This window comes from Tiliqua scincoides, chromosome 4, assembly GCF_035046505.1.
Source record: "Tiliqua scincoides isolate rTilSci1 chromosome 4, rTilSci1.hap2, whole genome shotgun sequence".
Taxonomy (NCBI): Eukaryota; Metazoa; Chordata; class Lepidosauria; order Squamata; family Scincidae; genus Tiliqua; species Tiliqua scincoides.
Genome location: NC_089824.1, coordinates 159,453,588 through 159,525,676, shown reverse-complemented (window position 1 = coordinate 159,525,676; position 72,089 = coordinate 159,453,588). Strand labels below are relative to the sequence as shown.

Here is a 72,089-nt window from a genome sequence, read left to right as displayed (position 1 = left end):
AGAAAATGATAACCATCTTGTGGTATCTTGAAGACTTGTGGAACTTCAAAGTACCTTGAGAATCTGTTGGTTTTGCTGCAACATGTTAACATGATTATCCCTTTCAAAAATTATGAAGTAATATGGAAATGTATTATCTACCAGATCAGGTGATATTGCTAGAAGATCTGATGTTCATACCCAGTTAAAGCACAAGACTGAGTATCAACTGTATGTCAACTCATTACATTTTTAATGCAAGTCTCCTGGTCTGGCCCAAGCCTATGGCACACAACTCAGTTCAGTTTATATATCATCTTAGAATGTATAGGTTTTCAACCCCACTTTGAGTTTAAATAGTTTATGAAACCACCAGTACTGTCATCCACTCACAAGCAAGGAAAGGCTATTCATCCCAAGAGTCACAGAGAGAGGGCTCAGATTCAGAGTATTGTTGCTGCTGTTTCATTGTTTATAAGCTAGGAAGATCTCAAGAACAAGGTGCAACATGGAATTGTCAATACTCCAGAGCTGTAGTGAGCGTGGATTGATCCCAAGTATCCTTGCTGGGACAAAATGGCTTCCACAGGATCCTGAAAGTGTCGGGCAGACGCCAGCAGCTCCTCAAGGGAAGGAGGTTCAGTTCCTTCCCTGCAAGTAAAGGAAGTAGTCCAGCAATGTGACTACTTGATTCTGCAGTGGCTCTTTAGCTGGCGCAGAATTGTGCTATGCGGCCCGACACAGGGCTCTGGATCTGGTGGAGCTAAGCTCTGCTGGTCCCATCCTCCTCCTGCCCCTCTCCATCCCCCATCACACCTTCCCCCCACCCTTCACCCACCCCAGAACACCTCCTCCCCAACTTCCCAGCCCTGTTTTACCTCTCTGTCACACAGGGCTTCATGCGGAGCACCAGGTGATGGACCATGGGCCTAGTACCAGAGTGGCCCAGCGTGGGTTTGCGCGGGGCTAACTCCCATGCTGGGCCCACGGTAAGGCTTGCAAACATGCCTTACTGCATTTCTTTGACAGTGCACGCCAGTGGTGAACCAGTGCACCAAGTTCAGGATCAGGCCCTGAAACAGTTGCCTCAGGGCAGCAGATTGGTGGGAAGAAGCTTCCTCCTTCTGTCCTGTTCACTCACTTGCCCCCCTCGCACTTTCTCTCTCTCAACAGATTTGGAAAAAGAAGAGGGAGACAGAGTGAGCTTCAGCCCATTCTTCTCCTCTCCACCATGCTTCCTTTTCTGCCCAGCCACCCCACTCTTCCATTTACAGTCTAGAGAACAGGAAGACCAGAGGCTGGCACTCCTGTAAAGGAGGCAACATTTGGCCTGCTGCCACTGGTGCCGGGAGGTCTTGGGGTGGCCTTTCCCATGATTGCTGTCCCTCTGACAGAAACAGGATGGGAGGTATCCTTTGATCTGAACAAAGCAAACTTGACATTACCAAATGTGTTGGAGCTTTTGCTAAAAATTACCACTTGGAAACTTGTTTTAAAGTATCCCTAACTCAGAGGGAGGTGGAAGCTGATTAACTTTGGGGAAGCTTCAAAGAAGGTGCTGATTGCTCTCTCGTGAGCCCTGAGTGCATTTGCTTAATCAAGCCAAGGCAGCAATCTTGGTGTGACAGGGAGCATTAGCCTGATCGTCAATCTTGACAAGATGCTCTTGTCAAGTGTTTGTTTTCTTATGCCCACGAGTTTTATATAACAAGTCATTAGGGCTGCTTTCAGGGTAACCATGGTTATCAAGGAGGCCCACCACTTTCTGAGCATGCCTCAAGGACTCATGCTGCAGTATTGCCCTTGTGACTTGCGTCACTTGTTTGGGTCTGGCTGAAACACAAGTTCTTTAAAAATACAGCGTCTTCACACACTGGACTTAAAAGTGGTCCTGTCTCCAATGAGTTTTGTAAAGTAAAAGACAAATGGAAGGATGCGATCCTATGCATGCTTGCATAGAAAGGAGCCTCACTGAAGTCAGTGGGACTTTCTACTGAGTAAACAAGGTCAGACTTGACTCTGAATTGACCAGAAAGTGCACTCATAGTAAAATGCCTCTGCTTCATTTTCCCTTCTATTTTAATCATGATTAGACATTCACCTAATGAGTGTGAGCTGTGTTTAAAAGCTAAGCAAGCATCATGGATCAAAATGCTCCAAATACTAAGCTACAGATGATGTAGTAGATGATGTACAGATGATGAGTAGACTTAAGTCTACTCACCTTTATGCAGGACTGCAAAACCAGTGTCGACACTAGGGTTTGTGTCACCTGGTACAGGAGGCCAGCACGTCACCACTATGATGGACCTCCTCCCATGCAGTGGGCAGGACAATGCCCCAGGTGGTGGGCGTGGTGATGTACCATTGCCCCACCCCCGCTGGTTTTTTTGGCTATAACTTTTGATAGAATAGAGATATTTTATACATGGTTTGTTTCATTGCATTCTGCATGAAATCACACATTGATTGATGTATAACGTAATGGTATTATTCCAAAATACAAAACATTTTGGCAAGTAGTGGTGTCATAAACCCCCTGTGCGTGTCACCCAGTGTGACCTGCATACCCCCCTTAGTGACGCCACTGATTGGGACTACAATGCAGAGGTATTTATCTCATTACCCCTGCACTTTGTCCCTCTCAGAAGAGGATATTTAATTCACAGACTCAGTTACCATTTAATACAATGGAATTTTTTAGGGCACTGTTGACTCTTCAGGGAGGCAGCTTTCAGCAGGAAAACAGTGCAGAGGAGTTAGATGGCCTGTAAACCCACACTGTGGGCCAAATCCAAATTGCAGCCCTGCACGGCTGCTACACATGAATAGATTTAAGCCTGCAACCACACACTAACATATTTAGAGCCATGTGTTGTTTGGCCCTAAAACCAGTAGTTATAAGGACCTGGGTAGCTAATAGCATTACAGCCCAATCCTAATCAGGCTCTACGCTGCCGGAATGCTTGCTGCAGCTGTATAAGGCTCTTTGCAGCTGTTATAAAAAGCAGCAAGCCATTTGGGGTAGCCTGGACACCAACACAAGCAATTGGCAGCTGAGCGTATGTACCAGCAGACCAGGGTAGCCCTCTGCCACTGGGGGGAGGGGCGGTCAGTGTGACACTGGGAGGACGGGGGTTCTAAGGAGGTGGGGAGGAGGAGAAATAGGAGGGGAAACGGGGTGGCAATGATGCTGGAGAGCAGGGAGGATCAGGACCCAGAAGGTGATGGTATAGGTGGCAGTGGCTCATGCCAATACCCTAGCCCCCTTCTTAGCATTGATCCCCCTTGCCCAGGTTCACATGAGCTTGCACCAGCAGCTATAGAGCTGGTGCAGGTCCAAGTGAACTTAGTGGGCTGGCATGGGCTTACCCCAGGACAAGGAGGCAAGTGTTTCCTTACTCCAAGAAGGACTTCAGTGGCCTAAACTCCCCTGCGGGATTCAGCGGGTGCCACATTGGATTGGGCTACCCAATGGGAACAGATAACAGTATGCAGCTGACTGCAATCACAATGTACAGAAAAGCTTTAAAAAAATGTTAAAGTCGAGAAAATATATTCCCGTTCCTTCAGTTTTCCATCTTTGGCACAAAATCAGTAAGGGTGCAATCCTAATCAACTTTCCAGCACCAAGGTAAGGCCAATGCAACTCCGAGGTAAGGGAACAAACATTCCTTTACCTTGAGAAGGGCTCCATGACTGCCCCCCAACAGCAGGATGCAGCACCTGCCCCACCAGTGCTGGAAAGTTGGTTAGGATTGTGCCCTGAGTGACCTTGGTTAAGTAGCACAGAGAATAATCTTGAAGTATTAGAGGTATTAGTGCATCCAGATGAGAACATTAATCCTTTCTTTCTCATTCTTTCATTTTCACATTTATAAGTCTTTTGCAACCCAGAGATCATTCATCTGCATGCCATTCCTCCAAGGTAGTGTCAAGAATAGGTACCCTCAGAATATAAATTGTGCTTTTTGGCTTCTAGTTATATAATGCTCCCAGCTCTATTACCATGATACTCAAGCATTACTCAATCGCCATACTATGCATTCCCTGAAAATGGATCTCTGATTTAAGACGTGCATCCCACATCTAAAAAAATATAAATGACCATACTGAAAATTATTTTATCTTTCTCCATTCATTTCTCAATTTATTCTACCTGAGCGGGACAGGCATCGAGGTAGGTTATAGGTAAAATTAAATAGTAAAAACTATTTTCAGTTGATTCATTCTCAATCAACTCACTATGTCCTAGTTTAGGTCAATGAAAGTCCATTTTGATGGTGAAGACCCACACCATAATGCAGACCTGAATACGGATGCAACAAGGTAGGGTCTTGAAGGGCACAGTCCTATCTTGCATTGGAACAGGCAAGCTAGGAGGCTTGCGCTGTATCTGGTGTGAGATAGGGCACCACAGTGGCTCAGGCGAAAGTAAGGGGAAACTCTTCCCCTTATCCCCGGGCAAGCCACTGCAGCCCCTATGGGTCTCCTTGGACTTGCACCACCTCCTGAGGCTTGAAGCTGCTACGTGTTGCTCATTGAAAGGGATTGGGCTCGGGCATAACTGCTGGATCCCGGCCCTGCCTCCCGCTCACCCCCCACCCCGGAACGCCTCCTTCCCATCTCCCCGTCCACCCCAGAGTCTTGCTTTGTCCAAGTTTGGCATGTTTGTGAGCTCGGCCAAGCTTGGCCGATGCAAGTCTCAGCCCCTCTGTCAGTGCAGAGCCTGAATTCAGCCTCCGTGGGCCAGCCTAACCGACTCACAAGGAGGCATAAATGTGCCTTATGGCATGTCTGCAGCCCTCCTGGGCCGGTGCAAGGGACTTGCGCTGGCCCAAGGGCGCCTCAGGATTGCACCCTAAAAACGTGTAGCAAATAAGTTGAAAGTACAGTGCAAAGGAAATAAGCAAGATGCATCACTTTCTTTACCAAGCACACACACACTGGAGAGGATGACATCATTGCCAGGAACCACAGGAGTCCTGGAACAATCAGGCTTTCTTTCATTGTTTATATCTTTGCCTTTTTTCTCTCAAATGAAAAAGAAAAGGAAGATATTGGTTGCCAGGATTGGTTAAGTCTCAAAAATGTATCTGGCACCTTTTCTGGAATGTCCTGGCATTTGCTGTAAAGACTGATGATCCAAAACGACTGAGATTATTCTTACTATCTGCTGTCACCTAAACAGATGTGCACATGGGTATGTGGTGCTGGATGCATGCCAGATAAGCACAACCCTGGCCAACCCCATGATGCTTTTGATCAGGCCCCACAGGTCTTAAAGACCAAAAGATTAAAAAGACCAATTTTGGTTCATTGAAGCCTCTCTCTCTCTCTCTCTCTCTCTCTCTCTCTCTCTCCCCTCTGCTGGAAAATTCCACAAGCAGCCACAACTTGCTCTGTCACCCTACTCAGATTTACAAATAATGCAACATCCCAGGACCTTCCTGACCTCATGATAAACAGGACCATCCATGGTCCTCCCAAATATACCTTTGGCTTCCCCTCACTATTGCCAGGCAGGCTGGTGCAGGGTGTTGGAGAGGGCAGCGGCAGGGTGGATCGGCGATGTTTTTGTGTGGGGAAGAGTGGGAGATGATGGGCCGATGGGTGGGGTGGGCCCAGGAGTGGGGTAGGAGAAGCCTAACCCCCTTCCCAGCCAGCCCAGCATCACACTGGACTGATCGGATTTACATCAGCAATTTCATTGATTTGAGTAGCCCCATAGGGATGGCTGGCGTGCGACATGGGGTAAGGGGATAAATATCCCCTTGCTCTAAGTTGTGCCACAGCCATCTCCTAAACTGCACTGGATATTGCACAGTCCAGTTGGCCTGATTGTTCCAGCGCAGATTAGAATTGGGCTGTCCATTTTTGTTGCGTCTTCTTTACCGGGTCTACTATCAAAATGAATTCATACCTTGAGATGCTTAGTGTCTGATAATTCTGCAACATCCATGTCCTCACCTCAAGTTCTCTTTTCCCAGTCATTGGGTTGTGAAAGAGGGATTAGTGGCAAACAGAGCTGATAAGCGGAGCCCTCCTCCACCAGTGCGTATGGGAAATATGGCTCCAAATGCTCCCTGACTCCATAGGTTGTACTGAGGAAAGGTTGTACATAGGTTGTACATAGGAAAGTACTGAGAATTACATTGCTCATGCTTTTCAGTAGTAATGGATGCTCCTGTGGGAACGTTCAGACTTTAAGGATGGAAGCTTCATTCCCACCATCCCTCTTCACTACCAGTTCCACCTTAACAAGAGTAATGTGGGCAAAAGTGGTGGTACTGGCATTCATCTTCTGCTGCTACAAGTGAAAATAAGTGCAATAAAGAAAGAGAAGTGTGGGAAGAAGAATTTGGGGTCACACACATGGAGGCAAGTGGACAGGCATATTTGGTAAATGGGTATTGAACATTCATGGAGGGGCTCACAAGATGGATCAGACTCTGTTGCATTCCCTCTGGTATTATTGGAAGTGTAAGGGTCTAAAACATGTTTTCTTATGGGGCAAACCTGTGACACATTGCTCTGAGCTCCTTGAGAACAGGAAAGAGAATCCACCACTTATTATGTATAAAAGGCATGCAAATTAACTTCTTTCAAGCTCCTTCTTTAACAAGAAGTAGCTGTGGCTGGGGGATTTGTTCTCAGAATGATTGCCTCACAGTGGGAGGAGGATGTTAAATAAGAGAATTCCATAGTTAATAAAAGTTCTAATCAATTGTAAACCCAAAGTAATGTTTCAGGATTCTCTTGAAATATTTCTTTTAAGTCCCTTTTCTTAGCACGACGTGGATTCTTTGTACCAAACTAATGGCCCAGACTTAATGATTTGGGAGGACTGCTTAAGGACCAGATGTTCTACCACCATGTTCTGTAGCTTGGCTAACAGTGGCTTAGAAGTGTCTAGAAGTGGCTAGCCTATAGTTTGACCAGTTAGATAATGTGAGATAATGGCTGCCAGACAAAGCTGAGAGTCTTGAACGAAGAATGGCTGGTTGTCAGTTACCCCATAAGTTTTTTCTGCCTGGGTGGTTTTCAATGAAACTGCCATCTTGTCAGTAAATAATCCAAGCCAACGCAAATGTAATTTCACCCAGCTTTCAAGATCTCAAACATAGGTGAGAGAAGGAGGGAGGAGCAAAATAGGTGGCCTTATGCCCACATCAGTGAGGAGGAGGCTGGAAGAGTACTCAAGTTAACCAGCCAACCATTCTTCTCCACTTGAGAGGAACCAAAAAGTAAGGTGAGGCAATACAAACATAACCCAAGAAGAAAAAGACCAAGAAAAAGGGAAAGGAGCTCAAGGTATTGTACTCTCCTATGTCATACTTACAAAGGAACAAGATTATCCTAGGGGTACAGCACTGGGACTGGCTTTATCTACTAGATAAATATTTGGGAAGACTCAGGAGGAAGTAGCTATTAGGTTTCACATTTTCCGCATAACCAGTTAGTAACTATTTTACTGAATGCTGTAAACAGATCTGCAAGGTCATCAGTGAAAAGTGCTGCTGAACTTTCCCAATGGTAAGAGAGATCTAAAAGTATTAACATATTTGTTCTGATAACTTCATTATGGGGATCTGGCAGGAATAATTAAGAAACACTGTGCTTATCTTGGTTTTCACTTTGAACATGTGCAGCGTGAAACTGCAATCTAATGTTTGCTTCCTGATAAACTCAATCCCACACAAGGTTGAGAAGGGTTACAGGAGGAGGGAAGGAGTTGTTGGCTCAGAGAAACGTGAGCCTCCTTATATGCTCTCTCCCAGAGTTCCTCATTTCCTGCATGTACAGTCAGTTCTTTTTATACACGAATTCGCTAGCTGCAAACACTGAGAGGAAGCACCAGATGTTGGAGATGTTGATGATTACACGATTGCTAATTACACCATAGACTTCAAGTTAAGATTCACATTCATCACTTTCATAGAATGTATGGTTATAAGAGTCCCCTGGACAGGGTGACTGGATACCCATGCCTTTATAGGTATATTATTGTATAGAAGAAGGAATTTTGGCAGGTGCAGTTCAACATGGAAGGGTTTAAAAAAACTGCACCTGCCAAAATTCCCTCTTCTATACAATGGTTAAAGGCATAGGTATTCTATTGTATCTGGTCACCCTATACTTGGAACCTATCCCCATTTTCCCATATGCTCAATGATTCAGCATCTCTGATAACTTGTTTCTACTAGGTTTTCCAGGAACCTAACCATCGTGGATAATGAGAACTGACTGTATTTCCCATTTGCAAACAGCAGGAACCAATCAGGTGCATTGAGATCGTAGGAACTTCAAGAAACAGGGCTACTGATAGAATTCACAAGTTTGGTTGTTGGATAGGACATTATAAGTTTGAATTGGACCCAGAGAAATGGTGCTTGGGCACTGGAGCTAGGGCTGAGTTAGGAGTGCTCTCCTTGGAGTCTGCATGACAGCTGTGGTGTCTCATCAGTTATGGAAGGAAAGTGCAAGCAGTGCACGGGGGAAGGGCATGATTCACTTGTGGAACCCTGTAGCACCTCTTGCATTTAGTTTCTTGTACTTGTGGATTTAGATTGAAGCAGTGAACTGCAAGTAATTGGGGGGGAAGGTAAATAGAATGCCAGATGCAGGGGAGTAGCAGCAAGATGCAAGATTTTGTCCTGTGTGTTCCCTGAGGCATCTGGTGAGCCACTGTGAGATACAGGAAGCTGGAATAGATGGGTGCTGGGCCTGATTCAGCAGGGCTCTTCTTATGTTAGTATTGGAAGGTTCAGTGCAGATTGGCCCATAGTGATCAGGGAAGGTTTTTAGAGGTCATTAGCTGGTTGCCATAGAAAAGCTATGGAAACTGGATATAGTAAAAGAAAAAAGAAAACAATCTTTAAACCAGTGCTTTCCAAACATTTTAGCACTGGGACCCACTGTAATGGAAATGTACAACATTCCTCGAGGAGATAGGGTGTGGTGTCAACAGCGGCCACTTGCTCTGGCAGGCAAGCATAGGGTTAACCCCAGGGCTCTAACTAGCAATGGGTATGCTGCACAGCTGCAGCCACTAGAGGCAACCAGGTCATGAAGGGATAAAAGCAGCACCTGAAGAAGGGAGAGTTTGGTGGGTGTAGAAGGAAGGAGCTTAGAGGAGAGAGAAGTAAACTGAGGAACTAATGGACTGGGTGATGGACTGACTGACCAATGCACTAACTGACTAATAGACAGATGGGCAAATGGATTTCTGAGGATTGCTGAAACAGAGAGAGCTGGAAGCACTGGAGATTGGTCTGTGGCTGCCACTCCCAAGACCTACTAAGGACCAAGTTGTTGCTGTGGTGGTTTGAGAAGCTGCTGGCAGGAGAGGGGAGGAAGGATGACCTCTGCAGGTTGAACAGGTGAACTACCCTGTTGGTGGGTCCAGCAGTGCTGCAGTGCAGAACTTGGGCCATTGTTGGGGAACACAGGGGAGCTAATTAGCTTAAAGTGGGCATAGGTTCTCTACATTACAATCTCTGCACATGTGTCCATGACTTTGTGTACCTTATTTATTTATTCAATTTATATTCCGCTTTTCTCCCTGAAGGGCACCCAAGGTGGCTAACAATCAGGTTAAAAATACAAAACAGCAGATAAAGATTAAAAATACAAACCAGTTAAAACAATTAAAACAAGATAAAATACATGGATAAAATACATAGCACGCAGTAAAAGACAAATTTATAACAACAGCCCTTATGGTGCCTCGAAGGCTTTCCTGAATAAAAAAGTCTTCAGGCCCCACCGGAACGCTAATAATGAGGAAGCAGCTCTCAATTCAAAGGGGAGGGAATTCCATAGTGTAGGTGCCACCACCGAAAAGGCCCTGTTTCTGGCCACCATTCCCTTCACCACCCTCAATGACGGCACAACCAACAGGGCCCCTTCTGATGACCTTAGAGAATGGACCGTATTATACAGAAGAAGGCGCCTCTCAAATATGCTGGTCCCAAGCCGTTTAGGGCTTTAAAGGTCATAACCAGCACCTTGAATTCTGCCTGGAAACGAATGGGCAGCCAGTGCAGCCGCCAGAGTAGCGGCATGACAGAGTCAAACCGCTGACCCCCAGCAACTACATGAGCCGCCGCATTGGCTTGGTTTAACAATCTCCGATCTCTACTTTGGCTTAACAATCTCCGACACTCTTTCTCTCGATACCGAGCTAAACAAACGCATTGGTAAAGCAGCTACCACGTTTGCCAGACTCACAAAGAGAGTCTGGTCCAACATGAAGCTGATGGAACATACCAAGATCCAGGTCTACAGAGCTTGCATCTTGAGTACACTTCTGTACTGCAGTGAGTCATGGAATCTTTGCTTCCAACAGGAGAGGAAACTGAATGCTTTCCACATGCACTGCTCCAACGCATCCTTGGTATCACCTGGCAGGACAAAGTTCCAAACAACACAGTCCTGGAACGAGCTGGAATTCCTCGCATGTGTGCCCTGCTGAAACAGAGATGCCTGCATTGGCTTGGTCATGTCGTGAGAATGGGCAATGGCCGGATCCCAAAGGATCTCCTCTATGGAGAACTTGTGCAGGGAAAGTGCCCTACAGGTAGACCACAGCTGCGATACAAAGATATCTGCAAGAAGGATCTGAAGGCCTTAGGAATGGACCTCAACAGGTGGGAAACCTTGACCTCTGAGCATCCCACTTGGAGCCAGGCTGTGCAGCATGGCCTCTCCCAGTTTGAAGAGACACTTGCCCAACAGACTGAGGCAAAGAAGGAAGGCCCATAGCCAGGGAGACGGACCAGGGACAGACTGCACTTGTTTCCAGTGTGAAAGGAATTGTCACTCCCAAATTGGCCTTTTCAGCCACACTAGATGCTGTTCCAGAACCACTTTTCAGAGCGCGATACCATAGTCTTCCAAGACTGAAGGAAGCCAATGATGAGGTTCACTAGGCAAAGCTTGGACTGGAAGTTTGGCAAAACACCCACTTTTGCAAATGATCATCCCACTGGACAAGAAAAAGGAAACCTAGAAAGAAATATTATTTTTATTTATTAATAATAGTTAATAATAAATAGGGTCCTGTACTCCTGAGGCTGGTATACCTTATATGTAGTATGTGTGTGTAGACATTTGCTAGACTCTTCCTAGAAATGGAGTTTAAGAACACTTCCCCCAAACCTTTACAGTCATTCCAGGGTACTAAGAAGGCTGAACTGGTGGTCAGCAACCAGCATTTCTCCCAATGTAGTAATCCCCCACACACACACACACATTCAAATTTCTTTCCCAAGCACTGCTACATTATTACATGGCATTGCTCCATGGGGGGTGGCACTAGGGGGAAAAAAAATCTGGCATCCACCAGTGGAGGCTACTATTTTTTTTCAAATAACCTTCCTCAGAATACTACATAATGATATAGAATCACTCAGAGGAGGTGTCGTAGAAGAAATGGTGGCCACCAACTGGGGACCATGACAAGAAGTAGGAACATTATGAGCAGTGCAAAAATAAAGTCAAGTAGGGGCCCAGTTTCAAACCCCTTTGGCTTTCCAAAGATTTAGATCTGCAAATTCTCACTTGATAACATGCAGTTCGGTTCACCGTATATAAAACATTTATGGCCCAGGACTGTATGAAGGTTGTGCCTGCCAGGTTGACCACTCAAACAAGCAATTTTCAACTGGTGCACTGTGGCACATGGGTATTGCTTGAAAGGCCCACAGGTGTGCCTCAGGAGTTTGGAGCATAGTGGTTGAACATCACTGAGAAACTCTTCTGTGTTCTGCGGCTCTGTTTCTAGGACAAAGGAAGAGAGATGTTCATAACGACAGTCAAGAAACAGAGCCACAGAACAAAGCGAAGGAGATTCTTCCGCTGGAGACTGGAAGTTACATCAGAAAAGGTGAAAACCATAGAGGTGGGTGTACTGTGAGAAGAAAAACACTGAAAATCACTGACTTGAACCCTCAGGAATATACTCTAAGATGCTTCCCCCCTCCAAGAGCTGCTAGGACCAGACCCAACAGCTTTCCTGAACCCTCCCTAGTTCCATTAGAAGGTTTTGTCTTCCAGCATTATGCTTGCTGCAGTTCATGTTAGGAAACTATTTCCTAAAGAAAAAGCTATCGGGAGAGATGAAAGAAGTGAGTGTTAAATCAGACTTCTTTTTCAGGCACAGTATCTGATCAAGCTTCATACCCACAAGATGGCACTATGCTACCCATAAATAGATCGTAGGTACTGTTGTCTTCACTTTTGCTAAGATACCATTTGAAACTAATATTATTAGGCTCGCTATTTCAACCCAATCCTATGTATATTTCCTGAAAAATATGAGCCAACTGACTTCAGTAAGATTTACTCCCCCACGTAAGTGTGCTTGGGATTGCAGATTTAGGAATCTGCACTACTCAATCCATTTTCTAAATGGAATACGCCTTACAGATGTAAGCTGCACAGCCATCTGGGAACCAGAATCACCTCCCTTTCACAGATTTCATTAGCAGTTGGATCCATCCCAGCCTTTTCCCCCTAAGCTCAGCACAAACCAGGATACAATTTAATTTTTATGGCTTATGTTGCTGCTTGATGTTCTACAGTGATTAATAAGCCTGGTGTACTTGGCATTGGTGCCCTGATGTGTAGATATTACAGAGCAAATGATATCCACCCCAAATCTTCTGAGTCTTCATATCTGGGTACTAAGTTTCTGTACAGTGCCATTTCATGAGAGTGTGTGATGGGAGTACCATCTTCTGAGCTGTCCCGGTAGGACAGATGAGATAGCCATTTGTAGGTTGGTCATGTAAAGATAAGTGATTAGGGCATTACACAGCAATGTCCTTCACTCTTGTTGTGGTGGTGCTGGGTGCATTACTTCAAAGTGTCCAAGAGTACCATTATTTCCCACAGGGCATTTCTGCTCACATTACAGAAAGCCAGTCTTACAGACTGCATAGCTATGATTGTTTAAGCTAGTAATAGCCAACTTTTTTCTCTCACTGACAAAGCACACTGACAAAGTGCTAAAATTTCTAAGGCACACCATCAGTTTTTGGACAATTGACAAGGCTCACCATGCTGCCTGCAGGGGGGGCTCACATTCCTCAATGGCTATACTAATTAAATGACCCCACCCCCAACTCTCATGGCACACCTGCAGACCATGTGCAGCACACCAGTCTGCTGAAGTACAGTGATGGAAAACTGCTGGCTTAGGGGATGGATCTGAGGATCTCTGCTGGCCCTATGCTTCCAAGAGTCCTGGTTGACTCAGCCACAGCACCTGTCAAGTGTTGTCACTGTACCACTGGGTACAGTAAAAGATGGTTGTGCAAGGAGCCAATGCTTGAAGGAAAAGCATTGAGGTCCAAGCTGCAGAGCAGGAATTAATGAAGGAGATCTGGCAACAAGAGAAGCTGGCGCAGAGAGGGGGAGAGGACGTGGTGACTTCAGCATTGGGTGGCCTTAGTTTTCTACAAACAGCCAAATAAAGCAAGAGATGCAGAAAAGGCCAGGAGGCTGAATAAGCCAGTAAAGGGGTGATGGACAACAAGGTTGCTCACAGTGCAGAAATCACTGGGGAACCAGATCTTCTTCTGCAGGTAAACTCCTAATAATCTCTGTATGCACTTGCACTTATCTGAGGAAGCAAATCTATTCTCCGCTGGGGGGCATGGAATCCTTTGCAAGAGTGTGCATATTTATGATTGTTCTGCCAATATCATTCCAATCCCATAATGCACTGCCACAGTGAATAACACCACATGTGCTTTTAGTTCATTTTTTCATGCAGTGGGTCAAACAGCCAGTTATGTTCAGGATTACCAGATGCAACAGAAGGCAGGCGTCTTGAATGCTTGTGTGCACATGGAATAAGTGCAAGGAGAAATGTATCTGGATACATTTGTACAATCTGTAACAATCATTGTTAGTTTGTACCTTGGTACAGTTATCAACACATTCCATTCAATGCAGGTAAAGTCTGTGTACAGCATACCTGGATTGCTGATCTGTAAAAATAAAGTCAGATTCAGTCATTTGCTATGAAACATTCTGAAACTGGGAAGAGCATAAAATGTGAACTGCCTTAAGATCTCTGATGTATGGAACTACATGCAGAAATCTCAGTGTGAATCGCAATGAGGAAAGTGCTGTTGCAGTCACAAACATCGCCCCTCTACAATCTGCCACACTTGTGTCAAATCCACCTAAGTTGAACTCAGGAATGTCATCCTGACCTGGCCCACATGCATATCCATCATTCAGTGATTTCAACTTCAAAGGATAACTTGAATCTATGTAACAGTCTCCAAAAACAAATATATATATGGCATCATTTCCTATAGAAAAGATTGCTATGGGTTTGGGAAAATTACCATGAATGTGGCCCACCCAATAATATTCCCTGGCAAACTTGATGAGTAATGAGAATGTAGCAAAATGAAGCTGCAGGTAACTTAATAGACTGGAATCTCTGTCTTGCGTTAAGGAGGTGGTGTCCATTTGTGTTCAGGAGAAGGACAGAGAAACAGGAAGAGTTTTTAAAAGAATTTGAGCTGAGAGAGAGAAAGCTGTGAGTTTGTAGATGAAGTTGGTTGAAACTGTTTGTCACCAGATATCTGATACATGCCCCACAGAAACCATGGAATATAGCTTCTATTTAGTTATCCTGACTACACTTAGCTCAAATAACCCTAAGATACAACCCCACATTGAGAGACATGAAATCCCTTCCATTTGATATGAATAAACGGTAGCATTTATATCAGAAAGGATCTGTGAAAACCAGCCTTTGGGGATGCATTGAGCATTACAAGTGGCCAGACTTCTTTTTTTTTCACTTTTACCTTTTGTTTGCCAGGCAAACGTAGACAGCAGTTAAGTCCATAAAACTGTCAATACAGTAATCATGGTACAGTCTAGCTCTCTGAGCCAAGCTACATTTCTCTTGTTATACCACTATCTCCCCATCTGCACTTTGCAACAGGAAGTAGCTGTGTGTATTTAATTGCCAACAGAGGGACCTCTGGTATTTCTAGGAGCAGTAGTGCTGCCAATATCCTATCCTCTTTCCTGGCCTTGATCTGCTTTCCTGGGTCCACTTGAACTTGTGCAAGCAAAACCCCTTCCTGGCATCAACATCTCCCCTCCCTGCCCCAGTCTCTGCCCCATTGTCCCCCACCCTGCCTCATTCTGCCCACCCACCCCTCACACTGACTTACCAGTGATAGAGCTTTTCCTAGGTCTGCTGGTGCATGGCTGCAGCCACTGACTGCAAAACATGCTAAGTTTTTGGCTTTCTGCAAAACGAACTCCCTTTTTGGCACTTTTTCTCATATCCCTTGGTGAAAGGATGCAGAACTGTTTGCTAGGAGACAAGTGTTTGGGAAAGAGAATACATCCCATTGCTTAGTCAACTGGGTCAACATTGCTTGCATTGCTTTGCACACACAAATGTGCATCCACATAGTGAGTTCTCCAGTTGGATATGTATCTGAATGTTCCTCTACACTGCATTACTTTCAATGGGATGCACATTTATGTCCATCATTGTGATGCAGCTGTGGTCTAATTGCTGCAGCAATGGGAATAAGTTCTCTCTCTCTGCCCCTCCCAAGCAGCAGAAGATTGGGAAAACTGTGAACGTGCTTGGGGAAAAAATGGTGTGAAAGAGAGGAAAGGTAGTTGATTCTCATGAACATGTTTGCACCCCCATCAGATAGCAATTTTTACAGCAAAAATCAAACCTCACAAGAATTCAGTGCATTATTGGTTTTGTGGCATGATACCAAATGAACTTTATTGTCCAGATTTATGAAAGAGTCAGACATGTTTTGAATTAAACACTTCCTCAGTCTGGTGATCAAAACAACACCTTCAATCACTGACTTTTGGGATTCATTGTGTTTTTCATATGATTATTAATCCTTTGCAGTGGTGTCATGATTCTAAATATCCCTCTGTTTCCCATCCTAAATCTGGTTTTTGCTGTTTCCAGGGTGTGGGCAGCTTTTGCTTATTGACAGGTGCTAATTTGTTTAAGAATATGTGGTAATTTTAAATTTGCCCTTTTGACTAGCGTTCTGGATGAACTAAATTAAAACAGCCAGGAGGCTAAGCATCTACTCAGATAGGTTTGACTCTAAGCCAGGTGGAAATATTACCTCAAAGTAGCTAGCTTGCTCACAGCTGCAGTGTGAGATATTTGCTATTACAATGAAATATACTTGCATTTGTGTCCATGAAATTCTAAACAGTAGACATTTGTTCTCAATTACTGAATCTGTTTCCACTTCAAACTAGATGTGAAAATGTCACATGTTCCAGTAGATATTGTGAGGTATTATGTTTTCATGGTCTCAGTGGACTCTCGGAGCCACCTGAGGGCCCAATCCTATCCAACTTTCCAGCACCGGGGCAGCTGCAATGCAGCCCCAAGGTAAGGGAACAAATGTTCCTATACCTTGAGAAGGCCTCCAAGACTGCCTCCTGAACATAGGAGGCAGTGCATACCCCATAGGAACAGTAGCACCGACACTGGAAAATTGGATAGGATTGGGCCCCAATACATTGCACACATTAGTGGCAACTCTATTTCGCAAACCTACATAACCTGTGAACCAAGAAGCCACGTGCATGAAGAACATGATCCAAGAAGCAAGGTCATGTATTTTAGCTTGCTGTATATATGACAGTAACAAACACCACAGGCAGACACACAAAACAACAATGTTTTTTTCAGCCCTGGGATGGGGGTGATGGAGCCATACATGGCCACTGGGCTTAGTTCAGCTTGCTGGGCATCAAGTTATTCAGGTTTGCTTAATGGAGTATAAATTCATACTGCTGCTGCTGAAATGCTTGAATTGGCCATATGGCATTTGCTTTAAAATGCCAGCCCATTGTCTAGGTGGTAGGAAGCTGTGGCCAAGATCCTTGGTGATGACATCACCAATTCAAACATTACAGCTTCAGCAGGTGCAATATACAGTACTGTACGCCATGAGCTCCTATCATTACCCACTGACGCTTCAGTGTGCAAAAGAGCCCCAAACTGGAACATTTTGACAGACTTGCCTGCTTCTTCATCAACACTGGGGCTCTCTCAAACTTGTTAATTATTATTAAAAGGACAGTGATGAAAAGAAACACGTACCAAAGTCCATTGTGAGATAAGGAGGCCCCAGCAACATCTTTCAGGCAGTCATGAACCAGACAACAGCTGCTCCACAAACACCCAGCGACCAGCCTGAGGAGAAGCGCTTTGCCTTTGAAGTTCCCGACATCATTGTTGTCGTCGTTTATTTCATCTTTGTCCTTGGTGTCGGGATATGGGTGAGTCCAGGGTATGACCTATTTCATAGGAATGCAGGGGGCTCTTGTTTTAAAGAAATGCCCCTTTATTGAAGACTATCACAGTGCTTATGTACAGAGGTGGGGAAAAACAGTAATAATGAAATAAAAAGTGTCACTTTCTGCACTTTTCATTTTTGTAGAAACAAAAAAACCTGAAATCTGCTTTAAAAAACCTGTTTTATTTGGTTTTTATTTATTATTTAATGGGAGGGTGAAAGGATATTGACTGCGGCTGCATCTGCTGACTCAATGCCACCTACCTAGTACACTTTTAAAGTGATTACAATTCTAATGTAAATTTGGAATAAAATGCAAATCACCACTTTCTGCACTTCTAAGTTTGGAAAACACTGGAATCCACACACAAAAAAAAACTTGTTTTCTCCTTCCTCTACTTATGTGATAAATGGTGGTTTCCCCTTCAAAGCATGGCTGCCTAGATCAGAGCCAGGGCCCCATTTTATTTCTGATATATGGTCAAAATCTGAACATCAGAAGGATCACTTTTTTTCTTTTTGTACATACCCACTTATTGAGATCTTCATTGGGGACCTTCTCTAGGCGTCAACTTCTGCTCAACTTCTGAAGTTTGGCAGATGGCTACTAGTGAGAACACCTCCTTGGCTGTAGTGTCCCAACTCTGGAATGTTCTTTGCCGCAAGGCTTAACTGACACCTACGCATACCCTGTTGGCATTAGATGAAGAGCCATTCTCTTTTTCCAGGCTTTTTGTGGAATGGGGCAGTAGACGTTATAAATAAAGAAATAAATACTAGTGTAGCATCAATCTGTTATCTGCTGAATTTCTTTCCTGCCCATGATGCTGTTTGCTTACAGAAAGGGCGCTTTCTTATGTGTGCATATTTGTTTCAGAGAGATGAGTTACATGCATTGATTAATTTCTAACTCAAAATGGACCAGGGCTATTCAGACCTGCCTTGAAGTGGTGCTTAATGGCCTAGCATCCTATTTTTCCTAATATCAGAGATGCAAGAGCTAGTTGAGGGTCTACTTGGGAAATAAAGTCATTTGAGCAGCCTCATTCTTTTTCATTATTGTCACAGTGTGTCCCATAAGAACTGCCTGTGCTAGATCAGACCAAGGTCCCTCTATCTTAGGATTCTGTTTCCCAGAGTCATTGACTAGAGGTTGTTGCACATCGCACAGGGAAATCATCTCCTGTTTTTTGCCCAGTCTCTGGTAAATTGGAGATATTCTGCCATTGAATATGGAGTTTGCATTTAGCTGTTGCAGATAATAGTTTAAATACCTTTTCATTCTTGGATTTGTCTAACCCTTTTTAATGGCCATCTAAGCTAGGTATCATCTTGGTCATTGTGCTAATCTCTAATGTTAAGCATTCTTGTACTAATCAGAGCTGGCCCAAGTGCCTGATACAAGTGTCCTCCAGGTGCCTGATACAGCATGCCAACTTGAGGTTGTGCCAGACTTTTGCTCTCCAATGCACATCGCTCTCCAGAGCTCAGCGCTCTCCTCCCCTCCACATTTCTTCTTCCTCTTTGTCCCCCTCTTCTGTTTTTTTCAACCAGGTACTGGAAGGATAAGCAGTGGAAGGGAAAGTAGGTGCACAGGGATGGGTGCCCCCCTACCAATCCTGAGGCGACTGCTTCAGTTGGCCTCATGAATGGGCCAGCCCTGGCACTAGTCCTGCATACCTACCATTTAATTTCATTCAATGACCCTCAAACTAGCATTTATCCTCAAATAGCACATTGCAAAGTGCGGGCAAGCAAACTGAAAATGGGTTCCAGGGTTAAGCCCTGGATTTATGAATGGAAAACAATAGCAGAACTCTTCCATTAATTCCCTATGTGTCTCTGTACTGGGCTAGAGGGAGGGATATGAATGACTATGTCACTATATTGATCAGTTGTTACAGGCTTGTTCTATGTACTTTACATAAGAACATAATAACAGCCCCACTGGATCAGGTCATAGGCCCATCTAGTCCAGCTTCCTGTATCTCACAGCGGCCCACCAAATGCCCCAGGGAGCACACCAGATAACAAGAGACCTCATTTTGGTGCCCTCCCTTCCATCTGGCATTCTGACATAGCCCATGTCTAAAATCAGGAAGTTGTACATGCACATCATGGCTTGTAACCCGTAATGGACTTTTCCTCCAGAAACTTGTCCAATCCCCTTTTAAAGGTGTCCAGGCCAGATGCCATCACCACATCCTGTGGCAAGGAGTTCCACAGACCAACCTCACACTGAGTAAAGAAATATTTTCTTTTGTCTGTTCTAACTCTCCCAACACTCAATTTTAGTGGATGTCCCCTGGTTCTGGTGTTATGTGAGAGTGTAAAGAGCATCTCTCTATCCACTTTATCCTTCCCATACATAATTTTGTCTGTCTCAATCATGTCCTCCCTCTTTTCTAGGCTGAAGAGGCCCAAACGCCATAGCCTTTCCTCATAAGGAAGGTGCCCTAGCCCCGTAATCATCTTAGTCACTCTCTTTTGCACCTTTTCCATTTCCACTATGTCTTTTTTGAGATGTGGTGACCAGAACTGGACACAATACTCCAGGTGTGGCCTTACCATCGATTTATACAACGGCATTATAATATTAGCTGTTTTGTTCTCAATACCTTTTCTAATGTTCCCAAGCATAAAATTGGCCTCCTTTACTGCCGCCACACATTAGGTCGACACTTTCATTGACCTGTCCACCACCACCCCAAGATCTCTCTCCTGATCTGTCACAGACAGCTCAGAACCCATCAGCCTACATGTGAAGTTTTGATTTTTTGCTCCAATGTGCATGACTTTACACTTACTTACATTGAAACGCATCTGCCATTTTGCTGCCCCTTCTGCCAGTTTGGAGAGATCCTTCTGGAGCTCCTCACAATCACTTCTGGTCTTCACCACTCGGAAAAGTTTGGTGTCGTCTGCAAACTTAGCCACCTCACTGCTCAACCCTGTCTCCAGGTCATTTATGAAGAGGTTGAAAAGCACCGGTCCCAGGACAGATCCTTGGGGCACACTGCTTTTCACCTCTCTCCATTGTGAAAATTACCCGTTGACACCCACTCTCTGTTTCCTGGTCTTCAACCAGTTCTCAGTCCAGGAGAGTACCTGCCCTCTAATTCCCTGACCGTGGAGATTTTTCAGTAGCCTTTGGTGAGGGACCATGTTGAACGCCTTCTGAAAGTCCAGATATATAATGTCCATGGATTCTCCCGCATCCACATGTCTGTTGACCTTTTCAAAGAATTCTAAAAGATTTGTGAGCCAAGACTTACCCTTACAGAAGCCATGCTGATTCTCCCTCAGCAAGGCTTGTTCGTCTGTGTGTTTTGAAATTATATCTTTGATGAGGCATTCCACCATCTTACCCAGTATAGATGTTAGGCTGACTTGCCTATAGTTTCCCGGGTCCCCCCTCCTCCCCTTTTTAAAAATTAGTGTGACATTTGCTATCCTCCAATCCTCTGGCACGTGGCTGTTTTGAGGGACAAGTTGCATATTTTAGTGAAAAGCTCAGCAACTTTATTCTTCAATTCCTTAATAACTCTTGGATGGATGTCATCCGGGCCTGGTGACTTATTGATCTTTAATTTATCAATGAGATCTGAAACATCTTCTCTTTTAACCTCTATCTGACATAATTCCTTGGTCAGGAGGGGCCGTTGGGGCAGCAGTATCTGCCTGAGGTCTTCTGTCATGAAGACAGATGCAAAGAACTCATTTAATTTATCTGCCATCTCTAAGTCTCCTATTATCTCCCCTTTCCTTCCCTCACCATCCAGAGGGCCAACCGCTTCTCTGGCAGGTTTCCTGCTTCTAACACATTTGAAGAAGCTTTTATTATTCCCCTTAATGTTGCTGGCCATGTGTTCCTCATAGTCTCTCTTGGCTTCCCGTATCACCTTCTTACATTTCTTTTGCCACAGTTTATGTTCCTTTTTATTCTCCTCATTAGGGCAAGACTTCCATTTATGAAAGGAAGATTCCTTGCCCTTTATGGCCTCTCTAACTTGACTGGTTAGCCATGCTTGCACCCTCCTGGACTTAGTTGAGCCCTTCTTCCTTTAAGGTGTACACTTCCGCTGGGCCTCAATTACTGTTGTTTTAAGCAGCCTCCATGCACTCTGGAGAGATTGGACTCTTTTTACCTTCCCTTTCAACCTCCTTCTAACCAGCTTCCTCATTTGAGGGAAGTTCGCTCGTCGGAAGTCAAGAGTTTTTGTGATAGATTTACCTGGTACTCTTCCCCCGACGTGCATGTTGAAACGGATCACAGCATGATCACTGTTCCCCAATGGCTCAGTAGCATTGACATCTCTAACCAGGTCCTGAGTACCGCACAATATTAAATCCAGAGTCACCTGTCCTCTGGTGGGCTCCTTGACTAGCTGCTCTAAGGCACAGTCATTTAGCATGTCAAGGAATCCAGTCTCCTTTTCGTGACCAGAACACAAATTGACCCAGTCAATATGAGGATAATTAAGTCCCCCATGATTACAACCCTGTCCCTCCTTGTCACCTCCCTGATCTGTTTCCTCATTTCAAGGTCCCCTTCCGGTTTCTGATCTGGAGGACGATAGTACACCCCCAGTATTACATCACTCCTCAGGCCTGGTAATTTAACCCATAGAGATTCTATGGAGTCGGACCCACCTTCAGTCTCTACTTTGCTGGATTCTATCCCTTCCTTAAGATAAATGGCCACTCCAACTCCAACCAGCCCCTCCCTGTCCCTCCTGTAGAGTTTATAGCCTGGGATTGCGGTATCCCACTGATTCTTCGTTCCACCAGGTTTCCGTTATGCCCATTATGTCAATTTTTTCCCTTGTCACCAGACATTCCAGTTCTTCCATCTTTGCTCCAGGCATTTGCATAAAAGCATTTGTACATGGAATGCCCCAGGATGGGCTGCTTATTAGCTCCTTTATCCCTGCATCCTCTCATTGTGGCAAACTATCACATCCCATCATGCTACCATTCCCAATTTCTTCTTCTTCTCTGGCTTTACCTTGTTGTTCTCTAACCTCCCCATCCTCGTCCCATAGGGATAAGGAGTCCAGAACCGGTTGCCCCTTGGCTCCTGTCGGCCTCCCCCCAGGGATCAGTTTAAAAGCTGCTCTGCTACCTTTTTAATGTTATGCACCAGCAGTCTGGTTCCATTCTGGTTCAAGTGAAGCCCGTCCCTCTTGTACAGGCCCTGCTTGTCCCAAAACATTCCCCAGTGCCTAACAAATCTAAACCCCTCCTCCCTACACCACCGTCTCATCCACGCATTGAGACCCCTGATCTCCGCTTGCCTAGCTGGCCCTGAGTGTGGAACAGGTAGCACTTCTGAGAATGCTACCATTGAGGTCCTGGCTTTCAGCTTCCGACCTAATAGCCTAAATTTGGCCTCCAGGACCTCCCGGCTACACTTGCCCATGTCGTTGGTGCCAACATGCACCACAACTGCTACCTCCTCCCCAGCACTGTCTACCAGCTTGTCTAGACGAGAAGTGATGTTCACAACCTTCGCACCAGGCAGGCAAGTCGCCATGCGGTCCTCACATCCATCACAAATGGATGTTTCTGATATGTTTCCCCCCTCTATGTTTCTGATAATCGAATCCCCCACTACAAGAAGCCCCCGACCCTTCTCCCGCCGAAGGGTATCCTGAGTGCATTCGGATACGGGCCCATCCCTTGGAGAAGGGGTCCCCCCTAGGGGGGGATTGTTTCCCTCCTCTCCAGGATGACGTCCTCCAGCCCTGAGATTTCCCACCCGGGCAGCTGAGGAGCTGCATGCCTCAGGGTGGGATGAAGCCTGATCTTCCCCAAAAGTTCTCTGCCTGCCTCTGCTTCTCCAGGTTGGCTACCAAGGCTTCAAGGGAGCGGACTTTCCTTTTCCTTGAATGGAAAGGATGCCTTTGCTTAGCTTTATAGCTGGTACTACAGCTGGTCAATAGGTTAACTGCTTTACAAATGGCACACAGTTCTTCTTGTCTGGGACTTCACCATGGAAAAGACACAGAAAGAGAAGCAAGGAAGAATCAATAGTAAAACTAGAAAAAAACCAGAATATGCAATGATTCTATAAAGAAAAAGCTGAGGGAAACTATCTATCTTCCACTGGCTACAATTTTAGCCCAACCAACAGTGGAATTAAATACCATTTGTTACTCTGACTTAGTAATTGCATTATTGAATTATCGAACTGCATTTTCTACTTTTTGGAAAAAATCCTGGTGTGATTTTTTTCCCAACATACTGCTATCCTTGGGGCACAACAAGTCACTCATACTCTCACAATAGTCACAAAGATGGTCAGAAAGAACTTTCTGAAGAATCCAAAGTTACCACATGGTAGATGTATGGGTGTTTTTGAGAGGGCACCAGAAACTTAACATTTTCTTCTTCATTTCAGGCAACTTTAAGAGCCAGTCGGGGAACAGTTGGAGGCTACTTCTTGGCTGGAAGATCTATGACCTGGTGGCCTGTGAGTTGTAATATAACCCATATATTCTTTAAGCTCTCAAGTACTGAATGATTCTATGAGCAAGGAACAGGAGCAAAACAAGAAACAATCTCGCTACACCCATCTCCAAATGTGATTATAATTTAACTGCTTCCTCTTCCTCCCGACATCCATGCTTAATGTGTCTGCACACCCTCATTGCCAGTACTGGGATTCAAACCCGGGTTACATTTATCATAAATGAAAAAAAATTCCAAAGACTGTATCAAAAAGAAAAGACCAAAATGTTGGAATTCAACCTTGTTTATTTTGGTTTCTTGCTCATCATAGTGGAAGGCAGGGCCTCGGAGAGGGGGGTAAAGGGGGTAATTTGTTCCCGGGCCCAGAGTCAGAAAGGGGGCCCAGGAGCCAAAGGAGGGGCCCCAGAAATTTCCTGGGATCTGACATTTTCCAAGCTCACCCAGACTCATTGCCCACACAGGATGCACATGGCAGCAACTACTGCCAGAAGCCACATGCACCAGGCCCAGGAATGCTTATGTTCCTTAACAGTGTCACATCTGACCAGTTCCGGGAGCTCTTTGGTTTGTGGATCTGCTTACAGTGAGGGAGTGGATGGGAGCTCAGGAACACAGCTGTGGAGCTACAGCTGCTGCAGAAGTGGTGCCCACCCCCATTGACCCCCCACTCTGTTTACCCCCTCCCTCTTTGAGAAGGTGCCCCAAAGAAACTTTGTACCCCTGATAGAATTCCTCTTGGAGGCCCTGGTGGAAGGACACTAGCCATCAGCCTGGCAAGGAGCAACTGCCATTTGGCTCTTCTTCCAGAACTGTGTCCTCCTTCTAGAACTGTCTTTTCCACTTGGCCACTGAAGAGGAAAATCATGGTCCCTTCTATTGACCTCACAACAATAATACTGCATGTAAGGCTGCAATCCTTTACAAACTTAGGGCCCAATCCTACCCAACTTTCCAGCACTGGTGCAGCTACAATGCAGCCCTGAGTTAAGGAAACAAATGTTCCCATACCTTGACGAGGCCTCTGTGACAGCCTTCCCACCGCTGGATGCATTACAAGCCTCATTGGCCCGGCTGCACCAGCACTGAAAAATTGGCTAGGATTGGGCCCTTAGCTAGGAGTATGTTCCATTAAACTCAGTGGGGTTTACTTCTGAGTAGACATGCCTAAGACTGCACTGTAATCCAAAGTATGCATGCTTCAAATAATCTCATATGCTTTTCCTCTTTTCTCTGTTATCTTCTTAGATTGCCTTCTTATACTATGTAAAGCATCATGCACACTGATGGTGCAATAATAGTAATAAAGACAACAACCCAACATATAGCAAGAAGGTTGTGGGCCCAATCCTATCCAACTTTCCTGTGCCGATGCAGCTGCAATGCAGCCCCAAGGTAGGGGAACAAATGTTCCCTTACCTTGGAGAGGCCTCCAAGACTGTCCTCCCCCACCGCAGGATGCAGCACGCATGACTCATTGGCAGAGCTGCATCAGTGCTGGAAAGTTGGATCAGATTGGGCCCTGCATCTCAAAACCACCTAATGCCAAGTCTAGTGTCCTTCTAAGATTTCATCAGCATTAGCCAAACATTTCCAAGTTTCCTGCCACAGCCACAAGTGCTATCTTTAACCCTGTCCTGAAGGCTTGTAGGTGTGGGCTTGTGTGCAGGTGCCCACAAATGTATGTCCATTTAACCAGGGCAATTATATGGGTAGGCAGATGTAGCACTAGGTCACAGTAGCAAGAAAGAAGAGATGACATGGTCTGTGAAGAGGTCAGAAAGGAAGGAAACCAGTGCTAGCACTGGTGTAAGGAAGCCTAGCACCAGAAGGAGGGATGTTGCATTGATCTTTCCTGCTGTGGCGAATATGCAATTAAAAAGCGTGGCCTCAAAATCTGCACTAGTGTGACATCACAGTATTTGGCCTTGTTGTGGTGTTAGAAGAATAATTAGCACTTCAGGCATTGAGGAAAACATTTGTCAATTTTTAGCCTTCACACACACACACACACACACACACACACACACACACACACACACACACACACACGTGAACAACATTGCTGGCAGCATCGGGTACATTTAAATTGCTTGCTTTGACACACCAACACAAGCTAAGGAACAGTGCCACTAACTTTTATAAAATAACAGTGGTTGTAACAAAACAAAGTTCCAGGCCCTTTTTAAAGTCAAGCACACCTAGAAGACAATAGCTGACGGTCTGTTAAAGATAAAACATTCAAGGTCTTCTTAAAAAAAAAATGAAAATGAACTCCAAAATTTAAGAGCAGTTTCCATTCTGCTCTCCCCGGAAATGATGGCAAGACTCTCTTTTGCACTGTCGAGTAACTTTTATTGAGCAACTGTGTCGGGGCTGCAACTGACTGCAACTGCCCAGACATAAATCTCCAAAATAATTCACTGGAAAGGCATAAACCTTTTGAAGGACACATTTTCTTTAGAGCAGAAAGGTAATATCACAATAATTTAAAGACCCAGAGAAATAAGTGTCAGAGGAGTAAATATCCTTTTCACAAAAACACTCGACTGTAGATCTCTCAGGTATTTAACCATGAGCTGAATGCAGTTTTGAACTCCAACTTGTCTTCCATCCTGTGGGTTACATTAATTCTAAATTCTGTAGGTTACCTTTTCCCTTATGTCTCCACTGGAGACGTATACCTTTATTTTTTTTTTAAGATTGTTATTGTTTTAATGCGCTTTGTGCTCCAGTTCCTCCCTGGTGACATTTAAGGATTGGCTTACCTGTAGCCTCTGCAGTTACATTGCAGGAAATTTAAGAGGCTGGCAAAAAGCCAAGTATTCTCATTGTCCTCCCTGCTGGACTTAAGGTTTTTTGTTTTTCTTTTTTCTGGGAGAACACAACTTCATAAGAACAGAGTCTGAGCATAGGACTTAATAAGTTTTCATTCATAATAGCTGCTCTCCTGTTGACCTGGGTAGGATAGAATACCTGAGCACTATGGGGAGGGGGGGGTGGAGTTCCTTTAAGTTGGATGCATTTGGGCACATTTGCGTAGTGGTGGTCACCAATGGGTCCTCTCAGACTTATGCCAGCTATTGAGCTGGCATAAGTCTGGGAAGCCTCAGGCAGGGATAAGGGGGCAAGGAACGTAGCATGATCCTCTCCATCCCGCCCTTCTCCCCACCCCCAGTTTGACCCACTGACAAGAAGAATGTTACATTGAAATAGTCTGCCATTATCACATCTGCTAAAATTAAAACATTGTTGGAATTATTGAACATAAATAAATCAATAAACATAAATAGAAAATATGTATTATAACTCTTGAGGACCAGTATGAAGTAGGTGAAAGTTTGGAAGGGGACCCTGGGCTGCTTGTTGAGAAACTGTGCCTTGGATGTTCAGCCATTCCCTCCATATAAACCTCTGCTTTGTCTGCCGGCCACCTGTTATTCATTCCCCATGGTCCTTGGCTTACATTGTGAACTGTCTTTTTGGCTTATGTGTGTTTCCTGTTGAACCACCCCCTTCTGATGACGCTACTGCTCTGCAGGCCTCAATACCCACCATCTCTGCAGCTTCCTGACATCCTAAATTTGTCTCATCAGTAATCTGTGATGATTATGACTTATGACATATGACAACCAAAGCGAGCAGGGCCAACTCATCCATGAGGCCAACTGAAACAGTCACCTCAGGCAGCAGATGGGGGGAAGCGCTCATCTCTGTTCATGTTCTTGCCTTCATTGCTCCCATCTTCTCCCTCCACTCTCTGGATTGGAATAGGAAGGGGGGACAGAGAGGAAGAGGAAATGTGGAGAGGAGGAGGGTGCTGAGCTAGAACATTGAAGAGCAGGAGCAGCAGAGACTGGGACTTCATCAGGTGGCAGCATTTGATGTGCCATATCAGGCATAAGGAGACCTTGGGCAGATAGAGCACTGTTGTCAGGCAGGTTCTGTAGCTCAGTGGTAGTGCATGCAGAAGGTCTCAGGTTTATTCCCTGGCATCTCCAATTAGGGCAGAGAAAAACTCCATTCTGAAACACCTGGAGAGAACCATCCCCCGTCCATCAGCATAAACAACACTGAGCTAAATGGACCATCAGCCTGACCTGATATAAGGCCACTTCCTATGTTTTTAAGAGCTTCTTGATTTTCACATGGGAAGAACAATTTATGAATGTCACTTGCTTTTCTGACATAGGGCCACTCAAAAATCAACTTCTTGTATCAAAGGAAAGTCCATTCACATTCTGTTTCCAATGATACCTGGCCAGATACCTCCAGAAATCTTGAAGCAGGACATTATGGAGATGGCCATCTCTGCCTTTGTTCTTCCCTGTCACCTGAAGAGTATCCTGGTCTGTTCAAAGCCAGTGAAGAAAACATTACTCTTATGCTCTGCTCCAGCTATTCCATTTCAGGACAGAGGGGATCACTTACTGTTGTGAAGGACCAATATTGGGATGGGATCGTGGGAAGAGACAGCTCCCCACATTCAGCCTCTCATCAAAATGGTTAGTATATGATTTTTTTTTCGCATCTGGAGGAAGAGTTTGTATATAGAATGAATGGTCTTTTCCAGAATATACAAGGGGTTTGGTTTAGGCCTGATTGCTGGCTGGAAAAATTGAAACTTTGATTGCTTAAGGCCAGTGTAAGATTATGTTACACAGATTTACAGTCCTTTCCTTTTTTTGTCCTGTCTGTTTCAGTAAGGATACCTGGCTTTGGGACAGTGTTTACATTTCTTGGGAGCCATTCTGTTTACCCACGATATGAATGCATATTGCAGCAGTCAGCCTTTTAATCACAGAGGCTTCCCAGACGAGGGATGTTTGCAGTAGCCTTCAGGAAAGGTTTCCAGGCTCATCCACTATTAATATTTTAACTATCCCAAAGGTGACAAGTCAGTCAAATTCCACTAGTCTTTGCTTTAGGGTGAAGAAAAGAGAGGAGGGGGCCCATCACAGAACAGGCAATACCTTTTATTAGATAAAGTAGCGTTCGAAATTCTGGAAGCATCAGTCTTGAATGACACAAAACTTTTCTACAGGAATGGGTGTTGAAAGCAAGCTTTAAAAAATATTCAGAAATGGGTAGTTTTTACATGACAGGCAATGTGAACTGGGTAGTGGTGATGATTGTTTAAACAAAGAACAGAACATTTGAAAGGAATTCAATGGATACGGAACACTTCTCTAATAAAAATGGTGGCCTCACCCAATCTGTTGGTTTTGTTAAAAAAGAATAAAAGCAAACTTATCATGAGCCTATTTCAATTGCCCCAATTGCACGCCCCAATAATCACAGGAGGCAAGCTGCTTGGAATATATATTGGGCCACTATATTGAAAGCCAGTCACAGACTTTTGCAACTCTGCAGCAGGCCAAACTTCAGTGTAAGCCACTCTCAACAGAGTTGCCACAAGAGGGGTTCACTTCACTTGGTGTCTGTCCTTCTTGGCCCCAGGAAAAAGGAGGTTGAAACAAAAGGGGGGTTGCCAGACCAGCAGCTGGGATCCAAGGTCAGCAAAGGGGAAGGGGTTGTTTCACCCTTCCCCTCCCTGGGCTTACCCAACCCTATATATAACCTGTTCAAAAATTTCTCATCACTGGCCCTGGGTGACTTATGAAGCCCTATGTCCTTCACTTCCTGAGATGTATGGCTCCTATTCCCCTAACCACCACCCCCCAGATTTACCTGGTCCAGCCCTGTGGTTAAAGGGCCAGGATTGCCCCAGAGTAGGGAGGCACTCAACCTGCAAGGGGCAGCCAACCCTGTGCCTTGATTGCCCAAGGGGGTAATATAGACTTGTGTTGGCTTTATGGTGCTGGAAGTATGATGCAGTGCAGTGGTATTTAGACAGCCTGAGGGCTCTGGCCTCTGCCCCCTTAATCAGCAGTTTTTGAATTCTCAGGGAGTTTGAAAACTGCTGTAAGTCCTTGCGGGGGTGGGGGAGGCAGCGGGGGCAGGGCAGAAGGCAGCGACGTGATCCCCAGGATTGCATCGTTAATGGGGTTTTGCGGAAATGGAGCATGATCGCTCCACTTTCACTTTCTGCAGTCTGGGGAACCCTACAGATGCTCGCACAGGGCTCCCCACAACCCGGCAAGGCTGCTGCAGGGACTGGTGAGTACATCCCAGTCCCTGCAGCCCCCCGGAGTGATGCATTCCTGGGGATCACGTCGCTGCCTTCCCCTCACCCCCGCTGCCTCCCCCACCCCCGCAAGGACTTACAGCAGTTTTCAAACTCCCTGAGAATTCAAAAACTGCTGATGCAGTGGTTAAGAGAATAAGCTATGAGCTGGGGCTTCCCTAGTTTGAATTTTGCCTCTATCATCAACATACTAAGTGTCCTAAGACAAACCATGTGTAGACCAGGGCAAGGTTTCTGTGATATAGGAGTGAGGTATCAAAATCCCAGACTGTCTTCTCAAGTGTGGCTAATACGTTCTGGTTGTGTAGTCATAATTTTAATTCTTTCTTGCAAACAGATCAGCAAATACAAAATACACAAGCATCACTTATTGGCTGCTGTTTGATATGCACCTCACCTCTTTTATCTACATTTTTCTAATCCTCATCTCATCATCTCAGTCATCAGCAGTACAATTCAAATAAACCCAAAGCATTTTTCACTTTAACACCACAAGCCTATCTGTGTCTATGCAGAAGTAAGTCTCATTGATTTCAATAGGACTTACAGTCCAATCCTGAGCTGCCCGGTGCCCAGGGCTGCAGTGGCGTCAAAATGGCTGCTGCTACAGGAGTCGATAGCGACTCCTGACATTTGTCCCCTTCCCCCAGGTAAGGGAAGAAGCCCAGTAATGGGGCTACTTGACTCTGTGCTGATTATTTAGCCAGTGACAAGTAAAGTAGCTCTGTGTTGGGCCGGGATGCCCAATGTGGGGCTTTGGATCTGGTGGAGCTGAGCTCCACCCATCCCGCCCTCCTCCAGTCCCACTCCCTCCCCCTGCCCTGCATTCCCTCCCCCTCCCCCCACACCAGTTCAGTTCAGTAAGACCTTTATTGGCATAAAATACAGAGAAAGAACAAAACAAAAATATACAAGGACAACACAACATAGTCATCAGTCTTTTCCTCACACTCTGCCCAGAGCCCCAGAGCTCTGCCTGGCAATTACCCCAGATAAAAAGGAAGCGACCTTATCAAGGGTCTCAGAGTCAGGTGTGGAAAGGAGAGACTGAAGCATGATTGAGTCCTCCCAGCCCTGCATCCTAGCTAACAATGGGCCTAGATATTTCTTGCGTGAAACATCATGTAGCGGGCAGCAGAAAAAGGTATGTGTTATAGTCTCAATGCAGTCCCTACCACACTTGCATTTCCTCTCTGAGTAGGGAATACCACTGAACCTGCCCGTTAACAAGGCTGATGGAAGAGCATTACATCTTGCAAGTGTGAATGCTCTCCGAGCCTGCGGGCACTCCAGGTGATAAAAGAAGGAGGCTGGTTTCCCAAAACTGACTGGAATATGGAGGTAGAGTGGAGAGCATGTGGTTCTGGCGGCACTAAACAGCTCTTGTTGTTCGATATCAAGAATTCTTTCTTTGACGAGTCTGTAAGCAGCATCACAACCAATTGTGCCTAACTCTGCAGTATCCAGCCCTATTGACTTAAATTTAGTTAGAAGATCGGTGAACTCTAATGGCAGGACTGAATCCGACAATAATTGGTGCATTAGACCAGAGGAGGTAGGGTTAAATAAAGTCCTAAACCAAAATTTCAGTAATCTTAGCCATTCAGTCGTCTTTAGCCGAATTAACCCCACCTCGAGACACAGAACTGAGTAGGGAACGCACCTGGGTAAACCCAAAATCTTCTGTAAAAAGGAGGCTTGAATGCATTCTAGTAGTTGATTAATAGCCTTACACCAGACAGGAGAGCCATAAAGAACCTGGGAAAGAACCTTTCCCTTAAACGCCTCCAGAGCAGCCGGAACATAACCATTGCCGCCGGTGAAAAAGAAACAGGAAATAGCTGGGGATGCTAGTTTGGATGTCTTCTGCACTGCCTTACGATGAAAAGCCCAAGTGAGCCTGTAATGGAAGTTGATTCCTGGGTACTTGAAATGCTTAACCTGCTCCATTTTATTGCCATTACAAGACCATTTAAAAGCCTTCCATCTGTTGGCAAATATCATTATCTTAGATTTAGCATAATTGATTTGTAATTTGTTGGACAAAAAATACTCTTCGGTGTGATTCAGCAGACATTTTAGGCCAATCCTAGTAGAGATATCAGTACTGCATCATCCGCGTACAGAAGTAGCGGCACTTGACTTGCGCCACACCAGAACGCCTCCCTTCCTGCCCCAACTTACAATTCTGCCACCTGGTGCTCACATGGAGCACCGGGTGGTGTCCAGCTGGCCTCTGGGCACCACAGCTCCAGCAGTGGGCCGGCACTGGCTGTCTCAGGTGTGCCTTACGGCACATTTGTGACAGTGTGCATCAGTAGTGGGTTGGCGTGAGCCCTTCAGGATTGGGCTCTTATTCCCAGGTACATGTGGATAGGATTGCAGCCTAAGACTTCCTAGTTTGCATGCTATAAATATTTAACCAAGCGCAGCCTCCTCCCATGGAGCACACTTCTGTGTTACTTCAGCTGTACACACATGCACTATGCATGGCACTGTATTTTTTTAGAGCAGATCTAACTTCCACTGGCAGTTGAAATTTTTCCCCACAGATAAGCATTGCATTATTTTGTGTCATATGTGTTATAATTTTTTCTAGCACTTGCTTGTTTGAAAAGTTCCTCATTATCAAGCTTTTCATTGCCTGTCCTGGTGTGCAATGAAAAGCTTGATAATGAGTCAGAAAAGTTTTTCCCAAACTCTATGATGGTTTGATATGAATTTGGGGTGCCAATTCCAAAAATAGCATCCGTTTTGCCCTATCACATCTAGTTTTGGAGATATAGTATAGTCTCATTAGTGAATGGTTCAAGCAGCTTCCTCATGAGGAAGCCATGGTGTAGGCTTCCTCATGAGGAAGCTGCTTGAACCATTCACTGAAGAGGCTATGCCGTGTCTCCAAAACTATACGTGATAGGGCAAAACGGATGCCATTTTTGGAATCAGCACCCAAAATATACCCAGGAATTGGTGTAACGTTTAAGGGAGCAAAATGTGTGTTGGCCTGTGTTATCCCATGGTTTTGTGCAGTAGCAACTGTGCTTAGCTACACAGGTCTGCATGGCAGATTGGAGAATCATGCAGCAATCACATTTGGTACAGAGAGAGGTTTCAGCTTGACGAGGTAGGTGAGAGAGAGAGAGAGAGAGAGAGAAGGTGTATCAAAACCTGATGACACAGGATCATACACTTACCATAGCCTATCTGAAAGGATAGGTTGATTAAAAGATTATGGAGTGTAAATAATCCAAGCATTTGGATACCATTCCACTCAAAGCTATAAAGAGGACATCTCCATACTAATGTTCTAAACCAGGGTTGTCAAACATAAGGCTTATGGGCTTGATGAAGCCCCCAGAAGCTCTTTATCCAGCCCCTGTGATAATTGGGTTGTCCCAGCACTGCCCTTTCAGCAGTGCCACTTCTGCTGATGCTCTGGAGAAGGGAGATGGAAGGAAGCCTCAGAAGGCAAAGGATGCTATTGGGGGAAAAGGCAGACCGAGATGGGTGAGAGACGGAGATGCTGCCAAGGCAATGGGAGAGTCCAGTTATCATGTGGGCCACCCTTTCAGCAGTACCACTTCTGCCAAGGCATCACTTTGCAGAGCACCTCTCAGCTGCTGAACTGCAAAGCAACACTAATTTGCAGCTAATGGATTTCTGTGTGAGAACAAACTGCTTATTTCTGACCATTCAGAAATGACCACTTCAAACTTAAAGATGTCACTTCTGGCCCTCAGCAGGCACCATGGATGCTATTTGATCCAATATAGGAAACAAGTTTGACAACCTTGTTCTAAACTCATAGGGTAAGTTGATTCAGTTTTAGTTTTAAAGCAGAAACCTCTCACCAACAACTCTTCTGTGACTACTTGCTAGAAAATATGTCCTTGTTTTTCTCTCAGTACTAACTGCAGTGTATTTTCTATTTTTCAGATTGGTGCATCTCTGATGTCAAGCAATGTTGGGAGTAGTTTGTTTATTGGCCTGGCAGGTACCGGAGCAGCAGGAGGCCTTGCTGTCGGGGGCTTTGAGTGGAACGTAAGATCACTTGATCGAACAACTGCTTCTTTTCAAAGGATCTGGCTATTGCTGTGGGTTTCGTCAAGTGCATGGGTTGTTTGGGATTCTCAAATGTCTGAGCTTTAGTGTAACTTTAACAAGACAATTTGAAATGCATAATTGACTTTAGCAGAACAATTACTGGGCCCATGCGGCAAAATGCAGTGTGAATAAACAATTGCGTTTGATATAATTAACTCTAGGGTGCATTTTGCAAGAATGAACAGCAATCGGAGCCTTAAAAACCTCTGCAGAGTTAGTCTTTAATTCAGAAAGAGCTGAAACAACTTTGAGAAATGTTCTAAATCCATTGGAGAGCATGCACACTCACCTGTGGGGCACCAGGACAGCTTCCTGGGTGGCCTGCAGGGCTGTAACACCCTGAACAGCTGCTTTCAGGAGCCATTTGGCCCAGGCATGGGGCATGGCCTCCAGATGCCTGCTGGAGTTCCCCCAGGTGTTGGTGCAGGGTCATCAGGATGCATCCCGGGGCAACCAGACACCTTTCTACCACTGACACTTAGAGTCAGATGTCATCCTGCCTGGTCCCATCATGCTGCGCCGGTTGTGGAAGTTGGATCAGCAGGGCACATGTCCCTGGGCACATCACATAGCCCATAGGGAGGGGTCAGGGGGTCAGGTTCAGTGAGCACGGGGCAGTCAGGACATGTGGGCCATGGAGTGTCTCACCCCATGTGAGGTGGTTGTGACCTTCATCCTGGGAGCCCACAATGTCAGGATATGTCATGATGGTGACAACCTGAAACACTTGTACTTACAGCAGTGCTGCAATCCAGACTTCCTTGTCCTCCTCCTCCACCATGGCATCCCCATGAGCTGCTGCTGCTGCCACCCCAGAGGCACCAGCAGGTGGTTGACTCTTCCATTGCGAGGTGTTCGATGGGTTCTGAGATGAGGGTTGGGGAGACACAGCAAGCCCCTGCAGCAGTGCAGCCCCTGAACTTGCATCCTGGCATCACCTGGTGGCCCGGGGGTGTGCCTACACTCACTATCAGTGACTAAATTACTGTGCCAGGATGTACTCCTGGATGGCAATGCCCCTGGGATCCTGCCCTGGTCACTGGGCTGGCTCCTCATTGGCAGGAGCCAGCTTTCACTTTCATGTGATCATGGGTGATAATATACTCCCTGAGGTAGCCAAGTGCTAATCTCCTCCCATCATCTCAGCATTTTTGGAATAGTATCTGTGACTAAAAGGATCTCCTAAAGAGAAAACAGAGTATTTTTCCATTGAATAGCTAAAGGTAAGGTCTTCTCAAGCCACTGCTTTTGTATATATTGAACATGAATGCATAGACAAACTGATAATATTCAGGTCACAGTATGTTGCCCCAGTGCAACAGCCCCCTCAAGATTGTGACCTTTAACCACTACTGGTGTACCTGGAGGGTCAAGGAGGGCAAATGTCCTGGGGTGCCATGCCTCCAGGGGCACCAGTGCCACCCATGGCACCACCGCAGCCGCCATCCATGCCTCCCCCACTGTCTTCTTTGGCCACCCTCCAAAGGCCTCCAGAGGGCCCTTAAAAGACACTTCCAGATTTCATTGGAAAACCAGAATTGATGTTTAGAGGTCCTCCGAACACCTCAGAAGGCCTCTGGAGGGCCAGATGAGGCTGCACGCAGCCCGAGACATGACAGGTAAGTGGGGCAACCAGTGGGGGGGACATTCTATTGTACTGGTCCTGGGTGGAACAGAAGCCAGGATTGCTAGTGTTAGCCACTACCTCTACAGCAGTCCAAGTGAAGTCAGAGACTGATTCTGTGCTAGCATCATTTGAAGATGATCAATATTCCACTCCTTGAGGAGCTGATCTTGCTTGCAGAGATAATACTTTACTCACAGTTCAATCCTGCAGAGATCCTGAGCAATGCATGAACTGCCAAAAAAGAAAATCAGCTTTCTCTAAGATGAATGATTTATCTCAGTGCTAAAGGTTACCTAGTAATAAATCTGGTGCAATCAAGTACACTCTGGCTAGAATGACAATGAAGTGGGACTAGATTTCCACACTTATGAGTTAATGAGTGAAAAAGAGGTCTCTCATAGGGAACATGACAAGTGGAGCTGTCCACCTTCAAGCAACATGATCCCTCTGGTTGGTTTTACTGTACCAATGTTAGCAGTGATGTGATTAATCCCATATAGGTCTGGCCCATTCATCCTGGAGGATGAAAGGGGTGCCACTGCCTAGCTCCTCTTTCTTCTTGCTCTGTGTGAGCAGGGAGGGGACCAGAGTGTGGACTGAAACACCTCTTTCAATGGTGGAGCAAAAAGAACAGTGAGAAGATGTGGGCTGTGGAGCCTCTTCCAGTTTCTCTGCTCCCCTGAAAAGAAAAGAACTTGAACCAAGGGCTTCAGGTTGTGTCATCTGTGGGCCAGCCCTGCCTCTCCTCCACACCTCTCCTCCACCACCCCCTTTCTTTTCCAGGTCAGAGAGTGAATGGAGCAGAGGCTGGTGTATTGCCAGGTACAGAGGAACAGAATTTAGCACATCAGACTCCAAGAGGTCTTGAGCCTTGATCCTATGTCTGGCAAGTGGAATGAAGCTAGCTGATTCTGCCCTTCTCTTCCTTCATTTTTAGCTTTGGTTGGTGCATGGACTTCATTAGAAAGGCCCCCAGGCATGCTACTCAAGGCAAGAGGAAGTTACATTAAGCTCTTAGCATTCCCCCTCCCCATACAACATTACTGCAGTTTTTCTTTTACAGCCTGTGTCTGCTGTAAAACAGGATGTGGCTGTTGATATAGGAAAACACACAGCTGCTCATGGACCAGCAGTTATCCTGTAAGTTACCCTATAGAAAATCAGGTAGTCATTAGCAGTCCTTTTGTTCAACCCATGAATACACCCTGTACTGAATCTAAGTGAGCAGATTTGTTTTGAAGAACCCTTTCCCACTGCCTTAATCCCAGGCTATGCCTGTCAACCCAGCCACAGGGCTTTTGTAACCCAGTGATTCATCCTTTTCTGAGAAGAACTGATCTAGCAGATGTCCAGATGTCACATTTGTCCCATGGATAGTGCTTCATGACACCTCACACCATGATGTGCACCCTATAAGCTATCTACAGGAGCCTGTCACATTTCCTTTCCACAGTGTGTTCACAAACAGAAAGAAGTGCTGATGTCAGTGAGTGTACTTCAAATTCCAAAACAGAATAACAAACGATCAAAGAAAAGCAATATAAATTTTTTGTGCAAGCAGAAGCAAATTTATAGAGGTGTGATTTCCATTTAGCTCTAGACTGTACACCCTGTAATGGGTTGACACTGAAACCTGCAAACCTGGGAAACTGATAGGGGTCTTACTCCTTTGCCCCACTATAGGGGTGAGCCTGTCTTTCTCTCATCCCCACCCTCCATGAGAAGGCAGGAAAACAGAACCAGACTATTGGCTGGTACAGTGTTTGGGAATGATCTGTGGTATCTGTTGTAGCTCCTGCCCAAGAAGAGAGACATTCCTCACTCAGAGAGGGCAAACTTTCTTGCTCTTTCTTGAAATCATTTTGAAGTTCTCTGGTCACCACTGGAGCCAAGCAGGAAGTTTTTGCGTACACGTAATTGGCCTGTTGTGGGAGATGCTTCATGTACTCCATCCTGATGAACAGATGGGTGGTTTAACTTTAGCCAGGTTGGTTACAACTGGCACAGCAGGATGGGGGCTTTAAGATTAGGCAACCCTGAGGCAAGCAAGTGGTCAGAGAACTGATCTTCAGAGGCTGTCTTGTTCAGGGATGCAGGCTGGAGGGCCCTCAGCTAGGCCTGCAAAGCAAACCTTCATGGGCTTGGGAGAGGTGGTGCAATTCTGTTTCCTCTACCCCTTTGTAGGGGTTGATGTTGAGAAGCTCCTATTAGCAACTGATAATATACGGTTTGGAGTCATTCAATAAATTGTGATCCCCTATTTTATTCAGTGGCATCCTGGGGTGGGGGGGACAGTGCTAAGTTTTGCAAGGCACCTCAACACACCATGCAAGATGCCCCTTCCCCCTTGCTATCGGAGCCATGCCAGTTGCGAGAGCAAAGCAGAAGCGTCTCCTCCGCATTGCTCTCACCACTGAGAATGGCTCCAACAGTGAGGGGGAGGTTGCATTGCATGTTGAGACGTCCTGCAAAACTTTGTGCTGGCTGTGCCCCCCCTCTCAGAACACCACTGAATTTTATTCCAAGTACCTTTTTTTGTATATTTATTGGGGGGGGGGTGCAGTATGCAGACCATGTGTTGAAGCATTCTGCGTGCCCAGATTGTGTTAATTCAGCCACATTGACCTGGCCTCAGTTCTTTTCCTGCCCACAAAAAGATGCTTCTTTTCCTTTAGCAGCCTATCGATCTTGTCTTTGTCTACTAGTATCACACCTAGTATCACACTCCATCCTAGAAGCACACTTTGAATCTGCTTTCCAGTTCAACAGCTACCCTCATAGTGTTGTACTGCTTATGACTCACTTAGGCCTGAATTTATTTATTTACTTATATTAATATTAATTATATTAATTAATTATAAGTATTATTAGCATTAGTAGTTATAGCAGCAGAAGTAGTAGTAATAAATGTGTTCACTGTGTTCACCAGCAAAGTCCATGTCTTTTTCCTTCCTCCTGGCTAGGCTACCTGGGCACTGCTGGTTCTCGGCTGGATCTTTGTTCCAGTTTACATCTCTTCAGGAGTGGTCACCATGCCAGAGTACATGCAGAAAAGATTCGGAGGACAGAGGATTCAAATCTATCTGTCGGTGTTGTCCCTTATTCTTTATACACTGACCAAGATATCAGTATGTATTCCGTGGGAATATTTTCAGATCTTTTAGAGCACAGCAGTATCACAGGGAGCTCATGGAGGGTGTCTTTGATTTAGAGCCCAAGCCTGAGCTCTGTGCGCTAGCTTACCACCAGTGCACACTGTCACAAACGTGCTGTAAGGCTCATTTGCGAGCCCTAACACTGGGTGAGCACCCAGGCTAGCCCAGCGCTGGCCAGAGCCAGGCGGGTGCCTGGCCTCCGCCGCTCGGCAATTGCACAGACCACCAAGCAGCGGAGAGGAAAGCGGGGGTAAGGGGGGTGGGGAGGAGGTGTTCCGGGGAGTGGGGAGGCAGGCGGAGGGCGGGGAGAGGGCAGGAAGGAGGCATGGTGGGGAGGCAGGAGGTGGAGAGCGGGCCAGGGGAGGGTGCGGGGAGAAAGGGAGGGAGGTGGGACTGGTGGAGCAATACTCCACTGAATCCTGGCCCTCTGCGTCAGGCTTGGCGCCTGACACAAAGGCTCTTACCTCACCGCCAACCTTTTGGTCGGCAGTGAATCGAATAGCCCCATTGCAGGGCTACTCCTTTTAACCGGGGGAAGGGGACAAAAGTCCCCTTCTCCCAAGGTGCTGCCCATGGCTGCCTTGGGCATGCAGGATGCAGTGGGGCCGTTTTTTTGCTGCCGCAGCCATGTGCCCTGGGAGCTCAGGATTGGGCTCTTAGTCATTAGGCCAAAAATTAAACAGCCATGTGACTGGGGTAGATGAGCTACTGCTGGGGGTGGGGGTGTTCTCGAGCTATCTTGGGCTTGTAGAATTAGTTTCCTGGTTCTTGGTATTCACTAATACAGTGATTTTCAACCTTTTTCATCTTGTGGCACACTGGCAAGGCACTAAAATGGTCAAGGCACACCATCAGCTCTTTGACAATTGACAAGGCACACTGTGCTGTCAATGGGGGCTCACATTCCCCCAATGATCCTATTGATAAATGACCCTCTTCCAAATTCCCACAGCACACCTGGGGACCATTCACGGCACACTAGGGTGCCACGGCACAGTGGTTGAAAATGGCTGCACTTAAACATAGAAAAGAAAAATCTTTCCAAGCAGTACAGACCAATTGTACAAACATAATAAATGAGTACTACTAAGACTATAATTGAGTAAAAACCCTTTCTGCTTTTGTCCCAGGCAGATCTTTTCTCTGGAGCACTTTTTATCCAGGTCTCCCTTGGCTGGAACCTTTACCTCTCTACGGTGATCTTGTTAGTAATAACAGCCATCTACACAATAGCCGGTAACTAACAGGGCGTAATAGTACCTTAATTTGGAGTATGGAAAGCAAGGCGTTTCCTTTATATAGTTGAGCTGTATGAGTATCTAGTCTCCTGGAGATCTGTGAAAAAACTAACTCTCCCACTAACGCGAAAGTGATTTGTGTCAGGCCAACGTCAATAGCTTTGATGTAAAACACCAGTAGTGTTTTATTTTATTTTTTTAAATTTTTTTATTTTTTTAAAAAACTGAAACAGAGTTCAGATGTCTCCAGTTTGTTGCATTCAGACTTGAGTATTTACTTTATTGGGTTTGAGGATCTACCTGAACCTTGTATGAACATTTTCCTTTCAGGGTTTTAAAAAACATTAAAAAAATAATAATTATAGCACCCAAAACAGCCAGACTGGAAGTTCACCTGTTGGGAAGAGGGTGCTTATCTTTCTCCCATAGGGCACTTATCCAAACCCCTCCTTATGAGCTGCTTTTTCACCCAGTGGAGGAAGAGATAAAAAGCACTATTATTTTTCGCCACCAGGCAATCAGCAGCTCAGAGGGGACAGCAATGATATGAAAAATGGCCTGTGTAGGATGGCAAAGAGTTCCCCCTACTACTCAAACTTTTGGTCCAGATAGCAACTTCCTGAAGCTTCTCTGAGTACAAAAAACACTTTAAAAAACAACAGATAACTATAAAGTGTAGCATGATCCTCAATCTGCAAAGCTGTAGAAACAGATATTTGATCCGTGACCTTCCAGCACTTCCAAACCATTGTCCATTCAGTCACTGACATAGCTAAGGGAGTACAGGGGGATAGCAACTGCACCAGGCAACAAGCTTTAGGGGGCAACAATCTGAGCTTGACACTAGTAGCCAAAATTGTGAAAACTTTGGTATTTTTGAATAATACCATCATGTTATAAACCATTTGATGCAGAATTTAATGTAGAATGCAATTAAACTGTGCCAAAATATATCTATTCTATCAAAAGTTATAGCCAAATAACTAGAAAATAAAAGCAACTGCATTATGTAACAAAAACTGGATTTTCTTAACTCAAAACTGACCAATGAAACTGTTTGTTCTGCGAGCCAATTAGTTTTGTTATGATACAGTATGGAACCAATAAGGTGTTAATATGGGGGTGGGAGCCTGTGGGGAGGTGGCAGAGCAAGAAAGCTGCGAGCTACTGGGGAGAGGAAGCAGATTTTCCCCCGTTTTCACTTTTTTAAAAACCTGGGCATGGCATCACTTCCAGGGCATCATTCTGAGCTTGGCACCAGGCTACCCAATCATTAGCTATGCCACTGCATCCAGTGCACAATTAATACCACTAGACAGCAAGATACTTGGGGCATTCACAACTTCTCCTTTTTTGCCAGACATCATTGAACCCAGAGCAGGAAGGAGTAGAGTCCCTCACCAAGTTAGCAATGCTTATTGATTACCGTTATGTATTTGGTGGGACTGCTATGAGCACTTCCTTCACTATTGTGTTGTCAGAATACAGTCATTTTGATCCAATGGTTCACCTTGCAGTAATACCCTTAGATAAGGCCAAAGAACAGATGATGAGTGAGTGTGGTGTAGTTGGAGTGTTGGACTAGAACTAGGGAGATCCTGGTTCAGATCCTCACTCAGCCAAAAAGCTTACTAGGTAGCCCTGGGCAAGCCACATTTCATCAGCCTTCCGAATAAGATTGTTGAATGAATAAAATTGGCAAAGGAGAAGAAGCATGTTGCCGTTGGAGGAAAGCTAGTATAAAAATGTAATTAACTGATGGATGGGGAGGAGTTTCTTTTTTTTTTCTTTTTTTTTTTAATCAATCCTAAAAAAAATATAATGGTAGAGAATTCTGAATCTTACCTTGAATATTTTTGGACTTTTTTCCTGGTTATTTCTTTGAAATAATTTGTTTAAGTAACTTCACTGTCTTTCAATTATTTGGTATTTCTTCTGCAGGTGGTTTAACTGCTGTTATGTACACAGATGCTCTGCAGACTGTGATCATGGTGGTTGGAGCACTGAGTCTCATGTTTATAGGTGAGCAGAAGAAATAGTTGTGTTGCTTATTCTTTTACCTGATAGAATGGTACATCTGGAATTGGTCATCTGACTACTAGGCTCCACTGCTCCTTGTCCTCCTACTCCCTGGGTTGGAAAATAAAGAGTGAATGGAAGAGAGGAAAATGGTGGACTACTGTGACTGACTAGGTTCCTCTTATGGCTTGCCACTGACATATCCTAGCATGTAGAGGAGAGAAAGTGACAAAGGCTTGGACAAAGGGAGCAGAAAGATGACTAAGAGCACAATCCTACCTGGTACTTGGGCTGATGCAAGTCCCTTGCGCTGGCCCAGCAGTGTTGCAAAAAGTGCCATAAAGCACTTTTGCACCACTCTGAGGGGAAATAGGCCAGCATATGGATGTGGGCTCCAGGGAGAAGGTGAGTTGCGTCCACTGAGCTCAGACAATGCAGGGGTCTGGGGGGCATGGGGAGGGTGGGGAGGAGGCAGAAGGGAGGCATTTCACAAGGGGGAGGGCAGGTGGTAGGCTTTCCCAGGAGTGGGCAGGCGGGGAGTGGGAGGGAAGGCCAAGATCTGGCAGTTATGCTGGATCGTAGCCACATTCTCGGGCGGCACAGAGTGGCCCTGGCTGCTCTGTTCTGCTCAGATCTGTGCCAGCTCGTCAGGTGGTGCAGATCTGAATAGACCGATTGGGGCCACTGCAGCATGACACAGAGTAAGGGGAAAGTTCCTCTTGCTTTGGGCAGCATCACTTTTGGCCCAAACGTGTGCCAGATGCAGTGCAGGCCTGCTGGCCTGCCTGTTTCCAGAGCAAGTTAGGATTGTGCCCTAAAGAGTTTTATGAAATGGGCTTAAAAATTGCCTCTTTTCAGGTTTTGAAAAGGTTGGGTGGTATGAAGGACTGCAAGAGAAATACAGCAGTGCAGTCCCCAGTGTCATTGTCCCAAACACAACCTGTCACTTGCCACGCCCAGATGCTTTCCACATGCTCAGGGATCCTGTCACTGGGGACCTTCCATGGCCTGGACTTATGTTTGGCCTCTCTGTGCTGGCTCTTTGGTGCTGGTGCACTGATCAGGTAAAGTACATTTTTATTTCTCTCACCTGTGTCTCATGCAAAATGTAGATTTCTAATTTCCCTGTTTTAAGAATGGCTTGCAAATGTACCCTATGAAGTACATACACGTGGCAAATGTTAACCTGGTAGAACTGGGCATCCATTTGTCTTCTTGGCACAGATCTGTGGGCAAGTTATGAGGTCTTCCTTTCCTTGGACTTACAATGCAGAGAAGTAATTTGTATTATACACATTTTAAGTGTGCTTTAGATGAGGGAATTCAATGGCAAAGTTAAGCCGTACTGTTAGGAAATCAATGAAGTGCAAAATTGAACAGTCATCATCCTCAGTGGCCATCTCAGTAGCCCGAACTCTGCTCTGCAGTAGTAAAAAGAGCAGCCAGTCCAATCAACCATGTGTTAACTGGATACCACATTTTAAGCTCGCAGATAATTATATAAAACCATAGCTTTAAAGTATAAAATTTATTTTCCATTAAAACTCATGTTAAACAATGCATATATTATAACTAGATTAGGTATATTGCCTTAGTTTTATATTTTTATGTTCCGCTTATATAGCAGGCAGATACCTTTCTTTAATTTTATAGAGACTGTCTGCCACAGAATTCTATCCAAATGCTTTGTCTGACAGTACCTCTTTGGTGGCTGCCATTTCTCAACAATTCAGTGGAAATTGCTTTGACCTTGGGTTTAAATTTTCCTCACAAAGAAAATGCGAGGCAAAACCTCCCTAGAACACATCCTTGTAACTCATTCTCATTTTTGTACCATGCTTCAAGGTAATAGTGCAAAGATCACTATCAGCAAAGAGCCTCTCTCATGCAAAAGGTGGATCGGTGATGGGCGGATATTTGAAAATCTTCCCAATGTTTTTCGTTGTCATTCCTGGCATGATCAGCAGAGCTCTCTTCCCTGGTAAGCTGTCGCTCATTCTAGTAAAATTACAGGACACCACAGATGACCATGAGGTGGATGGCTAATTTTACCACATCTCTGAAACCAAATGGAAATGTCGGGGCAAGGGTGTGTGCGCCATTTTCATCATCCCCCTGTGGCTGAATGATCTGTCTGTCTGAGATGTGGTAAAGGTAATATTCTCTCTTCTCAACATTTCCAGTTCTTGATGGGGAGGAAGTAAAATTTGCATCAGAGCAAGAGCAACCAGATTTATTTGTAGTAGCATATACCTTGCTGTACACTTAGAAGTGGGTATCTCAAGGTAAACCGTCTCCTGTAGTTATTCTATGTACAAGTGTCAGAAGCTCATAACCCTCAGAAGAATCCATAGCTTGTGTCCTAGGCCCAACCTGAAAGGCACTTCCTTCTCAAAGTGCTGTTGTGCTGCCCTAAATGTAATTTTTTTAAAAAGTTTTCTCTGTAATTCTTATAGAAAAACTTCTATTTCCTTATTTTCCTGCTGCAGATGATGTGGGATGTGTAGACCCAGACATCTGTGAGAAAGTCTGTGGGGCTAAAGTAGGCTGTTCCAATATTGCCTATCCTAAGCTGGTCATGGAGCTCATGCCTGCAGGTGAGAGGTTGTCATTCACTCAGAGAGTTGGGGTGGTTTGGGCCAGCTGGTTGACTGATTCAAGTTAATTAAGTCTTCCTTGTTGGTTTCTTAGGTCTGCGTGGTTTGATGATTGCTGTGATCATGGCTGCCTTGATGAGCACCCTCACCTCTGTCTTCAACAGCAGTAGCACGCTGTTTGCCATCGATATTTGGAAGCGAATTCACAAGAAAGCTACTGAACAGGAGCTCGTAATTGTTGGAAGGTCCTTTTCCTTACACTATTATTCAATTATCTGAAGCACTCCTGAGTTGCCGGGGGGGGGGGGGACTTGGGTTCACTCACTGCTTAGTGTACCCAGTTGCTCATTATCTGCTTCTTCATCTGCCTCAGTTAGTGCTTCTCTAGAGGGTTCAGGTACTCATGCTGGTATAGCTTATTAGTTAACTAAGGCCTGCTTGTGTCCCATCTATTAAGTTCCTGATGGACTCCAAACAACTGATAAATTGTGACAAGTACTTGAAATGCGACCAAAGCCAATGGCAGCTTATCTCATATGAAGTATTACACAGTTCTTGTCCTATTCCTAGGACAGTGTGCTATTCCTAGGGCAGTGTGCTCATCTTCAAGTAAGAGCTGAAGCAGCCCAGACTGAACAACTTCAAATCTCTGATCCGAGCAATTGAACCTGATCCCAAAACACATTGGTTGCACACAACAAATTGCTTGCTCAAATGCGCAAACCACAACCCTTCATGGCTAGTGTCCTCCGGTCTCCATAACTGTCTCTCCAGCTTATGCCGCCGCTGGGTGCCATCACAGCTGCAGAGATTGTCAAAGCGGCTTCTATATGTAAGCATTCAAAATGGTGGCAGACGCATCCAATCTCTGGGACATGAATTGCCCTACAACATCTCAGCAGCTGCCTGTTTATAATGCGCCTAATGAAATCCACCTCCTATCTTCCATCAGCAAAACATGCCCTCTTTATGAAGGCATGTTCATGCCTAACAGTAAACACTCACAGGGTTTCCCCAGTGGCCTTTCTATCAAGTAGTGCAATATAGTTTTTCTTCCCCCAGTGAGTTTCTTTCACACCACACAAAAGATTGCATTGTTCAAGTTGTGCCCATGTAATGCCCTTTGTTTTCTTCTCCCAGGGTGTTTATTGTGATTCTCGTTGCCATTAGCATCGTCTGGATCCCTATCATCCAGACAGCCAACAGCGGTCAGCTCTTCGACTACATTCAGTCAATAACCAGTTACCTAGCGCCACCCATCACTGCACTCTTCATCCTAGCAATCTTCTGCAAGAGGATCAATGAGCCAGTAAGTACAGAATCAATGAGGAGGTTCGTATGAATAATAGCATCTCCCAAATGTCATCATTTCATAGTTTTTAAGGGCAGACAAGACCATTCATTACGATTATATTGACTGACTCCTCTTGAATGCAACAATGGTGAAATTTAGCCCCATTAGAGCAAAGCATCTCTTTTAAAAGTTTCTTAGGACTTTGATTACTGGTTTAACTGAAAATGGTGATAAGATGCTGAAAGGAAGCAAGGAAGTGGGGAGGGTGGCAGAAGGAGGGAACTTCCTAAGAATTACCTGATTTCTCTGCAGTGCTTTGAAAGTAAAAAAGAAATCAGAATTTCCTTAGCTTTAAACTTCCAGTTTGGTTTGAGACTTCAAGGATGCAATTACATGAGAGACCTATGCATAGGAATTGAGTCATGTACTCATCTCTTTTTGACAACCTCAATAAACAAGCAAGCCTCCTCAAACTTTACATTCTGGTGTATCATGTGGCCCTGGAGCATCTTGAATCCAGGTGAGCCCCACTTTTCCACAAATTGACATAAGCAAGCTTCTGCCTGCCTTTCTCTGGGCATCAGAATCCAGCAGCTCTTTGGCACAAGGAAGCTCATATCAGCCATTACCAGCTTGGTTTTTGCTGTCTAGAGAACAAGAGCTAGGCCAGCCCCAAGCCCAATTCTCAAGGTGCATGAGATAGGGATACCACCTCCAGAGATAATAGCATAAGTTGATCCTCACCTCTGGTTTTTTGCCCCTTGATCATGTAATAAATCAAGTCAAACCTATAGGCTATGGGGGGGGGGGAGAGATTTAGGAAAATGAATTACAAGGAATAAGAAGCAACAAGGTGTATGGTAAAATAAAAAGACAATGCAAGCCACTTATTCTAAACGACTGCTAGATATACCGAGTATCTTTCTGGTATGGGAGATTAGCACTGAAATCTTATGCATGTTTAAATTCCACTGTGTTCAATGGAGCTTACTCCTAGGAAAATATGTACTTGATGGAGTAGCCCAGTAATGGGGTAACTCGATTCACCACCAACAAAAAGGTCGGCGGTGAATCAAGTGCCTCCACGTTGGGCAGTGAGCCCAACACAGAGGCTTTGGATTTGGTGGAGCAATGCTCCACCGGTCCCGCCTCCCTCCCTTCCCACCTTCACCTCCCCGGAACGCCTTCTCTCCCCACACCCCTGCTTACCTATCTGCTGCTCAGCGGTCCACACAACCACCGAGCACCGGGCGAGGTTGGGCGCCCGGCACCAGCCAGCGCTGGGCTACCACTGCCACTCGCCTGGCGGTAGGGCCTGCAAACATGCCTTATGGCATGTTTGCGACAGTGCACGCCGGTGGTGAGCCAGCGTGCCAAGCCCAATCCTGGGCTCTTAGCCATTTCATCAATCTCCAACATCTGCTTTGTCATGGAGCCTCCAAATAGAAGACATCCCTTTCCTACAAACTTTTAGTTTGCTATCTACTCCCCCTCCTGTACCCATTCCATGCTCTGGCCTACACTTAGCAGCCTATTCCAGGGGCACATAGCATACTAGAGTTGGACGGGTTCTTGAATGTCATCTAGTCCAACCCCTACTCAACACAGGAAACTACGGCATCCCTGACAGATGACCATCTAGCCTTTGCCTGAACATCTTCAATGAGAGAACCCATCTTCTCAGTAACATTCTTCTGCTAAGCTGGTTGCAAAGTGTAACTCCATCTTCTAAACTCGCAGATGGATGCACACAAACACCAGAGTAAGCATTGCTTAAACTCCCTTTTCAGGTATGGTTTAACAGTATGGTTTAAATTGAACAGTGGAAGCAGTACCTTTCCAGGTATGATTTAAATGTTTCATTTGACCTTACACAACTTGGCTGGCTGAGGAAATTTACTGGATACGAGAAAGGCAAATTTAATTTAACATTGTGGAACTGTAAGTTAATCCAGGGTTTATTAATGCTGATCATGGGGAGTCTTTGAGACAACCCAGGGTATCATACTTGACAAAATACTGGCGCTTCTTCCTGAATTTCAGGATTGCACTGATTTCCATGGCACTGAAATGAGATAATCATACGCTAAGGAGTCCACAGTACTTTATGGCCTATTACATACCTTGATGGTGCTTCTGTACCATTGAAAGCCTTACAACCACATGGGTTCTTAACATGTAATCTTTATCTAGCTGGGAAACAATGATTTGACGTTATAGGAACCATGCAATTGGCTCCACCCATTTGGTTATGCCTATTTAAACTGTACACATTACAGTAGTACTGTAATAAGAACTCATATAGAAACTGTTTCAATTGAATAACTTAAATGTTCTTAAAAGGACCTACATGCAGACGCAGTGTTGAAGTGCTCAAATGCCTAGGAAACATCAAATAATTCTGGACTAGGAAATGTCAGATAAACCAAAAGAGCTCAGTTGAGCCTGGAATGAAGCTTTCCTAGCTCAAGACCTGACATTCCACATGGCTTTTACAGAGGAATATCTTCAGTCAGTTCCAAAGTGAACGTTATAGACATGACTTCTGAAATCAAACTGATATTTCCAACCCTTCTCTACCTATGTTCATGGCACATCTCTACCTATATTCTCTTCCAGGGTGCTTTCTGGGGCTTGATGTTTGGGCTAGCAGTTGGTTTCACTCGGCTGGTTATGGAGTTTATCTACACGCCGCCCTCCTGTGGCGAAGAGGACCAAAGGCCAGCTGTGCTGAAAGATTTCCATTATCTATACTTTGCAATCCTCCTGTGTGTACTCACAGCTGCTGTCATGACCTGTGTTAGCCTCTGCACACCACCAATCCCAGAGGAAAATGTAAGTGACTTTCCAGGGAGGTGTCTAGTCCTCTTTTGGACTAGAAAGTTTGCTTTCTTAATTTGTTTTATATTCCTGGCAGGTATTGTACTTTGAACCTCAATACAGCAAACTAGCTTGTCCTCCAGAGAGGATACCACTCTGTTGCTTCCTCAGTATTGTGGAGTTTATACACATGTTGCTTCCTCAATATTGTGGCGTTAAAAAAAAAAAAAGTTCAGGCTCAGTATCACCAGAATTGGAGAGAAGCTTCCATGCTGTGAGGACACTACAGCCTATCCCATCAAAGAGAGAGACAGAGGGGGATGGTGTCATATTTCAGTGGACCGCTGTTGGAAGGAATGTAACAGCACTAACTGAGCCCTCTCTCGAATTTCAGCAGAGACAGCATCAATCTTGCAAGCTAATAAGATTAATATGACTGGAGCAGTGGCATTTAGAAAAAGAACATTCTGTCCCAAAGTGATCTCAATTACACTGAACAACTTAGGTTTAATAACATAGACTTTTATTTCACTTGCTACATTAAAACAGGCAAAAGGGGTTCTCTTTCAGGGACTCATACCATCAGTTTTCTCAAAAGCAGTTCAGTTTTGGGGTTTTCTGGTTCAACCTTATAATTTATGAAAATAATTCAATCTCCATGAAATCTCTATAATCAAGGTGGGTGTTTTGATCACCCTCAACCACCAACTCAGTGAATTATTCATATTATTTCTCACCTTCCCAGATTGACCCAGAAGACCTCACCTTTTGGATGGGGAAAAGGCAAGTTTTTAATTCTGAAACAGAAGGTTAATTATAGAAGACAGTTGATATGAGGGGCCATATACTCAATAACAGAGCATGTACTTGGCATGCAGAAGGTACTAGTTTCAATCCCTGGCATCTCCAGGTAGGGCTGGAGAAGACCCTTGTCTGAAACACTTGAGAGCCACTGCTGGTCCATGTATTGAGCTAGACTGAGTAATGATCTCAGTCAATATAAGGCATAATTTAGATGTTACAATTTTGGTGTGTAGAGAAACTAGATTGAGTTGGGCCCGACAGAAGTTAACCTCTCATACAGTTGCTGTGTGCTTAGTTTAATCTCATAAGCTTCCAATTCAACCCATAAGTTAACACACTACAGATCATGCCCGAGTAACCAAATCATAATATGAGCTGAGAATGTGATAAAGAAATTGCACAACTCACTGGCTCAGTACATGGCAAGCTTCTCTTTCGAGTTAAATTAAAATGCAACTGCATTTCACTTGAAAAAATGTAATTTAGCTTGGGTCTAATAATCAATGGTTTGTTTCCACCAGGGATGGGAAAACCTAGGGTGGCTTGAGTCACCAAGTTGCCACCCTCCGCCACTCAACTCGAAAACAAGTTATAATGGGGGCACTTTCCAAGTTGGCGAATCATCCTTTAGTGATTCTAAAGGTCTCAAGTCACCCCTCCCTTTAAAAAACCCACCACAGTATCATGGAAAAAACGGGACTGCTGCCAGGTGTGTGTGTGTGTGTGTGTGTCTGTGTGAGTTCACTTTAAACACTCCACTGATGTCCCCATCTGTTAAGAGGGAAGGAGAGATGGGAAGGACAGTGAGAGAGCAGGGACAGAAACAGCAAGAGGGAGGAGGATCACGCACAGCAGCTGCAAGGATTACCAGGACAACCCAATCCTTGGCAGCTTTACTCAGAAGTAGTCCCACTGTAGCCAGTCATTCAAAGAGGTTACCCCCCTTCACCTCCTCCCTAGGCTTTTGCAACAGATCGTAAGGCAAGAACACCCTTGGCTGCGCCTCCTTCCCTCCCTCAGTCAAATATGAGAATGCCCATCCTTTGTCCAATGATAATTGGTTTCTTCCTTCCTATCAGAGATAGCAAAAAGCCCGCTTGCTCCTGCCTCCCCCCTCCCACACAGCTAGGAAAGGAAGCATTAACCCTTTCCTGCCTTGTGGCTGGAACACCCTGCTACTTGCCCGGTTGGAATGCTAACCCCACAAGGTTTTTCATGCTGCAAAAACAGTAAGCAAGCACACCTAGGCACAGGCAAACTCAAGTCAGCATGCGTGGGGACAAATGCCGAGTCAGGGGGGCCCTGAATCAAGTTTTTTTTCAGAGTCTTCCACAGGCACAACACACAAGTCGCCAAGTCAGCAAAAACATGCATTTTTGAGACTCGCGTTTGAATCACTGACTCGAGTTCCCAATCCTGGTTTCTATTCTGTACTTATAAATGCAAGAAAATTAGAAAGGATATTCACCTCCACACCAACCTCCAAAACAAAAGTATGAAACATATTTTAAGCTGATGTTAATGGAGACTATTTTGTGGACTCCGGCTAAGCAGGGCTTACTACGAAGGTCATGCACAGATTAACCCCAACAGTGTTCCCGGCCCTGTACAACATTCCTTCATGACCTTGTTCTTTGCACATAGCAAATGGACATGAGGGGAAGGAGAGATTTGTACCTGGTGCCTTGTAGTCCTACCGATGCACAAAGCTTTAAATGAATTACAGCCCGAGAACAGCAAGCAGAAGCATTTTCCCCTGCTGTTTTGGACACCCTCCCATCCCTGTGGTGATGGATGCTGCGCCACAAAACAAATATGCAAAGGATGTGCTTGGTATGCCTCAGGGTTCATACGTCTTCATTGTACGTCGCCCATATTGTGTCATGTCGTCCTTGAAAACTCTGCAAAGGAGCTTACAATTAAATTTGAAACTGTGAAGCTGAAACACGACTGCCAGATGCCAGATGGCATTTTGGAAAAGAAGAATTTGTGCTAGTTTGACAGAGGAAGGGGGGGAGGGAAACTTTCCCAATCCTTACAAACTTGCGAACGGAGAGTGGCAGAGGAAATGAGGTCACAGCATTGTACCATATGATGAGGAGCAGACAAACCCAGGAAGGGCAGCACTTTCCTGCCATGGTGTTTAATGCTATCTGCAGAACATTGGTGTAAAATCATTTTGCCCAGCACAAGTAGTCGTCTTTGCTGGTGACATCTGTGATGATCATTTACTGTGGCATTAGCAGCTGCATAAAAACAAGAATGAGCATACACAGTATTTGAGTGGAAAGCGCTAGAGCATGAATTCTATTTGCGGTATCCATAAGAGCTTGTGCTCTTATATTCTGCCATCTTCCTCAGAGCTTATATGCTCTTGTATTACATTGATGATATTTTATTTACTTTTGCCCCAGAGTATGTTGACATCACCCAGTGATTTTCTCTAAAATAGTTGGTGTACAGAAGGGAATCTCCAGAATCAAATAACAGCTCCCAGAAAGGAACTTGAACATCTCATCTTGAGGCCAATGGATAATTGATTGGCATCCATATCTTAATGTAGAAGGGATTCATCCAGTACCTAAGGTCTTCCATATGGCTGGGTACCTTTTCATGAGGAATTCCGATGTTGGGTTTGACGTAAGAGATGCCAGGTATTCACCCAGAGATGGTGGCTGCCTCTTTAAAAGCAATATGGTGCAAAAAGATTAGGTAGCTGTTGTACCTCACACTGCAGCTTGATTGGTACCATCCTCCTTCTCCACCTGGTACAACATGCAGGACCTGTAACTGTTCTGTAGGGTCAGGGAGGTGGCTAGGTCAGGTACCAGCCAAGAGTTTCTGCCCATCAGAGGTTCCACCTGGCCAAGCTGACCCTTGAATCCTCAGGATTGGTTGCAGGGTCAACACCCCATGTGCCATCAGGATGTACCAGATGCCCCATAGTTCCAGTACACTGAATGCAAAGCAGCTGCTCTATTAGTGAGCTATGCCCCCCCTTCCCTGATAGAAGAGGGTTGTTGTTGTTAACACAACACAAAAGCTTAATCAAGCACCAGAAAGGCCTTGCTTTTATTACTGCTGATTGCAGAAAAGCACCCTTTAACTTCATGATGGAAATGCTTATTTCACCCTCTATTGCAGAGTGATTTGCCAAAATATAGGACCAGATGATGGTGCGTGTGTGTTTGAGAGAGAGAGAGAGGGAGATCAGTTTGCGGGGGGGGGGGGGGGGACAGATGGAACTATGGCAGGAGCAGAGGAATTTCCCTCCACCACAGTTGCTTCCTGTGAATGGAAGGGAAGGTGAACAAAAACAGTTTGCTTAGCCCCATCTCTCTCTGCCTTTTCTGAGGACATCACCCATTGTCCCCAAGTGGAAGCTCTTTTCATAGGGCCACCTCCACTAAACCAGCCATTTTTCCTTCAACCTTTGTCAGAAGTGCAGCTACTGTGTTTCTTTTGGTGCTGCAGAGCTATTCAAGAAATCAGCACTTTCCACCTGGTGACCCAAGTTCATCAGGAATGTATGTTCTATACAAGCAGAATAAAGGACCTGCCAGGAGCCTGGACTTTGAATAGCTTTCAGATCTAATAAATGGGTGCATTTAGAGTTACTGCATTAGTCATAGGTACGCTTCAAATAGTTTAAGTGGCTTGTGGCTTCTTCAAAAACTATTTCCTCTTAATGCACCTTTCACCCACCAACAGTCATTTGTGTTTGAGGGAAAATGTCTCAGGGATCCTTTTGTGTCCTCCAACTTCATTACTTTCTAGTTAGATTAAACAAAAAGGAAGCCCCTAAAAGAATTCTTCAGGAAAGATGAGGATCATCAAATCAAAGCAATTTAGCACAAGGTGACAAGAAAGATTAGCCTTCCCTGATGCTCATCTTGGTTGAAAATAATTTAAATAAAGCTATAAATCTTCAGGAGATTATACAACTTTTTATGTCAGCTGAAAAGTGCTTTCTGGATTCTGTGCCTGAAATTCAAAGTATTCAAGCTACTGTTCATTTATTACTCACCTTTTGAGAGTTAACTTGGCAAGTAGAGTTAAGGGGCTAACTATATAGTATGTACCATCATCACACGTGTGTGTGTGTGTGTGTGTGTGTGTGTGTGTGTGTGTGTGTGTGTGTGTGTAAAAGCATGTTTGGGGGAGAGGCTAGAAAAGCAGATTTGGAAAGGGGAACTTAGAGCAGAGAATCAGTATAGGCAGGAAGTTTTTAACTCCCTTCATTCAGAGAAGGCGGCCATAGCTCACTAATGGAGCAGCTGCTTTGCATCCAGAGGGTCCCAAGTTCCATCCCTCACATCCCCAAACAAGGTGGAAATTCTGATCTGATGCCTCCCGCTTCAAGTTGTTCTTCCTATGAAGGTCTCAAAATGAATGTTTTCTTCTATGCCACGAGAAGGGGAAGCAGCTGGAGGAAACTGCAGGTGGGAAAAGGATGAAGTATCTCCCCCTTGCTTCTGCATTTCCCAACGCTGCTTTCAGTGAACAGAAAGATTACATGGAGGCTCTAAGAGGTGCATCTGTGCATAACAGAGGGGAGAGATGAAAAGGACTTTGGCTGAAATCCATGAGCCCATTACCCTGGAATCAATTTCTAAAAATGTTTACTCAGAAGGAAATCTGTCAAAGTTCAGAAGGATTTACTTTCTAATACACATGTTCAGGACTGAAACCTAAGTAAAGTCACACTGATGTACATGGAACTACTTACACTTGATGTAAATGGCTTGCAGATAGCGGCTTCTCCCCTGGAGAAATGATTTCTCTAAATGGATAAGAGGCTGCTTTCCAAGAGGGTCAACAGCAAGTCTGAACTAGATCTAAATAAAAGGAGTAGGAAATGATCTCTGCCAGACTGGAAAAGGGAGCATCTAAGAAGCCTCAAGCATGACACCATCAAATCTTATATACCAAAATCTTAAATCAACAAAGACTTCATCTGACTGACTCTTGTCCACCCGTGTCTCAAACAAAAGCACCGCTACAACTTCTTAGGCTAGAGGTATAATTGTTCTTTTATCTATAACAGTCTTTTAACAATCTAAGGGTCCACTCCTAAAACATGCACACCGCCGAAGCAGTAATGCCAAAATGGCTTGCATTCTATCCTAGGGGGGGGGAGTTGTGGAGGAGGTTTCCCTTACATTACCCTGACATTCATTCCCTTACCCAGGGATAAATCTTCACAGTGCAGGTGGGTCAGCTTGATCCTGTGCTAGCAAAATTGCTGGTGCAGGTCCATGTGGAACCATGCTGCTGGATTAGGACCAGGAAGAGGGTAAGATTTGGCAGGAACCACTGCCACCAAACCTGCACCCTTCCCAGAGCTGATCTGCCCTTCCCTGTCTCCATTCTGTCTCCCCCTGCTTCCCCCATTGCCTTACCTGCATCAGCAAGTCAGTGGTGCTCCTCCAGCATGTGGGTGAAGGCTCTGGCCTTCCAGCTAGAGCTCTGGCAGTGCCATTTATAGTGGCCCTTCATGCACAGTCGGAGTGGTTTCTGCAGCTGCCGTAAGGTGGCTAACACTGGTGGAATGCTTGTTCTAGCAGTGCTAAAGCTGTAACTTTCCTTCATACCTTTGTCCTAGGAAGAACTAGTGAAGCTGCACTCTTCCTCTTGAACCTGAATCATCTTGCTTGAATGGAGGAGCATTAGAGGTTTGGACAAATCCACCTCAGCTCCTTAGTTCCCTAGGCCATATGAAGCCTTTCCACATGTTTAGTAAGAGGAGGTCACAATTACATGCTATTAAGGGTTCTTTCAGTGCCAGTAGCCGAATGCCCAGTCCACATCCAATATGTAAAGTGATATAGTCATGGTTCTTTTGCCTGTCTTTGCAAATATGGCTAGATCTGATCTTCATAGCATGCACACAAGGAACTGTTAACCACCAAGCCCATAGCTGTTATATAATGTTCCTGTTCTTTTTTCCCCTTTGCAACTTACTACCCAGCTTGCTCAGCTGACATGGTGGACTAGATACCGCAAGCCGCCTGGAACAGACTTCGATAACCACATCTGTCAAAATACAGAGCTGACATCCAAGGAGGGAGAGAATCAGTCTGATGCAATTACGCTGGAGAATGGAGACTTAGACAATAAAGAATGTGAAGGTATGTTGCCACTGTTTCCTAGCTATATATATGCGCCTGTGTGTTCATATACATAGATTTTCTAGGGTCATGTGAAAGAAAAGTGAAAGAGTTCCCATGCCACCAGGTGGTCCTAGCAGCTTTTTATGCATATTACAGGAATGATTTATGAGTGCAAGCTTGTTTCCGTTCATGAATTCTCCTGTCTGGGTCATTTTGGATTTTATGGCCATAGTATTTCCATGGTATAGCGCAATCCTAACAATGAGTTAGGAGGGTCACAAATGTGCCATAAAGCATGTTTGCGCCTCCTCGGGAACAAGTCGCACCAGCGCACAGATGTGTGCTGGCACACAGAGGCTGAAACTTGCGAGGCAAGTCTTGCATTGGCCAAGCTTGGCTGATGTAAGGCTCTTGGGTGGGCGAGGAGGAGGTGGGGAGGAGGCAGGAGGAGATGTTCCGGGGTGGAGAGAGGGCTGGCTGATGGCGGTTCCAGGGCAGGCAGGCAGATGGGTGGGCAGGGAGCAGGAGGTGGGATTGGAATCCGGCTGTTAGCCTGTTCCCAAGCAGCGCAGAGCGGCTCCAAACCACTTTGCTCTCAGACTTGTGCCATCTCTGGAGGTAATGCAAATCCAAAGAGACCCATAGGGGCTGCAGTGGTTTATCCAGGGGTAAGGGGAAGAGTTTCCCCTTACCTTCAGCTGAGCCACTTTGCAGCCCTATCTTGCACTGGATAGCTTCAGGCTGGTTTGCCTGTTCCAGCACAAGATAAGATTGTGCCCTTATTCTGAGACCAGAACAAGGAAGGAAGAGTGCCAGATTCAGAATATGGTGACAGATATAAATTGAAAGCATACGCCTACATACTGATTTCATACCCAAAGCCAAGAAGAAAGAAGCATTGCATGTTTGAAAGAAGCTCTTTGCCAGTAATGTTAGTGCTTGAGGGTGTCCAAAGATCTCATTTTTCTAAAGAAATATCAGATTCTATATGTGATGGCAGATGGCAGATTAGAGACATGGGCTTGTAGCTTGTTCACAATACAGGAGGATAGTCTGACAGTTTCAAAACAATCCTATCAAACAGGAGTAATCCTGAGGTTCTTAAGGCTGAGGGCTCCACGGGGCTCCCCACACCTCCTGAAGGCCGCTGCATCACCCTAATTAAAAAACCCCATTGCCCCTGACAGTGGTGAGGTCCTGTGTAACGCAATGCTGCCTTCGCCCCTCCCCTGTCAAGACTTACTCCAGGAGACTTGCTCCTGAGAAGTTTGAGAACCAATCTAACTGAGGGCACAATCCAAACCAACTGCATTCTGCGGTGGGGAGGCAGTCAAGGGGGCCTCCTCAAGATAAGGGCATGTTTCTTATCTTACCTTGGGACTGCATTGTGGCTAGGTCAGTGCTGGAAAGTTGGTTAGGATTGCACCCTAAGTGATAAATTCAGTGTTGTGAAAAAAATCCTATTTATAATGTTTTCGTAACTTTCTCTTTAAAAAATGAATAGTGGGGTTTTTTTTTTCATAAAGAGTATAAGAGAGAGGTCAGGGATGCCAACGATATTTTTCCAGAATGGAAGTCATCCACTATTTCTCACAGCCATAGGAAAACTGGAACCATTCCATCTATACTAGCCTGACATCCTAAGAGGAAGGATGGATGGAAATGAAATGTGTAGAAATGGTGGTTCACACTTTTCCTGAAGTGTTCTCTGATGTTCACTGTCACCCTCTGAAAACTGAGATCTAGACCCTGAAATGCAAAAACATGTTTCTAGTCCTGACCAACTTCCCAGGAGACTGTTGCTTCAATCCTGACACTTATAACAGGAAGGCTTCAATCCTAACCACACTTTCCTATGAGTAAGCCCCACTGAACAAAATAGGGCTTACTTCTGAGTAGTCCTGGTTAGGATTGTGCCGGAAGACAATTAACATTTCTACTTTACATACTGTTCATGAGGACTGACTTTTTCCATCTGCCTTCATTTTTAAAAGATGCTCTTCTGTCTGTCACTGACTTTGCTGAGTTCTGAGCATAGTGGTTAGTTCATACTGAATACCACTGGTTCATAGTGGTTCATGGCATGATTTCTCTTTTCAAGGCTTGGTGTCTTTAGTGTCTTTTCAAGGCTTGGTGTCCCAGAATTTAGTGTCTAGGAATTAAGAGCCAATACCAGAACACAGTTTTTAATCCGGGTTTTGATATTGGGTAAAAGAAGAAAGAAAACCTCAGGAGTCAAGCAAGGGGAATTGCACTTTTGACCTGTTTTGCAAAAGTGCAAAATTGCACTTTTGACTCATTTCCTTATTTTTGAGAACCCCCAAAGAGTCAGTTCTGGTCAGGGCAGGCTCATCCATGAGGTCAACTTAAGCAGACACCTCAGGCAACAGATTGGGCGGGCATCCATGATGCCATGATGTGTATGTGCAACCTCCTGATTTTAGAAACAGGCTATGTCAGAATGCCAGATGCAAGGGAGGGCACCAGGATGCAGGTCTCTAGTTATCTGGTGTGCTTCCTGGGACATTTGGTGGACCACTGTGAGATACAGGAAGCTGGACTAGAAGGGTCTATGGCCTGATCCAGTGGGGCTGTTCTTATGTTCTTCTCCATCACTGCCCACATACTTGCCTTCACTGCTCCTGTTTCACTCTTTGAATTGAAAAGGAAGGAGGAGACAGAGAGGAAGAGCAAATGCAGATGGGAGGAGAGTGCTGAGATAGAACACTGGAGAGTAGGAGGAGCAGAGGCTGGCACTTCATTCATGTAAGCAAGGACAGCATGCCATCTCAGGACAGCATGCCATCTGGCATGCCATCTCAGGTGTCAGGTCTTGGGCCAGCCCCGGGAAACAACTAAAGAATGATGAGTGGACACCACACTTTTACCTTTGGGTCTGACAGGTGGATTGATTCACATTTGGAGCAGCTGTTCAACCTGACGTTTTTAATTATTTGTCCCCTTTGTTTTCACACGAGCTAACTCATCTGGCCTTGCATCTGTTTGCAAACAGCTATCTTGATGATTAGGTTATTAGCACTGACAGTAAAGGAAATGCAACATCTTTCATTCAGAGGCGTAATGAGGCTTTTGGTCATGCGTTTATGCCATTTTAAAAGCAGTGAGCAAAATAGAGTTGGGTTTTCCTTCTCTCTTGCTTTGTCTACTCAGAAGCAAGTCTCATTGTGTTCAATGGGGTTTACTTCCAGGAAAGTATGTATGAGATTACAGCCTTGGTTTGTAAACTCCTTGGTGCAGAGACTTGTTTCTCATTTCTTATATTGTAAAATATACATTAGTACTACTTTTAAACACACAGTGCTTAACAATTTCTACCCCCTCCCTTTTTTCCTGTAGAAGTGAAGCCTTCTTGCTGGAAGAAAATGTATTTCTGGTTGTGTGGGATTTCCACCAACTCCAAACCCCCTTTAACCAGGGAGGAAGAAGCAGCCCTTCAAAGGAAGCTGAACAGCATTGAGGAAGAGCCACTGTGGAAAACTGTCTGCAACATCAATGCTGTCATTCTCTTGGCTGTCAATGTCTTCCTATGGGGTTTCTTTGGATGAGACCTCAAAATGAATTGGTGAACTTGGCTTGATTTAGAACAGATATGAGCACGGCTGAAGGAATCAGAGAAAACAAGTTCCAAATCTTGAATCAGAACATGGACCTACACACTGGCTTTGAGCAGATTATACGGTCTCAGTTCAACTAATAAAAAAGGTTGACCTGCTGCACAGGTTGTTGTGATGACTAACAAAATAAACCAAAGGAGCTCTGTAAGTGATCTTTGCTAACATTTGCTTATTTTTCCCCAGTTCCATGCTTCCAGAAATGCAAAATTGTTCCTTCACAGAAATATAAACACCAAGCTTAACTTATTACAACAGGACTTCAGGAGGAACATCCATATGAACTTTGAAGACTCTATAGCAGGGGTGCTCACACTTTTTTGGCTCGAGAGCTACTTTGAAACCCAGCAAGGCCTGGAGATCTATGGCCCCCCTCCAGCTGTGCCACCACCTCTGAGCATGTGCAAAGTGTTTTTCCCCTCGCCAGACTGGGTGCCCCGCCCCCTCCAGCTACGCCACTGGCTGGAGGTGCTCCTGAGCACGTGCAGAGCACCTTCCCTGCACGGGCTCGCCCCCTCCGCAGGGACGCCCTGCCTGGCCCGTGCCGGGAGCCCCCCGCCTGCAGGAGGACCGGCAGAGGAGCAGGTGGCCGGGCTTGCCCTGGCAGCCCCCTCCCCACAGGGTGCAGAGGGAGGGACCGCCTGGTCCAGCAGCAGGTGCAGGTGCAGCAGCAGCAGTCACGCCTCCCAGAGCGGGCGGGCGGGTGAGCAGCCTGGACCACCTGCTGCCCTCCCGCAGCCCCCCGTGCTCTGCCTGCAGGGACCCCGCCGCCCACTCACCTTCCAGCCCAGGGCTGCGCCCAGGCCACCCTCTACCCTAGGAGTGGGCTGGAGAGAGGGGCGCTTCCTCTCACAAAAGCTGCACTGTGGGGAGGCGAGGCGACTCGAGGCTCTCTTCTCCCTCCCCCCCACCCACCCTTGTTCGGCGGCCTGCGCTGCCGCAGCTCCAGCCTCTCCTGTCCAGCCCGGGCGCTGAGGGGGAGGGTGTGCGAGCGGAGCGACAAACGGCGACTGCGCTTGCTCTCACTTCGTTTTTCCGCCCACCCCGACGCCCGGTGAGAGTCACAGAGTGCGCGCACACCCTTGTCGCACTCTAGGCTGCCCCTGCGCAGGCTCTCAGAACCCAGAAGGCGGCTCTTCAGCGCCACCTGCTGGCCAAGCTGCGGAACTGCAGGAACAGCTGGAGCAGCTCCGCGATCGACTCATTTTGCCCTCGCGATCGACCTGTCAATCGCAATCGACCTATTGAGCACCCCTGCTCTATAGCAACGTCCAAGTGTCCTTTGGTACTACAGACTCAATGAATATCTTGCTGTGTAATGTTTTGTGGGCCAGGGCCTACTTAGTCACATTTCAAAGTGAACTCTTGCCCACAAAAAATTACACCACAATAAATTGTGCTGCAGGATGCTTTGCCTGTTTTGCTATGATAGATGAACAAGGACTAACAGCCCAATCCTGAGTTGCCCAGAAAGCGGGACTGCTGCAGCGCCAAAATGGCCACTGTGGCATCCAGTGTGCAACTGGGCAGTCCACATCGGCTCCTTGGGAGAAGGGAACTTCTGTCGCCTTCCCTTGAATAAGGGAAGTAGCCCTGAAATGGGGCTATTCGATTCGATGGTGGATCTTGAGCTGGAGCAGAATTGGAGAGTCCCATGTCAGGCCATGCAGCCTGACAGCTCCAGTCTGGGTGACTGTGAGGTGGCATAATGTGGGTCTAGTGCCGGAGCTGGCCCAGTGCGGGCTTGCACTGGGTTAGGTCCAGCGCTGGGCCCATGGTAAGGCCTCACAAATGTAGTAGTAAGCCAGTGCACACTGTTCAGGATCTGGCCCTAAGCCCGCAAAAAGAAGTGCAAAATGCACAAATGACAAGGCAGCTTTTAAAGCAAGTCATACACTGTCATTAGTTTCAAGTCAATTTCATTGTTTGGAATGGTATTTCCGCAGAACTGTAGGCAAAAGCATGACTTCTATGCTGAGCAGGTCCCTATTTGAAATGCTAGAGGGCTGGTGTCATTCAGGGTAGGCAATGCTGAGCTAGACGGACCAATAGTCTGACAGGCTAAGGTAGCCTTCTATGTTCCTCCCCACAAAAACTAGCCAAAAAGCAAGCCACAACTGCATTCATTGGCATTTTTCTGCACATTTGTATCGATTCCAAAACTGGTGAGAAGACTTCACTGAAAATACTGGTTAGGCTGCAAATCATAATAACTAAGCTGGCAAGCTGGTGAGAGGGTGTATATATGCATATGCATTTATGAATGGACATTGAAATTAATGGGACTTAAAATGCATTGGAATTTCATTACACCTAGCACTGGATTGCAGTTATCTGTTCTAAAACAATGAAGGGAAAATGTGAACCATTATGTGTAAACTGGAAGGAAGTCTTATCAGAACATCCACAATTCTCATCTCCTAAGAAATGGTGGAACAGGATCACATCTTTATCTGCATGTATGAAGGTACTTCCTTGCTTCAATCCAAAAACGGCCAGCAGTTCATGGAAGCCACTTTCTCCATGTGCACTGCTTTTGTTGGATGGGAAAAGGGACACTGCAATAGGGTTTATATTCATGAATCCACATGGTGATCTTTGCTAGCTTGTTATTAGTAAGAACATTTATATGATGCTTTTCAACAAGAAGTTTACAAAGCAGTTTACATAGCATCATGATGATGATAAAAACAAAACTAGTTCCCTATCCCAAAAAAAGACATTAAGGAGACACCAGCACACAGCCATTGGAAAAGAAACTTATGCCAGGATGAACAGGGATAATTGTTGCCCCCTCCAAAATATAAGAGAACTGCCACTTTAAAAAGTGTCTCTTTGCCCAAGTAGCAAGTGTAAGCATCCCTAAGCAGATGTTTGTTGTGTTCAGTTCTAATAATGCTGATAACTCATTTGGAAGTACTGAAGCCTTCCATTTCATTTCCAGCAGCTGATGGTCACAATCCCAACTGACAATGCCAGGCAGTACACTGGTGGTCATCCCCATGCATACAATTCTGACAGATCTGTGCCTCTACAGAGCCTGTAACTGTGCACAGGAATGTGTGGGTCAGAGCCTACGACTAAAGAAAGCATTCATTTCTTTTTCCATGCTTGCACTTCTCCAAAAATGAGTTGTCAGCACTGTTGGATCTATATAACCACAGTGTGCAGAGATTATGGTAAAACAGCCCTATCCTAACTGAAATGCATTGCCTCAATTGTAATTGATATACAAGTCCATTGGCAGTAGACATTTTTAATGATGTCAATACGTACTTTTTTATTAATCTTCCCTGCTAGGGCTGTGTTGATCAGCAAATGATTATCATTCATTTTCCTGACAAATCTATCAAGGTCATTCATTACCGCTCCACAAAAAAAAAGATCGTGTTCGAAACCAAGATTAATGACTTGCTGTTTTCTTCTCAGGCTGCTGAACAAAAGGAAATGAAATTAACAATGAACTCCTACGAACGTGTCACTATGCTAATTTTCTGGGGAAATATTTTAAAATATTATTGAAAAAATACAGTGCTAATTTTAAAAATATCTGCTGGTCTAGACACTTTTTGGGGGGAACAAACGGGAAAAGAAGATGCATATGGGAACTGGATAGCAAGTTTGCAAACCAGGCTTCATCCCTTAACCCTACCTTATCCAAATATTCAGAATATACAAAGGAGTTGATAAAATGACTTTCTCACCAATTAAGACACTCAACATTATTAAACTGCAATCCATTTTGTCCAACACCAAGGAATTTCTTCCATTCTCGTTCATTTGAATTTAAAAGGCTTTAAGCTGACAGAGACTATCATCATCATCATTACTCATGGCAAACCTGAACTTTGTTCAGGTAGTTATACAGTCCTGGTAAGCAAGAATGCCTGGTGATTGTTAATCAGCATTCCAGAGTGTTACACAGTTAATAAGTAGTAAAACAATCAATGGCAAGAGGTCTCAAATCTTGCAGAAGAGACCAAAAAAGCTCCACTATGTACACCAGAAACACAACTGCAATTTATTCTGGGATGTCATGCCAGTATGATCAAATGTGAACATATTGCACCCATCTACACAGGTGGGAACCCTGCTCCAGTCAGGCTTCTGAGATGCATGTGGCACTTTAGTGCTGCTGTAGCTGATAGGGGGGTCATCTGATCTGAGCCAACCAGGAATCTTTTCTAAGAATGTCTTGGTCACTGCCCCAGAATCAGTCTCCAGCCACAAGTGCTAACATTATGAAAGCTTTATTTTGGTTAGAAAGGGCATAGAATTAATTCCATTCGTTCTTGGCCCAATCCTCATGGGAACTTGTGCTGCTGAAACAAGCACTCTGGCAGTGCAAGATCTTTTATGATGTCACAAAAAGGGACACCATTTCACGCAGCAGGGTTGGCATGACAAGTGTTGAGCAGCCATGGTGGCATTCCAATGGCCCATCCATGATCCCTGGTCCTGGTAAGTCAGTGCAGGGAGGCAGGAGGGATGCAGGGATAGGTGGAAAAGGACTAGAAGGGGGAGAGAAACAGCAGAAATCAGAGCAGAGAAGGCAGATCAAGACCAGGAAGGGGACGGTATAGGAGGCAGAAGCACCACTAATACCCTATCCCCCTTCCCCAGTCCATTTGGATTTGTGCCAGCTATATAGCTGACTCTAGCACTTTTTTCAAGGAGGGGGTTTCAAGTGGGGGTCTTCTTTTTTTTTTCCAGTGTGGTACCTAGTAGTAAAGGGACACCCCTATTCTCCCTTGGAAAGGCTATAAAAACACACATCCTTGGAAAAGTGAAGCTCAAACTACTGTGAGGTTGTTTTTTTAAAAATAAAACAAGTTTTCTGCAGCACATTTGGAAATTCTCCTCTAGTTCCTGTCAAGGATTGAAGACATTTCCAGACGCTCAAGCTACCTCTTCAGCAAAACAGGACAACTGTTCTACCTTTTGTTTTGCCTATAATTGGCTGTTTTAAAATGTGAGCTACATTCTGCAACAAGCCCTGTCCACTTAACATGCGGGACTTGTAACGGCCTCAGTCAGCGCAATCGTTTACATCTGTTGGAAGAAGGAACATTCTGTTGGTTGGTCTGGCAAGCAGTGGTTTCAATTTTTTATTAACCTACAGCCATCGTCTCTGAAGACTCACACACAGGCATAAGTAAGATTACAGTTATAATTTCTTTGGGTCCCGAGGGCTAAGAAGTTTGAAGAACTTTAAAGGTTATTTAAAGGGGGGGAAAGGGAAAGAGACAATTGAGGAAACTGTGATTTACTTTAATATTGCAACCACAACAATCTAAAGTTCAGCACTGGAACTTGGCTCACATGGAAATGGTGCTGTTTGTCTTCTGTTGCTCATTTCCAAGGCATGTTTTTAGGTGCCTTGTAACATGATGCTCCAGATCTGATGCCACAGGAACATACTTATGTCGACAAGCATCGCCTTGGATCCGGCTTTTTGTGCACGGTTGGCTCAAAATGAGCATCATTTGGTACAGTTGCACATCATAAGAACTCAGGACGTTGCCTTATCCTGAGTTGAAACATCTGTCCAACTGACTCAGCATTGCTTCCCGTATTAGCAGCAGCCTCCCAAGGGTTGCAGAAAAGAGTCTTTTCTAGACCATCCAGGAGAAGCTGGAGATTGAACTTAGACCTTCTGAGTGTGAAGCTCATGCTCTAAGCTAAAGCCCCACATCTGATCATGCAGGTCTAACATGGGGAGACAGAATGAATCATCAGCATAGGCACCTGAGACAATGGGGACAGAATGAACCAGGCAAAAGCAGGCAACAGTATTGCATATCCTAGGTTTCTTAAAATGATCATTCAGAAATCTCATGTGGCGCCCAACAGAACACATGTGGAGAATCCTCAGGAAAAGTAAAAATATTCTTGAAAAGCTAGATGCCACATCTCCACATTTGGGTGCCTTGCGGGAGGTGTGGATGAAACCTCACATGCTGCATGGCTTGTAAAGGTCTTGTGCCAATCTCCATCATATGAACCAATGGGCATGCATGTAGTCTGAATAACTCCTGATAAGTCCACTATGGGGATCAGAAGCACTGAAACATGGTGTCCAATTCCCAAAATTAGCCCATGCAAGATAAGTCCACTCCCCTGTTCCACCTGACACATCCTCCCCAAACCGCTGTGTGCAAGGGGATTGAGTTTATATCAGCAGCTGGAAGGTAATCAAGGCTATATGATGAAGAAGAAGCTCCTTTCAGGAAGGAATTTCAATAAGGGAAATGTTAGCTTTCATGGTGACAAAAGGCACCTGTTACCTTCTGTTTAAATCTTATCTATCGTAGATACTCACGTATAGTATAGTGAAATTTTTGCCAAGTAATCAAGCTCCAGTTCTCACTTGGCCTTATCTCCGAGTCAATCAGAGGGCAGAGCCTTTCAGCTCTGAACAGTTTCCTTTCTCAGCTGAGCTTATGCTCAGCTCAGGCAGGCACCTTGTTAGTTGCTATAGTTGCTTTCCAGGGACATTCCAGCCAAAGTTAACCTTTTGTTCTCCTTCCTTCTGCTGCAGCCTGGTTCTGCTTGGCAAATGCTTGCAAAGCAGGTCTGTTTTTTTGAAGCACCAGGATGGGACCCTCCTTCCCAGGCTACAATTCAGTGTACCATTACTTAAGAATAACACCCATGAAAAGCAGTGGGCCTATTTCTGAGTAAAAAGGGTTGCAAATATCTCATCTCTCTGCTGTGAATTGAATTGCACACTCTTAGTTATGTGTTATGGGTTGTATGTTGTATGTAGAGCTTCTGGCTTAACACACCAGACACCTTAAAGGTGGATTTGATTCATGGTTCTCCTCATGTCCACCTTAAAGGTGGATTTGATTCATGGTTCTCCTGCAGTGGTTCCCAACCTTTTTCACTTGCATATCCCTTGGCAGCCCATTTCCATAAATTGTACCCTTCATATTAGCAAAATGTTTGTAATTAATAATACAAGCCTTCATTCTCCTCCATATGAAAGCCCAGACTTGATGTATTCATCACATATTTTTTCATCTGTTTGAAGAACAGAAGACTCTGCCTTTGCAATGTTTTGCACCAGAAGTGTGCTGAGAAATTCTGGGTGACTGATCACTTTTCATATTATGTTTCAGCTTTTTTACTGTGATGGTTTTCAATCAATGGTTCAGAGATGAATTGATGACCAAAAACTAGCTATTGGTGGGGCTTTCAAAGCCAACTAGCTACCTCCCTTCCTGCCTTGCTAGGCATTCTGGAGCACAGCCTGCCTTTTGCTGCCATTATTTCATTCTTTTTCACTCACCCCTTAAGGTCCTGTTGAGTGTCCCTGGGAGTACGTGAATACCAGGTTGGGAACCACTGTTTTACTGGTATGTAGTTTGCAGTGCGCTTACTCTGATAGTGTTTACAAAAAGGTGGTGAAGACCAGAATTTAAAAAAGAATAAAAATGTATCTTTTACTATGTTTTTAATAAATTAGAGACTACAGTTCTTGGGTAACAATTAGTGGTAGGTTATTTTTCAGGATCTGGCCTCAGGTAAAATCAGACAAAACTATAGTCAGACACCCCCCTAAGTTTAACCCCCAACTTTTCCGAGGGTCTTGCCCTCGACTTATCTGTGGGGTCGACTTATAGGTGAGTATCTGCTGTGTGTGTAGGCGGTGGCACAGCAATTTAGAATCCATACAACTTTCCAAACAGTATCTTAATCTCCAGTCCTGATTTCTGGTATTCACACTAGAACATTCAATTGCTCTATCCACTGTGCACAAGACACAATTAAGAAAGGAAGTCTCCTGTGCAGACTAAGCCGCTGCTTTGATTGGCCAAATTATCGTAGATTATTTAGAATGCAAAGCCCTGGAGTATCTTCCAGCAATTTTTGTCTCTTTGCTATTTTATCTCCTGACAAGTTTCCCAAAATAGAAGAATGGGGCACAGTATAGCTGTGCAGCACTGCAGCCAAGTTGCTGCCTACACAAATGCCAGGAAGAGAAGCTAAATGAACCCTGAGCATATGGTGCTCTGCTGACAGAGCTAAGAAACCAGTTCTGCATGAGCAGCGAGGAACATCTTGAAGCACACAAGACATATGTGTTTTCGGGGAAAGATTGAAGTGTTTCATAATAAAAAAGGACAAAGTGAAATACAAGTGCGATATAAAATTTTAATTAAAAACTGGTTTCACCCTTCAACGTGACTAGGCAATATGCTTCACAGATGGAGTTCATATTCTAAGTATTATCCATACCAAAAAAGTAAATGAGACAAATAAAGTCTTCAAAAATGCCACCGAGGCTAAGATGTATGCAAACACTCGGCAATTGTGGAGAAAACAAGGCAAGCAAAGAAAGCAACCTTCTGTCAAATGTTTACTGCTGGGGAGCTGAAAAAGACCGTCCACACCATCAGAGCCTTGCAATAATTGCAACCCACTGAAGTCCCCCCCAGACAGGGCCACCACACGCCTGTGCCAGCCTCCTGTTTATGCCATCTATATTAATTACAATGTGACCAGATCAAGGCTAGCATGCTAGTTTCCTCTAAATTCCAAAACCTCACCAGTCAGCCTCTCATGTCTCTCTAAGATGAACGATTATAGTATTATAAACACAGAACACCTTAAATATTTTTTAATACCAAAGTCCACTCCATCTAATGTCTTACAGGTAACCTAGTCTATTGCTCAGAGAAGTGGCTGTTACCGACTTGCTTAACATGAATAGAAAGAGGCTCAACTAAGAGCTGCATAATGCTAATTGCTGCCAAAGCAATAATAGGGATGTGTTGTCAAAAATATCACAGCTTAGGCCCAATTCTATCCAACTTTTCAGTGCTGATGCAGCTGCAGTGTAGCCCCGGGGTAAGGGAAAAAACTTTCCTTTACCTTGAGGAGGCCTCTGTGACTGCCTCTTCATTGCAGGATGCAGTGCACACCATGTTGGCACAGCTGCATCAGCGCTAGGAAGTTGGATTAGACTGGGCCCTTAGAGTTCTATAGTGGGGTACTGTCAAATGGACAGTAGTCCTAATGGAAAGGAGGGGAAGATGGAGCATCTGAAAATCTCTCCCATGCCCCTAGTTTCACTGTTCACCCTATTCTCCATGACAGCTTTTCAGTATTTGTGAAAACTATCCCTGTATCTCAGCTAGATGATTTTCAGATTTCCTCTTATGTTATGAAATCCAAAATCTTTATCATGAAACATTGACCAATTTGCCTATAGCCTTCTTAAACTACTGTATCCAGGACTGGACAAATAAAGTACTCCAGATGAATTCCTCCCAGCACTGAGTAAAGTAATATTATTTCCCCTTTTCAGATAGTAATACAAAGTGCATGTGGAGTTTTTTTTTATCTTTTTATCTTTTTTTAATCTTTATCTATATGGTAAGTTCTAGTTGAGAAGTTGTATTTCAGACTGAAAGCAGTGCTAAAAGACAATCCTGGGAATCTGTGAATTGTTTATTTATTGTGATGAATAGCCTAAAACCCTCTCTCTTACCTTTAGCAGGTAGGACCTCAGCGCCTTAGGAGAGAATCTCAAACTTTGTCTCCGTTAAGAGTATTAATTGAAGACCAACCACAGAAGTGTTATGCTCAATTAATTTTGCAACTGACCGATGCATTTAAAAGTTCTCCATAAACTTTCCAAACTAACATTATTAAACATTTTGCTGGCTTATAACACAAAGCAATTCCCACAATTTCTAAGCCACCTAATACATGGTTTAAGATAAGGCACCATGTTACTTTAATGTAAATCAGAAAGTCATTCAGGAATGCTGAAGCTCTTCAAAATTGTGATCATCTTTAATCGTCCATAGTTAAAATGTTTGCTAATATACAGAAGCAATTCCAGCAATTGTAATGGCCACTGCAATTCTGTACATTATTCAAGGATCGGTTGGCAAGAAAGCAATTGAACCTGCTGATTCTGACTTATGCACCAGTGTCAACATAAAAAATACCTATATCTTTCAATACAAAGGCTAATATATATTGTTATTACAGTATACATAAAGTAATATAAGTACTGCATTTTCACATCAGCTAAGTAGATTTTCTTACATTAACACAGTCATTCCTAAAATACATTTTAACACTTACATGAATAGATTTTTTTCAAGATCACACATTATTGAGGTATAATTTGTCAGAATTCAACCTGTTGGCTGCTTTCAAGGAAAGAAAAGTCACTCAATGCCAATTATGATAAGGAGTCATGAAATTCCTCCCACCTGCCAGGAGATTCAGGCCTGTTTTTATGTGGCAAGAAGGAAAGGGATGGAAAAGGAAGGCTCTAGGAGACAGCAAGATTACAATTCAAACATTACTTTGTACAAGTTCCTCCAGAGTGGCGCACCCTGCACAGTAACACAGTCATTTTAGTGTGAAAGCCCCACAGGGATGGATGGGATCTGCAGAAAAGCAGGACACCCACACAGGTTCCATTCACTGCAATGGGGTTTGTGGATTCTGCACCAAAACAATTTGCAGCCTTCCATCAGCCTCATTTTTTCAGCCCCTTTGAACAAAAATAAAAGTGGTGTTGTGGGTGGTAGTATTAAGGGAGGGGGCTGATGTTTCTGCTTATGAGACACACACTACTATGCACAGTTTTGCAAGGAGGTCTATTTTAGCAATGTTCACTCTTTTACAATACTTGTTATTCCTCAATACCCAACTATTCTAGTCTAAAACTCTATGCAAGGTGGAATGGGAACATTAGAGTTCCACCAAGACTGAGTGGGAGTCATTACAGTGTCATCCTGTACACCAAAGAGTCACTTTAAAAAGCACTTGCTGACTTCAGGTGGGGTTACACCAGCCAAGTCCTAAATCAGTGAAAGTGGAGAAAAGCATGAATGGCAAGTCCTACAGCCATAAATATTATACTTGGTCTCTCTCAATGGATTCTGACAGCTTTAACATCAGGCTCCATCACACAGAGTACAGTGGCTGTTTATTTCTGACAGCTACATGATTAAAAACCAGTAAACCGGGAAGGTTACAACAAACTCTTTTTTAGGTGTTGGGCTTCTTAAAAATTGGTGTTTTTTTTTTAATGCAATGATAGATCACTTCTATGACAAATGCTGTCAAAAGTTCACAAACGGCAATTTATGTATCATTGTATCTCTGTATGGTAGAGAGGCATTGATCCCACTTCTATCTACTTCTATCTGTGTTCTAAAAGCACACAGACGGAAAACAGCACAAAAATGAGAGAATCACATAATGGAACACAGTTGGGATGGGCTTTCACATCTTCAAACTATAGCTTGCTCCTATTCAGGCACCGGAAAACTTCATCAAGAAAAAATTGGAAACACTACAAACCCACCCACCCCCAAATCAAATTTAAGACAAACAACATCTAGAAGTTTTCATTAATCAGGAATATTCCAGACAGGCAATAAAAGGAAAATAGAACACTCTGTTTGCACTATCCATTCCAGGGGATGGAATGTGATTAACTCATAAAGTTCCCCTTTTCACTACAGCTTCATTTCTGAGTAGGAAGCTAATATATGAGTCTCATAGGGTCCTCTACAGAAATGAAATGATATATTTCAGCATCACTGGAAGACACTAATATTTTCTGGTAAGTGGGCAGCCCAATCCTATCCACCACCAGCCGATAGCATGCAGTGCCACAGACAGAGCCCGTGCTGCATGCTATGGTGGGGTATGCATGAACAGACAGCCTGGGAGAGGTAAGTAAAAATACCATCCCAAAGGCCTCCTGGCCACCAATGGATCTCTTTGGACCTACATCAGCTATGAAGCTGGGATACATCCAAGGAGCTTCAGGGAGTATGCTGGGCCAAAAAAGGGGAAAGGATCTTAAAGTGTGCCATTGCCGTTGAGATCCACCTTCTCCCCGGCTTAGTCCACTCCTGATTCTGTACACAATCCTCTCCCAAACCCACTGCCACCTTATCTGCTCAGCAGGGCATCCAGAAGCCTCGGCCTTGTGCATGGGGCCCACAGCTGTTTTCTCCAAGAGTTCCAAAAGCACACGGCAGCTTGAGCAACTTTCATGCTGCCAGACAGGGACTTCGGATGGCATATCTTAAGATCCACTGCCATAAGGCCCAGATAGGATTGCAGCATTACGTAGTTGCTTACCACTGACTTATAAAACTTCTACATAAGTAGCATATGACTCAGGACGAATACAGACAGTTAGTTATTAAGTGGTGATTTACAACGGTACAGTGATAACTGCTACAGTAGTAACTTAAATGGCCCCCATGGGAACTGAAATATTCTTTTGCTTCTTTGGATTGCTGATTGGGTGTTCAAGTGGCTGAGATTCTAATCACTTAGGAGGAGCACTGCACATGTCCAGCTCCCCAATTGTCACATTAAAGCCATGGTAAATTTCCACTTGGTTCATGGTTGCCCATCGCCTCTATTGCACTTGATACATAAAAAGTGTATCCAAAGGGGTCAACTGGTTTAGCTCCGGAACTCACACACAGGCTGAGCAATGTTAAGATATTTACACCATAACATAGTTAAGATTCCTTTTACATGCCTTTTGATTCCAAAGTTCATGGATCACCTTGCCAACACTTTCAGCGGCATGCAGTTCATCAAATTTTTTTTTTATTTTTTATTTTTGCCTAGCCCTGCTTTATGCTGATTACATTTTTGTATTGTTTGCAGAAGAAAATACAATGTCTGGCAGAAATTCTCATAACCTGTAAGAGTATTTATTTTAGGAAAGCAAAGACTTGCCC

The 72,089-nt window shown here is 44.8% G+C and overlaps 1 protein-coding gene across 1 annotated transcript; it reads left to right on the top strand.

The window, feature by feature from the left end:
- Positions 1-17,175: 17,175 nt before the first annotated feature.
- On the top strand, positions 17,176-59,277 carry SLC5A9 (solute carrier family 5 member 9). The gene is made up of 14 exons (XM_066623261.1): positions 17,176-17,304; positions 23,725-23,796; positions 33,877-33,981; positions 38,635-38,799; positions 39,957-40,062; positions 42,006-42,086; positions 42,942-43,147; positions 43,929-44,064; positions 44,573-44,680; positions 44,775-44,925; positions 45,821-45,989; positions 48,594-48,809; positions 55,570-55,729; positions 59,069-59,277. The coding sequence occupies exons 1-14, from the start codon at positions 17,176-17,178 to the stop codon at positions 59,275-59,277; spliced, it is 2,013 nt and encodes a 670-aa protein (XP_066479358.1).
- The last annotated feature ends 12,812 nt before the right edge of the window (positions 59,278-72,089 follow it).

Bases quoted from the DNA above. Each gene is read 5' to 3' on its own strand.
- SLC5A9 (XM_066623261.1), top strand. From the start codon at position 17,176: ATGAACCAGACAACAGCTGCTCCACAAACACCCAGCGACCAGCCTGAG. The intron at 17,305-23,724 runs GTGAGTCCAGGG...TCTTCATTTCAG, and splicing joins TCCTTGGTGTCGGGATATGG to GCAACTTTAAGAGCCAGTCG. The intron at 38,800-39,956 runs GTATGTATTCCG...CTTTTGTCCCAG, and splicing joins ATACACTGACCAAGATATCA to GCAGATCTTTTCTCTGGAGC.